This window comes from Spea bombifrons, chromosome 5 (genome assembly GCF_027358695.1).
Source record: "Spea bombifrons isolate aSpeBom1 chromosome 5, aSpeBom1.2.pri, whole genome shotgun sequence".
Lineage (NCBI taxonomy): Eukaryota > Metazoa > Chordata > Amphibia > Anura > Pelobatidae > Spea > Spea bombifrons.
The window spans coordinates 20024234-20096322 of NC_071091.1; the positions used below are offsets into that span (position 1 = coordinate 20024234).

Sequence of the window (72089 nt, forward strand, 5' to 3'; positions counted from 1 at the left end):
TTCCTACAACCTCTTCTAAAGTATGTGGCAAAAAAATAACTGCATGTCTCCCCTCCATTTGTAGTTTTGCTTGAGATTTCTTCCACAGGATAGATGCTGCTAATAACTTAAAAACAAAGCTGTCTACAGCTGAAACAGCAACCTCAGACTCACAATCAACAGCCCGACCTCCTTCCAGGCGGTAATACGACTCCCCGGGACATTATACTACAGCCTTGAGCGTAGCATAGTAATAATATTATATATAACAAGTACCTTAACCTCAGGTGCCGAAGTTCTCTCCCCTCCCTCACAAATAAACGTATATCAGTGAGGGGGAGAGTGATGCAGATCCCAACCAGAAGTTAAGATAACTGCACCAGTGTTATACAAATAAGCATAAGTGGGAACTTTCCAGGGCTGGCCCCAGTGGTGACTTACCCCTCCCTGCCGGAGATCAAATGCAGCCAAACCCAGGTCACGTACGCATAGAATACATACAAGTCGCTTTAGTGTATAAAACTATGTAATGCGGGATTTAGGAAAAAGGACAGTTATTTTATGCAATCCATCACTCATTTGCTGCCAACAAATATAATGCAATTAACCCTAACAGTGTGTTCCATAGTTCAGCTAGTGTAACAAGACTCACTATTGAATAAGTTGTATTATACAGAGTATAATTACTTTAAATGTTATTTAGATTTACAATGGATATGTAACCTTATAAGTTGTTGATCTTTTTGAGTGAGTGCTAATGACTGACTATTGTAAAGTTAGTGTGTTCAAAAAAAAAACAAAAAAAAAAAAAAAACAAAACCATAAAATAAATTATACTTAGGAACTTTATTGGACAAAGTCAATAAAACAGTGACAGATATTGCTAAATAATTTTCATGGCATAAAAAAAAAAGTTACATTTGAAACATACATCCAATATATTCGCTTATACTGCTGTATCTAAAGTCATGTAATGGCTGCGTAGCAAAAAGTGGATAAGAGTTTAAGGGTTGTGTTTATTCTGTTTTATTTACAATGCTGCGCAAAAGAAAAACATATCCAACAGCAACCCATACGGGACAGTTCTTGGGATATACATATATGTACAATAATAACACTCACCCTAGAACGCTCCAAACATAACACATTATTTCCAGTAAGTATGGTCATTGTTTCAGCAGGCGAGTATAATAAAAGGTTATTTACACAGCAGTGCCCCTCTCCAAATTCTGCTTGATCTCGGCTGTGTATTTGCCATAAAACCGCTCTGCCTTCTTGTTGAACTTTGCGTTCCTCTCATTAATATAATCAACATCTGCATCGTCATTGTAGGCTCTCCGACGACTGTACTTTTCCCGTTTTTCAATCCTGTAACAAGAAATATTGTATATAAAGCCTAATCTTTAAAAAAAAAAAAAAAGTTACCCAGCCACCGCCCCACAATCAGGCAAAAATACATGCATCCAATAGGGAACCGGATCCATTATTTAAGTTCTATTACTGCTGCTGTTATACATTTTGCATAGAACAGACTCCATGCCTCCCACTACAAGACATGAATAGGAACAATAAGCAGATGTAGTAATTTAACTTCAGACTTACTGTTTTTCAAGATCTGAGACCATTCTGTCAATCCCATCCTGTGTGGGCACATGAGTTCCATGGTACAGGCTGTTTGATGTAGGGTAAAAATCTTCACCACTAGATAAGATGACATGCAATCAGGACCAAAAGTCGATTTCACAAAAGACAAACAGAAAATGTTTTTTTTTTAATATAACTTGGGAATTTAAACTTTCAAAATATTCAATATTGAATCATGGGGCAGAGTGCCATGCAGATTGAAATGATCTACTATAGCCTTGGTTTTTTGCCTCTTATATAGCACATAGTTGCGGGTTTTGTCATTGATGTAGGGTTGCCACGCATAACTAAACAAATTCGGGGAGAATAACCAGCATTACCTTCCCGATACCTGTGTACTTAGGGAAATCCATTTATTTTAAAACCAGTGCCATGATTATGAGAAAAAAAAATACATGAACTGGCATTCCATCCAGAGAAAGTATGTTGAAATGGATTTGTGTAGATGGTGCTCTAATAGTGCAATTGCACTTATAGAGTTATAAATCTATATGATGTTCCACTTAGTCAATGTACAATTAGATCAAGTCTGGGCAAGTATCTACATATAATATTAATGTTATCAAAAATCTGCATAAGCAAGAAATATCAAAATCACTTAATTACAAATCCCTTTTTAACCCAGCGGTCACAACGCACGTCACTATGACCCAACACTATGTACCCAGTGACAACTCACATGTGATACTATCCAATACAATTGTTTAGGCGTGTATCCTTGAGGAACAAGATTGGGCCTTATCTCGTGTGCTCTAGTGTGTGTGGCATTGTGTCACCTCCAGCACAGCTCTTCCCTCAAAGTCTGGCTTACTGTACCTAAGAGCTTTTATTTCTTCAGATTAAGGACCACTAGGATAAGGTCTGTGTCTGGTACCACATAGAGCTCTGTAACAAAGTCTTAACTTAAATCACTTGTCTTGTGACTGCACTTGCATCTTTCTTAGCGCACTGCACAGAACCAGGTACAGACCTTCGGTTTAACTGCATGAACACAGGGTACCCGATAACCACTTACTGTTTTTCTCTCTCCTTCTCGTAATCCTCTAAGTCGGGTTTTATTTGCTTGGTTAACCTCTGGTATTGACGCAGCTGAGCGGCTGCAAAGTCTATGACACAAAAGCAAGGGCTGGTTAGGTACAGAAAATATTAGGTGTCAAACACTGAGAATAAGCTATTTTGTGAAAATTGATAAACATTCATGTCATCCAAGACAAACCCGGTTGTGCTGGCAGAAACTCTGTATTAAACTATAAAGTGAATATATGTAATCATTGGAATTTTAAACACAAATTCCGGTAATAAGAAGTGTAAGGTAAAGACAATATTGGCGAAATGATATGAAAAAGGTGGAAATATTAAGAAAACCCATCTCATATGTTATTCTTAAGGGTTTTATTTATAGGTGAATATTTATTGCACAGTTTGACTGAAAAGCTCCATAAAAACGGACCAGCACCAGTTTCTCAGTTATCTGAGAGAACAAGATACCACATTAAGTGATGTAATTACGTGTTCTGTAAAGCAAATTAAATAAGGCGATATATCAACTAAGATTCCATGTGCTGTAAAATTGTAAGCAAATCAATAAAATAATGTACATGTGTCTTCCACAACAAGAAGGCTCTTATGGTTTGCATATTCACCATGTCATCAACTAAAACATATAAGCACCTCTATGAAAAGCTAACTAATCTTACCTGAAAATCCATTATCAGGGTTCTTCTTCTTCTTTTTCCTCTCCCATCTGTCTGCATCATCAGCACTGATTTCCAGTAACTTTGCTCGTTTATAATCAATTCCTTTTTCTGCACATTCCTGAAAAAAGTATAACCACAACATAAGTGAAGCCTTACTCATATAAAACAGAATGTGGATTTACATATATATTTACAGTATATCTTCTGGGCTTAAGCCAATGAAGATATAGATATACATTATTGCAGGTTTAAGATGACTTGTTCCTAGGGATGGTCCACAGTACATGCTTACTTTGCAAAGCGGAGAAATAACAAATGATACACCATCTAAGACTAAATATTCTGCATGTTCTCACCCGTTTCCTTTCTTCCTCCTTTAGCTCCCACTCTAAGCGAGCTTTTCGTGCCTCCCAGTTACTTGGCAATTTCTGTTTTTTATCTTCCTCCACAACCTCCTCATGATTCAACTTCCTAGCTTCTTTCTGTAAAATGTAACACCAGGAAAAATCCAAAGGGAAGCATTAATGGAAACAAATAGGGTTGACAGTTGACACTGTGAGAAAAGCAAACCTTTTTAAGATCACATCTTAAAAACCAACTAAATGTATTAAGCTAGTTACCAAATAACACGTGTGCTTTTTAATTACAGGTTGCGAGTTCTTACCCTTTTTAAATGAAGTTCCCTGAACTTTCTTAATCTTTCCTCTCTTTTGAGAGCATTTAAATCCTCTTGAGCTGTAGAAGATGATTCTTCCCCCAAGGACACCTAAAAGCAAAAATAATTAGTTTCATGATGCAGGGATTTCACACAAACGTTTTAGACTTTCTGCATAAGATTTAACATAATATTTCACAATACATAGGCTTGTATGGTTAGGGAATGTGTACTTATGGAAATGGCAGTTACCAAACATGGAACTTTTTGTATTATAATGAACCATGTTGGTGTCCAACTATATTGCGTCCCCAACCACCACGATAAATAAAAATGAGGCAATGTGTGTGGAAATCTAAGTGGCAGCATCTAAAAGCACATAAGCCTATCACACCAACATACAATGATAATAATAAAAAGTCTCTAGATATGCATTTCCACTTCGAAATAAATAGGCCTGAACTGCCAAACGAAGAGGTTGGGAAATTGAGGATGTCAGTCATCAAAATGTCACCCTATGATAGAGCGTACATGGGCCAAACACACTAAACAGGTACATATAGGGTGATTTCAATAGAAAACACACGAGCACCGACATTTTAAGCCGAGCCCTGCCGAGGAAACATTCACCCTGAAGTAGGTGTTCAATAAGCACTTTAACGCTGTTCTCGTGAAAACAATACTTCGACAAAACGCGCGTAAAGATAAATTGGGCATATTGTCGAACCGTGGGGCCACTCACCACCCTCATGGCGACAGTATACTTTACAATATGAGTATATTACCGTGTCGACGTTCTCTTCAGCGTCTCTAAACTCAGCCATCTTTCTCTACTAAACTTCCGGTCTTCCTTCGCCAGACCTACATCCGGCGATTGCGCTGCGTCTGACGTAACACGTACGCACTCTCCGACTACAACGCGCATGGAAACTCTTTTCCAGGCTGTGGGCGTGTCGTGATGGTTTCCTGGCAACGCATGACGCCAAGATGTCTGCTGCGGTGAGTGAACAAAATACTTGCAAAGTGTATTTCGACAGCTGTGCAGCTGCTGAAAAAACATGCGATCATACAGTTTACATGTTCAATTTCATGTCAGGTCATCCTTTAATGTGTCAAGTTGCCATATTTTTGTTGTAGGGGTGTGCTAAAAGCTGTCTCTTGGGGGTGGGGGGACACACTATAAAGGTTTTAATGTGGCTTTCTGACATGTTAACAGCTTTTTAGACTGCTTTACAGAATGCTCACTGCCTTCAGCAGGGACTGGTGGTCTTTACGAAGGGGGTTAACCAGATATGCTGATAGAGCTCTACAGCAAAACTTTGGGACACTTTCCATTAGGAAACTTTCTATATGTTGCCCATTCTGGGATGATCTAGTCTTGCAGCCCTGTCTTTGAATAAAAAAGTAGCTCAGTTTTAAGACTGCAGAACATTACTTATGTCTACCAGACATGCTGAGCTTCTAACAAAGGAGAATATTAGGGTCCAAAAAAGGGACTGCCCGCTTAAAGAGGGAGACTTGGGAGGTGTGCTTGCATCTGAGATGGTTGGTTCACTTGGAAGAGGATGATTGCCTTGGAATTTGAGTCCAGAAGTTGCTAAGCATCATTCATCCTCAGTTGACCCAGTCTGTTACTGATCGTAATTCACTATTACGGATAAAAAGTCTTTTTTTAAAAAAAGGTAAACCTTTTTACACGCGTATTAAAGAATTAATGATTGGGTTATGTGAACGTCCGACCTAGATCATCCAAGATCAACTGCGGAAATGCGGCTACAGGAGAGATTCTGACGTATCTGAGCTGTACCTTGGTAGAAAGTAAGTATATCTTCTTTCAGAAAGCGTGGGCAGTTTAAAAGTTATATTGTGTTTTCACTGAAGCATGTAGAATCCACACAACGAGCTGACCTTTCGTCATTCCTGTGTCCGCAGGATTAACCAGGTAGCTCCTCAACACATTAACCAGAAGTGTGTTGCCACCCAATAGTATTTTTTATTATTATTTTGTGATTTTTGTCCCCAAATACCCTGTTCCACGAATATATTTTTAATGTTAAAAAATATATGTTGTACTTTCAAATGTACGACTTCTCTCTTTATGTATTAATTGTTGGATATATATGTTTTGTAGCTGTACAAATATATGGATGCTTTGTACACATGATTGAGTCGTTAATAAAAATTATAATTAAAAAGAAAAACTCTGTTTTACATATTTTTATATCTTAGGTTACATCGTTTTCAAATTTTATGTAAAAAAATAAGAAAAATCCAAACCAGATGTTCATTAAGTTAATAAGTTATAATGTCTGTTTCCCAAAATAGGGGTCTCAAAGAAGTTGCTGATCTTTCACGATTTCGAATGTTAAGGTATTTGTGGCTAAATCACAACAAGGTAATAAAACATCAGACTGGAAAATATTTGGGAAAAAAGACATTAGCAGGTGAATGCAATGAGTATTACATGTTTTGAGTCCGTTAGGTGGCCGAGTTTGACATTAAGGGGTCACTCCGGTCCTATTTCATGTTAAATGCGTATCGACATTTCTGTCTCTTTTAATTCTTCCACCAGGTAATGTTAAGTGAAATCTCTTGTACATATCATGATTAGTGCATACAAGTCTTTATTAATAGATTATGGGCTCTTCATAAAGAGTAGATCTGGCCCAACAATTTAAAAGCGCCATAACAACAAATGAGATAATATACTGAATTGGTTACATAAATGTACTGCCCAAACTACTCTTACTGTTTCAATGTTTCTAATATTAAATGTGATGGTTACTTAGATCTCAGTGGCTTACCATTATTTCTTTGCATTTTAGATTAAAAAAATAACTTGTCTAACCAATAACTACAGGCTGTCAGAGTTGTATCTCAACAACAATGAACTCAGAGATATCACAGGTACTGCTTATGTATTGATTTATATCATAGTATCATCATGTTCCACAGCAATGTAGATAGTTAAAATGTATCACATAACAATTTGAAGTTAGTAACATAACATAGTCATTCAGGTTGAAAAAAGACCTAAGTCCATCCCTTCTACCTATCCTTTCTTCTTTCGATCCAAAAGAAGGCAAAAAACCCTAAATTAAGTTATTTTTCAAATTTTGGCACTTAGGGGAAAAAATCCTTATTGACTCCAAAAGGCAATCCAATTTCTCCTTGGATCAAGAAGCTCTAAAATATTGTTTATTTAATCATTTATCACCCTGTACATTTTTGTTTTCTAAAAAAATATGCTGGCTGTTTTTGAAGGGATCCATTGTATTTGTGTATGAAATGTTCTCTCTTCAAGTTAGAGGATGACCTCTTGTTCTATGTACATTTCGGTAAAGAGCATGTCACTGGAGAAATATTTATATTGGCCCCACACATATTTATATAATGTTATAATACCCTCCCCAAGATGACGTTTTTCTAGCGTATGTAAGTGCAACTGCTTTAGTCTCTCTTCGTAACATGCTCCAATCTTTTAATAGCTAGTGCCCAGAACTGCACCACATATTCAGATTGAGGTTTTACCATTGACCTGTAAAGAGACATGATGATATCCTAATCCCGTGAAGCAATGCCCTGTTTTATACATGCCAATATCATATTGGCCTTTGCAGCTGCTGACTGGCATTGTGCACTGGCGTTGTTAAGTCTGTTGCCTACAATTAGTCCTAAAAAATGGAGATACCATTTAAAGTATACGTTGCATTGTTACCATTTTTCCCCATAAGGCATAACTTTACATTTGTCTATATTGAACATTATTTGTGACTAGTCTGCCCCTTCCTCCACTCTGTCCAAATCCTACACAGAAGAAACATCAAGGTTATACTATATCACCCTACCAAATTTAGTGTCATGAAAATAATGAGACATGGTTCTCAATTAAAAGTCACGGATCATTAATAAACTCATTAAAAAGAAGAGGACACAGGACAGACTCCACTTAATACCTTGGTTGAAGAAAATGGGGAATCCATGCCAAGAAGTGATCAAGAAAGAGATTAGCAGGAGCAGGGGGACATTATGTAGCAGCATTGCTACAATCTGTAAGAACGTGAAGGCAGGGGCGTTCCTAGTGTGGGACCCCCCCAAGAATATTAATTTCACAAATTTGTAAACTGTATTTGAACTGGAAAAAAAAAACTAATTAAAAACTTTTAAATATCATATTTGCTCGATTATCAGACGAGGTTTTAAAGATCCAGGTTTCTTTAAGATAAGCCCACCTGGAACTGTTTCATTGGGTATTTTCTAAATGTAGAGCAATTTTTCAGTAGAAGTCTGTAATTTAGATTTCTTACGCTAACGTGTTTTACTTAATTTCAGGTTATTTGAAGCATTTAACCTCATTACGCATACTGCTGTTAAATGATAATTATCTTACAAAGCTGCAAGTAACTGTGATGGAACTGAAGGGGATGACTAGTCTCCATACCCTAAGTAAGGCGTGCGATCAACATTAACCAGATCTAGGCTTTCTAATACTGTAGTGCTCCATGCTTAATAACACGGATAAGAATGCTGGGAAACTGGCAAACAGTACGCTTAGTAAACCTACGACACCGTTCATTCGCTTAGTAAACCTACGACACCGGTCATTCGCTTAGTAAACCTACGGCACCGTTCATTCGCTTAGTAAACCTACGGCACCGTTCATTCGCTTGGGGTCACTTTCTAGCTGTGTAACGTAATTCCAAAATGTTTTTCTAATTAGCCAATTAGCCTTTTAAACGTAAGCTTGGATTTACTAAAACAACACGCAACTGGAACACAGGGATGGTGGCAGAGCTGAACTGGGAATTAAAACCAGCCGTGGAAATAATTGAATACCAGACCCATAATTCACTGAGCCATTTTTGAGCACACTGCACATGGTGGGTTCTGGTCCCAATATTTTTTGTTCAGAATAGGGACAAACCATGCATTTTAAAAGTAGATTTGAAACACACATTAATCATAAATAAGATACATATCAAATAATATCACTGTGGCCCATGACATCATGTAATGGGCTGCGACCAACTGAGAGAGTGCTGGCGTAGTTTCGAATAATGTGAAAAAAAATATTTTAATTATGAAATTAACAATTTTCAAATGTATTGTCAAAAATTACTGAAAACAAAGTTATTTAAAACAGATAAATTTTTTTCACAGTAGGTAATAAACAGTGCAAATAAACTTGCAGCAAAAAACGTTAGGGCCGAGGCTGACGGAGACGTGGGTGAGCTGCATGGATTCTCAGAGAGAGTGAATGTGTGTGTATGTATATATAAATATATATATATATATACACAGTATGTGTAAGTGTATGGTGTTGGGGGGCTGTGTGTATGTACCTGTAAGTGTATGCTGTTAGAGTGAGTGTGTGTATGTATGTGTATGGTGTTGGGGGGCTGTGTGTGTATGTATGTGTAAGTGATGTAAGAGCTGCCCCTACAATTATACATTTATATCACGAAAATACACTTCTATGGAAACCTGCTTTTTTTGTTTGTAGATTTATTCCACAACCCTTTGGCTCAAGTTTCAGATTATCGTCTTTATGTCATACATCATCTTCCTTCAGTACAACTTCTTGATCGTGAAAGTAAGTGACTCAATACATCTGTGACAACACTAACTTAGCTCATAAAAACAAATAAATTCAAATATTTGGTGAATTTAGTTTGCGGCACAAGAAAACACATGTTTTTTTTAAGCCAAAACAGGTTTCCTGCTCAATTAAGTGACAAAGTCCAGTTGTAAATTAGGGTGGATTTGTAAAATTAGGAAATCGGAATTCCTGCATGCTGGTTAGTGTTGTTTAAAGTTTTGTGGCGTGACATTTACATCTGTCTCTCCGATTCGGTAATGTTAAGGGGCCTTAACCACGTCATGGAGGGACGGTCACTGTGGTCTATGTGGGGTTACTGTTGAAAGTGTTGAATTTGGGTTATAATCCCTTTTGATTGTACAAACGACAAGGCCGAGGACGAAAGAAGGTTTAAGGTTTTACAGCAAGATTAAAAGGGGCTGTCGAGAGGCGTTGGATGTTCCTCTCTGCAGTTATGTGGAAAGACACTGTTTCTAAGTGATTTTATGGAATCCAATGAATACATTCGTTTTTTTAGAAGAAGTGTACCTGCGTGCAGAGCTTCCCATCCCGGTTATACAGTGATGAGCATACCTGGGGACTTTCTAAGTGAGCTGACCCTGAGGCTTTTGAAATGTTAACCCTTTAATAGCCCGTTGTGAAGATTCTATGTAATGAGTCGCAAAATGCGTTAACCAAATGGCTCCAATACCGGTCCTCATGGAAACTTTTAACTTGTCATTATTTATTATTATTATTATTATCTTTTATTTATATAGCGCCAACAGTTTACGCAGCTCTTAATACAATACATAAATTCAAGGGATATGACAAGACAAGAATTGACAGACTAAGACAAACCGATACAAGCTTAAAATTAAGCATACGGCTGTCACGTGCACTCAAGCAGGGATATCAACTATGACATATTGGTAGCGAAAGCACCAAATGGGAGTGTTATATACTTTCACAGCAGTGTAGAATGGGAAGAGTCCGTTCTGTCACACTGTGTGACCTTGAGAATCTGCCCTTTTACCCTGAGACCCTTAGATTGAGGCAAAGACCCTGAGACTCTGTTCAAACCCCGATAGTCCCCAGTTATGGTCCTTTTTCTCAACGCGCAGGGCTGTGTGCCACAGGGCATAAAGCAGCCTTGTGCTTGTCGACCATTTTGCCCTGTGAATGAGCCTCGGTAAAGTTGTGAATGTTACGTGGACATGTTGTGTTATTACAAGAAACCAGAACTGTTTGACATCACTCTGCATGAGTGTTTTAAGCCAACATATACCGGAAAGAGGTCTGTCTATCTGCGGGTTACCGGAGCTGCCATGTTTAAGCTGTGTTTTAGTTACAAAGAACCAGGCCCGATCCAAGCCATTGTCGGCTGTGCCGTGTGATGACACGTAACATACAAAATGGATTATTCTAGATATGGCTGACTAAGCAGTCTTTATCTGTCTCAATATTTTTAGTAAAAAGCAAAAAATACCCGATAAAAACAGGTAAACTCCCCGGCGTATAAAGGAACAGAAACCGTCAGCTTTAAAAATCTACCACCGAAACCACCTTTTAGGATATGATTGTGCGCTTTTCACAGATCTTATATCGGCGTGACTGCCAGGATTTTTTTTGTCGGAAAACCGTTTCTCCACTTTTTATAAAAAAAAATCTTTCTGACACTGTTCCAATGTAAGTCGTTATAAAACACCGTTTAAAATGACGTTTCAGACATCAAATCACTTTGTGACCATCTCCATAAACTTTCAATTTAGGACATTATTTAGGAAGAGGTTTGAAAGCTCCACAGTGCAGACGGATTCCCTCCAAAAATGTAATTGTCAAAACAGACTTTTATGAAAGCTGGAAACATCAGAAAACCCACAAAAATAAACGACGCTAGCCAACGCTTTCCTTAAAGGCAAACTGTACTGTACTTTGGAAACGTTAGACTCTCGTTAAAACAGTTTGTCCTTTAAATGTACGGAGGTCCGTGTAGTTTGCCACTGGGACACGAGCCACTAATCGGTTATACAAATTGTGTGGGGAGAGTGGAAAGAGACATTTTTACTGTTAGAAGGAAAGTCTCAGAGGAAGAAACCGGTTGTGGTATTATGTTGTGATACAAAGCAGTGTGGTGTTCAGGAACTATCCGTATGTATATTGTGTTTCATGGGATGTGAGCTTGAGGTCACCAACCCGAAGTTTCCACTTCTTGGAAGTATAAGGATAGGGTAGGTGTCAGTGCTTAACAGATACCCAGGTTATGTTATTGCACAGGGTTGTTTATGTTTTAATGGACCAAATTGTTTCATGACACATCTTTTAGTTGCTTATTTTACCTGTGGTAGTAGGTAAATGGAACAGCCTCCCATCAGAGCTGGTAGCAGCTAAAACAGTAAGGGAATTGAAGCATGGGATAAGCATAAAGCTATCCTGAATCTAAGACCTTATTATTATACTTTTTTTGACTGTTCTTTTTTGCTTTGCCCTCATCAGCGTACAGGGAAACATGACTAGTGATTCGCATTGTCTTTGTAGACCCAAGGGATCTCTCTTGTCCTCTATTCTCAATGTGTGATCTATCAAATTCTAAGATCTCAATGACATCTTCCTACAGTAAGAATGAAGTGCAACATTTGAATGAAATGCATCGCAAAAAGTAATAACACAAACTACGGGATGACTCAACCACGATGAAAACCAAAAGAAAAAGGAAATTCAATCTACGAATAGTATAATTTGCGGAAACTTGGCACTTTCTCTAAGGCATTGTGGTCACTTAGAAGTTCTTTTTGTTGTTAACGGCAGAATGGCAACCTTAAGCAGATGCAGATTAAATCCATCGCTAAAAGAAATGAATCACGCGTAGGTACAGAACTAGAAATAAACTTGAGGAATAAAGACAATGCTGCAAAAAAAGCTGTTTATAAAGCATAATTATCTCTATTTCACCTGCTGCTGTTCCCACCAGGGTTCTCCCCACCAAAGTCCAGGTCTTAGCCCAGGGGTGTCCAACCTGCGGCCCTCCAGCTGCTGCAGGACTACAGCTCCCACCCTCCTCAGCCAGCTCCTTAGCATTATGGGAGATGTAGTCCTGCAGCAGCTGGATGGCCGCAGGTTGGACGCCCCTGACTTAGCCCCTTCCTGACTAAGGAACGGCCTGACATACCCTGTAATACAGGCCTTGCATCCATTTAACCTGACCTAAAACCCACCACACCGGCAGAGGTAATCCCTAACACACCTCCATACGCACACACAAACACACACTAACCATCACATAATATATAGACACGCAGTTTTACTCCTCAGGGCAACCTGTGTGACCACAGTCTCCATAGACCAGCCCTGAAGGAGGGGAACTATTTTATATTGCTTCGTTACCGACTTTCAAATAAAGGAGATACTTTAAATGTACATTTTCCTAACGCTTTCTTTTTATTTATGAATTCTTTTTATTTTACGTAGAGGTGACTTACAAGGAAGGCGAAGCTGCTTTTAAAGTTTATAACCCTGAGAGGACAGCTGTGATCCAGTCGTTAGGTTTTGGAAGAAGAGCGGACTTAGTGCTTACACCTAAAAGACCGCTTGTAGCAAACTCCATAGAAAGCAGCGCAACACTGACCTCAGGTACGTTTACCTCGTTAAAAAATTAACTGTTTTAAAAATAAGTAAAATGGTGTCAAGCCTACTTTTATGTCAAAGTAATATTTATAGCATTCCGTACAGCAGTTTCAAACTTATTGAAATAGAGGATTTGCATATATATGTCCGCTGTTACTTCTGATAATATAAAGCGGATGATATGGCCGTCCCCTTCCTTATTGGCTGCCACTGCTTTTTTAAATCTCTGCAACATGTTTAATAATGGAAAATAGGAGATGATTTATCTGAGTGCCCACGGTAAGCAAAAGAAGGTATTTTAAATTAGAAATATACAAATTGTCACATGCTTACCCAGAGTGACGTTTCACTCATTCAACGTTACTTTGCATGGTTCAGAAGAGAAATGCAAGAGAATGTCTACTACGGAAATTATTAAGAAAATAATAACATACATTCTAAACGGAAACAAACCGAGCACTAAAATGTGCACTAAATGACTCTAAAATAAATTTAAAGGAGCGGTATTATCATTTCTTAATGATAAATAAACAAAGCTCCCCTGGCCTCCTTGTGCAATATAGAATATGAGACACTTGATAGAGCTGCCTGATCCTTTCTGTCTAGTAGAGTAACTTGTGATGGGCACCGATGAGTTGTATTTGGGTTCAATCCCAACTATTTAGAGCACTGCAAACATGCAAGACAAACCTTATAATATAAGACAATTTAGGCCATGGCCTAGGGTAAGTGCCGAGCGGTTTGATTGAAGTCAGGAGGCAGCCAACCATAGACTAAAGGAGCTGCATTACTAAGCTAAAGGCTACTTGGTTCGCCAATATGGCATCAGTCACGCTAACATGGCATGCTTGGCTGATTCCTAAAAAACAATATGATGTGTCTGCTCAGATCTCACAATGAAAATGGGCTTTAATGCTATTTACAGTACAACTTATTCCCTGATATTTATACCATTAAAAGCCATAGTCAGTGTGAAAAAAATACTGATTGTTTTCTGTTATACTGCAGGATATCACAATGTTGGGAATGAGCATCATAGGTAAGTAACATTTGTAATCTTATTTATTTTGCCATTATATTACAAACCCTCACCTTTTATAAAACTAAATATGATTTAACTATTAGTTTAGATTTATAAAATGTATTTCAATAGGCATTCTTAATAATATTGTTTAATATGTCCATGGAAATGTTGACAAGTGCTGGATATCCTATTAAAAAGGGATGGATACAATTATTTGCAATATTTAAATAGGAAATTCCTACTTACATTATATTATTTACATTGTATTTGTTACTGTGAATCACAGTCAGAGATGGAAATGTCTGTCAGAACCAGGTTAGACTCACAAGCCAGGTAGAAATTCTAGCCTGCCAACTGAGACTCAAAAAACACTGAAAGCATTATTATAAGACACAATAATATAAAGTAATCAGATTTCTACTTTTGAGTAGACTAACTGGGTGAATTGGCATTCACAAAGGCTTTGCTTGGTGAAGAGTACCAAGAGTGGGTGAGTGGAAGTTGGATCTGACTCCTTCTCCAGCCTTCTCTCGGTTCCTTGGAACTCGTAGGTTTGTCTCAGCTTGTGCAGGACCACCTGCCTGCTCATTCACCTCTACAATAAACTAACCCTAATCGTTCAACCTATAAAAATATGTTAAGCTCTTAGATTATCCTCATGAATATCCAAAACAACATTTTTTGAGCCAACAAGTAAGAAATATCATGGCATGTATGTAATTATCTTGTGAATGGACCTCAAAAACACCTACAGCACGTGATGAAAACAAGTAGTGGGCGTCTCAAATAAATATAAAGTATAGGTGCTCCCTCCCCTGGACTTTGCTGCCCCATGTTTATCCCAAAATATATACCTAGAGATCCACCAAAAATACTTTGCCTCTCAACTTCTTTCCAGCCTTTAATATCTAATTAATTCAGTCAAATACTCCCAACATACATTTGCTTTGTAACTTGTAAGTAACCCCTTATTACTATTTCCTGTTAAATTTCATAAAATGTTGGAATGAAATAGGTTTAGAAATACCTGTTCAGTAGAAGTAAAGTCAATAAATATAGTTCCATGTGTTCATATGGTCTCTATGAAATAAATTGTTGGGTTGCATGGCTTTTCATGTATGGACATGAACACAGCTTCCTTGGTTTTCATTTTTAGGAAAAACATGGGAGTTCCGGAAAAGGTCATTATATCAAGAGCAAACCAGAGATCCGTTATGCAGTTTTCATACCTGGATTGGAATAAGGTTCCACCTTCAAGGCAGAAGCTCTTTGAAGACCATCCAGTTCAACCACATGAGACAATCCTTGTAGAGTTACGATAATGCCAAGGTCTTAATTAAGCAATAAATGTAATAAAGTCAGAAAGCTGTTGTGGATGTTTCTTTTTAGTTTGCTTTGCCTTAGTTTCTTTTTCGTTTGTTTTTGATGGGAACAGAAAGGTTGTATGGGACTGCAGGAACATGGACACCTAATATGAGCCTGATGAGAATTAACCTCAGGGGAAACCATCAAGTGTAACCAGCGCTTGGTTTAGCCACGTTAATATTAGATATGTCTTTTAGGACAGACTGTAGCCTTCCAGCTGATCGTGACAGAAGAATAGAATATCTCTGTGTAAATACTGCCCTGCTATTTACAATACTTAAGTTATTTAATTTATAGAATGCAAATACATTCCAGCGTTAAGAAAAACGATTTACCATTTAAACCAGTAGCATGTGATAAATACATTTCATTTGAAATCTGGAAACACTTGTGTTATATTTTTATTGATGGTGTATCTCCTGCACTCTAATTGTACAGACTGCTGGAGTGTTGTGTGTTGCTTAATGCAGGTCTTTGGCGGCCCCATATGGACAACGCTGTGCACTACTGTGTGATATTTATTTCTTTAATATTGCTCATTTAAATTAGCCACAGACGCATGGTTCTGTGTATTAGTATTACCCTTTTGATTTCCTGATGTTGTGCATATTACATTAAGATACTAGCGAGGGGTCGTGTGAATTCAGTGTGGTGTTGGAGCGTAAAAAGGATAGGTTGTTTGTACAGCCAACTCCTCTGTCAATCCCTAGAACATTGGGGATAATACGGCTCCATGCTCTCAATAGACATCACGCAAGCGATATCTCTCCAGCTAGTAGTTATTGAATGATCACTGTAGCGCGAATGGCTCGAGTTACGTGCATTAGGAGAAGAAATGTTTTATTCATGAGCACGGTTCATATTTTATCATAAACAGTGTTATAAGTGTTGTCTTTTTAATAAAAAGGACAGTAAGCTTTCTGTATAGACACATTCCCTGAGCATGCCTATACAGTATGGTGTAAACACACAATATATGAACCTATAACAGGTTTACAGCACCTAATGCCATATTGTCATGGTGTTATTTTTGAAAAGGTCTTCTTGTTTTCTATCAAAGCTAAAGTTCTTGCAGAGATGCTCCATTCCAGCTGGTTAGAATATGATTAAAACATAGAAGCAGACAAGAGGTTTACATTTTTTAAAAGCCCATCAGGGTAGAAAGAGGGGGCATAATAATAAAACTGGCTTTAATTATTATTAACATTTTGAAGCCAGACGGGTGAATTTTTGGTAACAAACTGTAATCAATATGGCCGCCGTCTGTTGGAAGCATATTATAAGGACTGGAAAAGCAAACATGCCTAATCTTCGATCGGAGTAGCTGAGAACCTTTTTCATGTCTATAATATATATATATATATATATATCTATATGTATATATACATATAGATAGATATATATATATATATACATATAGAGGTAGAACGTAGCATTTTGGAACCTTTTTGGGACTTCTATAGTTATACCTTTAAGTACCAATTGTTAAAAATAAAAAATAAATAATGGATATGACTTCCAATTCAAATAACTAATAATTTTGGGAAGCTTTCGAGTTATCAAATGTATGCCAGGTAATAGAGGTGTAAGTTATATGCTAAGGTTCCTCATAGAAAATGAAAAGCCTGATGCTTGTGACACTTTTTGGGGTTTAAGTTGTGGGTTCAACTCCTGGACATCACTGTTCATTACAGTGAGCCTCTGCTGCCAGAAGAGCTGGCCTTGTATAAGTTTATCATCAATATTTCTTCAGCTATTGAAATATGCATTATGGAGGGCCCAACCAATCATCCTTGGTGGAGAAACCTGCCAGTGTCACCCCCTTCATAGTCCATAGTGAAGTGAGGGAGTTGAAACAATAACTTTTAGTGAATAAACCCTTCAAGGCCTCAACAACTGAACTACAAAATAAGTATTGACAAAAAACAAAGGAAACAGATGCATAGAGACCATAATAGCGTTATAAAATATCTTGCTTTATTGGCAGTTTTTGGACACCGTTACATACATTATATGAAACACGTCCACTGCTGGGGGTCTCACTAACGCACAAACCGAGTATGTAAACAGTGCATTTGTAATGTTGAAGAAATAGATTAAATATTTATCACAAAAATCTGTACTGGAATTTTACATACAATCAACTACAATCGGTCACTGTTCTCCCGATAATAAAATAACTTTGGATTTTGTTTACCCCACATGTCCTAATGGTGATTGAGATAACATCTCCCATATATAATAATAATAATAATATGATATATATTATTATAACACCATGTCTTTATTTCCTTTGATACTTTGCTTGGTCTCATGGATTTCCTTTATGCAGTCATAATTTCCTTTAATTCCAAGCATCGTAAAAAATAACACATTGCTTGGTTGCCCCACTGGCGATTGCTGGTTAAGCTCTAGCATAAGCAAGGTATTGTGGTGGCAAGTTGTATGCACATATCTTAGCATATGTAACAAATACAGAAATTAGCGGCTTTATGCAGGTTCTTTATCACTCCTCGGACTCATTGGGTCCTTGTGGGAGACTCGTCTCAGTAGGAAGGTCATCTGCTAGAGGAGAGCTGGAGGAAGGCGCTTTGGTTTCTTCACGGTCCTCTTGATTAGCGGGTGAGGCACCCGTCACGGCTTCACTGGCGGTTTCTGCGTCACGGCTAGGAGAGCCTTCAGAAGCCGCGTCCTTTTCTTTTTCTAGAATAAGATTATAGTTTTTGTAACCAAAATAATGAATACAAAAAAATGCATTTACATCTCTATATGTCTATATTGGATATGTAATAAAATCAGATGTGTATAAAATGAAGTTTTATGTTTTAACCCTTATTAACAATTCTACGTCTGCTATTTAGCCAATAGAACATTCTTTTCCCTATCAGAGGCTGGAGGTCTTCCTGTCGTAGGCAGCAGGTAATAATTTCGGGAAGCACGCTGACACACAAGTCTTAGAGAAACTCCATGAAGCTCTATGGTGTCATTTGGTAAAGGTTGGAACGCCACCACTCTACGTAGGAAGTAAATGCTTAAAAGAGGGTACAGCTGACTACCGATCAAATACAATTGTGGTAATACAGTTTGCCTCGTTGTATGAAACAACTGGTCACGTTTTAGTACTGCAGCGCTAAGTGATCGAGTGAATGAAAAAACGGACCGAGAAACTGGGCTTAATGTCCTGCTCTTCCTGGCACTGAAAAGGTTAACTATAGCTGGATTGTAATGTGAAACCTCATGCAAAATGCAAAATTAAATAAAAAAAAATTACAAAAAAAAAAAAAAAAACTGTAAAAGCAGATGTTTGCAGGATTATATTAGCTGCCTATCTCGGAAGGTTGACTATGATGCCGGGTAACAGAGTACAAATTAATGATTTCCTGCTGATTTCCCAGAAATTCAAAGGAACAAGCGAAGCTGGGAAAAAAAAAAAAAAAAGCATTCGCTGCTCCTAAGAAATGAAAAGTTTTTATTTTTAAGATATTTCAGTAATAAGCAAAGACAGCAATCTAAAGGGAAATACAAATTCAATTGAATGTTAACGCTAAGCACCCCATCCAACAAATGGATCAGCAAAGCACATTGTGCTCAATGGGTTAATACGGGTCTGGAACAGGTATTAGTTTGGATATCTCAGGCCTTTCCCCCCTAAATAAGTAACTCAAACAAATATACAGTGTAAAATGAGAGCAAAATCGGTAAGAAAAACAGCATTGGTTGCTATGGTGATTGCACCAATTTTACCCATTTACACTACAATAGTTTTTTATGCATAAGCCCCAATGTGTCTGGGTGTTAGAGCTACATATTAGGCACAAGAATGGCTTTTATTTGCCATCAGCAAAGCCCGACCTTGCTTAAGTTTCTCTTGTCTCTTTTGTTCCTTGGCAGCCTCCAGCTCCTGCGCCTCTCTCTTCTCCTTCAGTATTTTACACATTTTCTTGTGTGCGAACCAGTGCAGTTTTTGGCAGTTTTGATCACAGTAGATCACCTATGAAATATACATAAACTGTACAAAATTACATTGCTAAACATAACTAAATGAACAAAGAAACAAAAAGCTACTACATGCCTTTAGCTTTTCTCTAAGACCAAGAAGCCCCCTCAAAAATAAAGCATTAATTTTATTCATTGAAATGTCCTCAAACTTTAATAACTTTGGCTTCCTCTTTGAGGAAAGAAACTATTACCCCAATTCCTGCATCAGTCTGAGAAGCGACAAGCCACTTTCCCAGGGTCACCAGCAGTCACTCGGTGTCTGGAAAGGTTTGGGAGCCACTCGAGTGGTCACAGAATATTGCCAAGCCGTTAGTTGGATATTTAAAGGCGATAAAACGTGTATCCCAGATAATACGCTGCATCTTATAAAAACTTAATTCTGCAATGCTTCAAACAGACATTTCATAGAAGTCTCACCAGTTTGCACACAGAACATCGTTTATCGGCACCCTTTTCCCCACAGGTCGTACAGAATTCTGCATCCACAAAGCCCATCTGGCCAGTTATGGCTTGCGTCAGGACGGAGAAGGCAGTGGGGTCACAGCCCTGAGAGAAAAACAAAAGAACAAGACGGAAAGAAATTATAAAATATAAAGCCGTCAACCATTTTACGGTTTAACAAACTATATGTTTAGAGCTGGAACCGAAAGGAAATAACAGCCAGTTCATAATGTCGGTAACAGACTGACCTAAAATACCCCCTGCAAGGTCTACACACACCTTGTATTACATTCATGTACAATTTCCTTCAATTTCCTTTTGTAAACTATGGCTCTTTCGAACACCACTTGAACAGGCAAGATGTGCTCTCAGGAAGACCATAAGCGGAATCCAACTCCCATAACACTTAGCCTAATTGATCTGCTGAGAGAGATGCTCTGTTACCCAAGTCTCAAAGCAAAAAGGAGAATGTTCTGCTTACGATTTCAACGGGAGCGATGCTTCTCACAAGCTGCTGTAATAACGTGGCTTCGCAGTAAGGGAACTTCCGGATGCTTTCTCTGATGAACTTTTCTTGGAACACCGGGAAGCAGTCGGTCTCCCTGCCTTTTAATAAACTGAAGGTCAAAACAAAAATATGAACATCTTTAGTTACAATAGTAATAAACACAAAGACTACGATGGCAGATAAAAACCACGCGGCCCATCTCGTCTGCCCAAAACAAACACCCAAAACTCCGGTCAATGGCTATTCTCAAAATGAATGAAAGTAAAAACAGAGCTTGAACTCTATACAAAAACTGTTCTTTACAAGGTATTTTTGTAGCCAATTGTCACATGGACAATGTAATTGAAGATCTGGTCGAAGACACAGACATAACGGTTTTATCATAGTTTGTGCCCCCACAATAAGATTAATTTTTGAATCACATATACCCATATTTAGAAGAAAAACAGATAAACCTACACGTTTTAATAACAGATTACAAACCATGAAAGAAAGCTCTCAATGTATTTAGTGATACGCATGCGTAAGAAGCCACCTCTCTCCTCTCTCAGTAAAATCCGCCGTCTCTTCAGACCCAAAGGCATGGAAAATTGATAAATTGGATGATTTTCCAGATTATTGCAATCCACACAGGTGAAAGCGAGATTACAGCCAACGTACGTTGTGTGTTACTTGCCTTTAACAAAACGCTGCTTGCTTTTGTCACTGAGCATTACACGCTTACATCATAGCGAGGGGCTATAGGTTATTTTGATGGCAGAACACAGTCCCTTGATGGTAAATATAAATATATTTTTAGGAATTCACTGGTATCATCTACTCGCCCCCTTTTGACATTAAACGACACAATCTACCTTTTGACAAACGTGTCCAATTTGTCTTCCTGATCCTGTAAATAGGTAGCGCACTTCTGGAGCACACAACTAAGGTAGTGCATTTTCATGGCCAAGACTTCATTCATGTCTTGCTGTTTCATGCATTTTTCACAAATGAGATCCAACACGGTGCTGCATTTCTTGAGCGCGTCGGCTTCCATCAAGAGCGGGTTCTCTTTTACCAGAAACACAATCTGAAAAATATCAAAATCCCGAATTCTGCCTTTATGGGAGCATTTTTATTTCCCTTTTTAAGATCAAAGGATAACGTTAGCTGTGTTCGCCCACATAACATTCAGCCGCTGCAGTCCATAATGGTTATTAGCGTTCTTTGTACAGCAACAATAGACCCTGCTCGGTTACACAGCGGGGAGGGGGTGCGCATGTTCGCGACAGCGAAACACGGAGGTACAATGTACCCGGCTCAGAAGGACCCGACACACAAGAGGAGTCCGACAATAATGATGTAAAATAAAAAGAATACAGTTATGGTTTCTGTAATATTAAAGCTATTCTGAGTTTTGAAGGCCAAGGTTGAACGGCAGTTTCTATGTCACACGCGTGATGACGGTGCCAACTACACTTGACTTGATACGACCATTACTCTTACAAGAATAGAATACAAGTGACTCGGATATCTTCCTGAGACATTACGTTTTCCATCGATATCACTAAAAGAACCAGTTTGTGGCCAAAAGTTGTGGCTCTTTGCACATATCCCCAAGGTTATAAAACATGAGGTCATCATTTAAAGTATTACTTTATTTAGGGAGCGTAGATACGTGGAACAGCCTGCCAGCAGAAGTCATTGATGCAGATATAGTAAGGGAATTGTAACGTGCATAGGATAGGCATATGACTATCCTGAATCTAAGACAAGACCAAGGATGGATTAGGGTCCGAGTCTTTACATCAGGAAACTTGGGCAGACAAGATGGGGCGAGCGGTTCTTATCTGCCATCAAATGACGTGTTTCTATTAGCTTCACTCGGAAGCGCTGCTTCCTTACTTACTTCACCAGCAGCCACCGCCATATGTGCTTTCCGTGAATGTGCCCAATGGTTTTACACAATTCACATTCAGATTTAACCCCTTCATCTCCCATCCAACGCGACCTTTAACTTTAAAGCATATCTTACCTTGACCGGATGGAGGTTTGTAGTCGTAATAATTTTGTATAAAGGACCAGCCAGCTTTACAGGTAGCTTGGCTTCTTTGTTTAATCCTTGTGGTTTGGTATAATAGTCCAATTTGTCCCGAGGGTAAAAATTGTTGATTACAGTCACACAGTCGTGCTGGCCTGAAATGGAGAAGTACATTTAATTTACACAAGCAATGTAAAGAGCAGCATATTTGGTCCATACAAAAACCCTGGAGCGAAATGGTGAAGGGACTGCCAAACGTTTCCTAATCTGTGCTGGTCCATCGCAAAAAAAAAAAAACTAAACGATGCAACAATCCAGTTGTGGATTGTGCTGGTACAGGGGGACAGCAACTCAGGGACAGCAACCTATACTATTCACATTTTATCATCAGGCTTAACAATTAGGGATGACTGCAGATTACATAAAATCACAATCAAGAATGTGTGTATAAATTTCACTTTATGAGAAATAGTCGTTTCAGGATCATTTGCCAATTTCCCAAGCAGGGATAAAACCAGAAATCATTCGCCCTTCAAAGAAACACTGCGCATATATTAATATATATATATATATATATATCTTACAAACACACTTTACTTAATGAAGGGGTAGCAATGCCCATATTTTACCAACTATTTAGTCCACTGATAACATTCCCCAGCAAAGCGGTCAGCATTTTGATGATTCAGGCATCAGTACCATGCTCGGTGCACGTATGCCCAGACATGTACATCGGCCCCGGTAGCTGCCCGTCAGCATGTTGGCAGCTCAGGAAGGGGGTAGCAGCGCTGTTCTCAGCAATAACACATTGTACAAGGGAAATAGACAATGGATACAGCTTAGCTGCAGAATAATATTTAGGATCATATAAGCTTCTAGGACTTCAGAACTCTCTTCTTTGGTACAATTTGTATAATCGGTAGAGGGGAATTTACTTGAATCCCTCTATTGGCAGCTGAAATAAGGGATCCCCACTGCTGGAGCAGAGGGAAGAGATTGTTTTGGATATGCGATGATAATTTGCATTTGTCAGCAGCCCATGATGGGGGTTAAAAGAGAAAAACAGAGGTTTTCAAAATTACCTACAAAAGCAGCCATTTGCGCGGCTGTTCTTCCAACAGAATTTACGGCATCGGTGTCTGCGCCAGCCTCTAACATCATCCAAACAATGTCTTTCTTACCTGTTTTAACAAGAAAAATAGTAGGTTAACTGTTACACTTCATAACATCAATCAGAGCAGGCATGTAATAGGAAATGGCTTGCGTAGACATAAAATATGATGTTTAGTAATACATTAAATCGGTATATTATTAAAAACATCCTATTTGACCCTAAGTGGTTAAATTATTTTTTATATTTAACTGCATTTACTATTGATACATCTGTATAACAGATACATTGTATCCATTCAACAACCCCCCCCACCTACATATATGAATATTGTCTTAAAAGAAAACCCTACTTCTTCTGAGAAGAAAAAAAACAAAAACACATACATGCTACAATAATTGAGTAGAATGACAAAAGCACTGGTACTTAAGGGGTTAAACACAAGAAATATGGCTTAATTTGCAAAAAGCTTGCAAAACCTGCTTGTGCTTTCTCAGGGCAAGCAGTGCTGCTTGCGGGTAGCGATGATTGTGACAGTAAACAAAGCAGGAAACGGAGCTGGGATATTAGTTATCCTCGATTACTTGGGAGTGAGAGAAGATTTCACCAATACTTGTGTGTTCACAAAAAAGACACAACCACAATAAGGACGACAGGGCGGCTTGGCGAATGCTGCATGTGAACCTATTTGTCAAGAAAGCACATCGTTCTTTTACGAGCGGTGGGTCCACTCTGCTGCCCCATGAAATATTTGCGTATGTAAACAGCTATATATGTAAACCCATTTATTTCTATAGCACGGTTACATTAAAATAAATGGCATTAGCACACACTGGTGCAGGAGGAGATCTTATGAGCTGACAATCTATTCGGTGGTGGAGGGGGAAGCGAGACAGCGGGAGGGGGCTTCTTGGAGGAGGATGAGATGATTGAAGAGGCTGGTTGAATTTTGGATGTAGCCTATTTAGCAACTTTGTATTTGTCATAAAACAGGCCTGGTCAGTTGGAGATAATTTCACATTTATTTAGCTTTTCTATCTATAAAAACTATTTCTAAAGACGTGATTAATAAAATCTAATTCTTTCTGCATATTCAGTCTTCTTTCCTAGCAGAAGAGTAAAAGTACACTACCGTTTCTTTTCTCACCTTTTCAGATCTGCTGCTTTTAAATCATAAGCATCTCCGCGTCCTTTCAAAATTACTGGGCTGGACAAAATAATGCTGCCGTTTTCAATTTATTATAACGCTAAAGGCAAAGTACAACAATAAAAATATATATATAAAGGTGCCTGTCTAGCACATAAAAGGCAAGTTCAAGGACCTGTAATAATGATGGCAAAATCATTATTGGTCTTGGACACCAACAACTGACACCTGGGCTCAGTCATGTTACACCAGGTACCACCTGCTACTGTTCAAAAGTTTGGGGTCACTCACAAATGTCCTTATTTTTGGAAGAACCACAAATTCTGTCCATTAAAATATCAAATGGATCAGAAATCCAGCGTAGACAGGGTTAATGATGTATATGAATATCGTGGCTGATTTTTAATGGAATCTCTTGATAGACATACAGAGGCCCTTTATCACTCCTGTGTTCCAATGGCACGTTGTGTTCGCTAATCCAAGGTTGATCATGAAACAACCTTTTTGCAATTAAGTTACAGCTAGAAGTGTTCTTCTTTGATCCCAAGCCTTTGGACGGTGCTGGAGCTGTGATGCATCTCACACTATTTCCACGCAACATCTAGTCCCTCTAGCGGTGCCCCATGAAGGTGCCACGCTGGGTAACCGTTCCACAAAAATCAAAAAAGGAAAAAAAGCAAGTCCCCTGATACCTGAAAGACCAGCGAACATCAGGGCCGTGTATCCATGCTCGTGCTCATTACAATTCACGTCCGCTCCGTGTTGCAACAATAGTTTACACATATCGGCTTTGCCTTTGTATGCGGCGTGCATCAGCGGAGTCATCCCATGCTGCAAAATAAAAACAAGAGAAAATAAATTTAAAAAGAAGTGTTTTATGGAAACAAAAACTCAATACAGCGTTTGTAAAAACAGGTATTAATACCCCGTGCCGTTTCTTCCACTCAGACTGCGTTAGCTCCCGTTAAAAATAAGCAAATAAAAAGACTTGGTTTCACACGCTGAAAGGACTTACTACTACAAAAATTGAAAAAATTCAGTCAATTTCAGATGAAATATTTTAAATATTGTCAAAGCGTCTTCCTCGGCTCACTCACACTCTTAGGCCTCTGTTGTAAAGTATGCGTTTATGAGGCTGAATTCCCAGAAGGCAGAGAAATAAATTTCCTAGCCCTCCACATTTTGGAACTCTGCCAAAGGCCAACGGGATGAGGCTCAGTGAATGATCCATCCCGTCCCGTTTACACCCGTTTCCATTACAAACAGCCCCCCTTGAACCCAGCAACCCCTCTCCATTTCACCCCGAACCGGCCTCTCCTTTCAACCCCCTCTCCCCTCCCCAGCACGATGAACATCCTCACGGTACTCACCTGTCACCCCCATTACCCATCATTGTGGGTCACCAACGTTATACTAAATTGCTAAACATGGAGGATCGTGGCAGACCATGGGGTTACGCTTCTGACTGTGCAGAACGTTAATGAGGACGGTCATCCTAGAGACTTCTAAACCTTCCCTAGCTACAAACCGTAAGGATCAGTCTGAACTCGAAGCCAGCTGTGCCTACTTAAAGGATTCATGGAAGGATTAATGTTCTGCAAAAGCAGGAAACAAGGTCCACCAAACAGCGCATGAATCATCTGTGATCTTGTGGTCTTGCTCACTGCACGATAAACAGCTGAATGGCTTCCATCTATTGTCTATTGCTTCGACAAACTGGCCGCTCCATAAACTTATTTCTTCTGGAGGATAAGTAAAGTGTCCTTGATTGCGTGATCAAGGTGGTCTACAGTCTTTGTGTGAGCCGGTATGTGGCTTAACGTAAAACATAATCAGAACACTGACATCAGCCAAAAATTAAGTAAATAAAAATCTGTTCTGTGTGTAATAGCAAGAAAATCGTTCCTATGGACCCATATTCTATCTGCACAGAGAAAGCCCAGCTGTCACATCACCGCAGGTTTCATCTTAAAGTCTTTAAATAGACAGGTAAATTGCCTTTATTTGGTAGAAAAATGAGTGGTCAGCACGCGGCAGACTTCTTGTACTCCCCGGCTTCCACGTTGCCATAGGAACGAAGCACATCTTTCGGAGCGCTAGACATAATAAATGCTCATTTGAGACTTTAATCTTGGAACATATGTCAGAATGCTATCTATAACGGAAAACAGGCTGCGCTCGGCATGATGACAGCAAGAATGAAAAACAACTTTAAATGTGGAATATAATCTTCTACCGTCTACTTAAAATGTAATTACTTAATGTAATTAGTTTCAGTAATACTTGCCAATGTCGGGGTGTGTTGGGTGTGTTGGTAGGAACCTGAACAAAGCATCCATCTCAAGTGATATACACTACTGGCCTAAAGTTTAGGGTCACTTAGCCGTTTTCATTGAAAACAAGGACATTTCTAGCTGTGTGATAGAATTGCAAAGTGATTTTTTTTTTTTTTTTTACATCAATCGGCCTTTTAAACCTAAACTTGGATTAGCGAGCACAACGTGCTATTGGAACACAGGAGTGATAAAGGGCATCTGTACGCCTATGAAGTTATTCCATTAAAAATCAGTTTCCAGCTACAATGGCCATTTACACCATTAACAACGTCTGAGCTGCATTTCTGACCCAGTGTGCGAGCAGCGTCTCTTGTACCAGCCAGGGGAAGCAGGAACCCAGCAGTCACGTGAATTTATCTCACATCACATGACCCTGCTCCGCTCCTGCTTCCCCTGGGCAGGACAAGAGAAGTTGTTGGGACAGAGTGCAAGCAACACAGAGGGAAGCGACAGGGCCCCTGCGGGAATCTGTGAGAGAGATCTGCAGTTCAGGCAAGTGGGTGAAACAGCAATCACACTCCTATCATGCTCAGGTTCCAACATGTACTGGTTGTCTGGGCATGATAGGAGTGTGATTGCGGTTAATAAAATATATTTTTATTAATATTGTTGAATTTTTTTGTCTAATTTTGGTGTTATTTACTTTTAATTAACCCCTTCGCGACCTTTGCCGGTTCAGGACCGTCATGACAAGAAGGTCACTAAATGACCTTTGACGGTCCTGAACCGTCAAAAAGTTAAATAAGCTTAGAAAGTGATCAAGGATCACTTTCTTCGCTTAAACGGCCTTGCTGCAATGCCTCGATGTCGAGGCATTCAGCAAGGCCGAGATCGGCATCGGGGGCCATGTCTGGCCCCTCCCCGGGGCGTCAACAGCCGCCATACATTGTATGGCGGCGGACGCCCGTTTTAAAAGCGTTTAGGAGGCGATCAACGATCGCCTCCTAAACTTAAATGGTGTCGCTGGAATGCCTCGATCAGGAGGCATCCAGCGACACCAAACACTTACCTTTAGGTGGGCTGTGACCGCTCCGGAGAGCGGTCACAGCCGCAGCTACCGGTGATCTTCGCCATCAAGTAAGATGGCCGCCGCTCTGTAAAAAAAACAAACAAGAAAAACTTTGCTAGATGGTCTCCAGACCCTCTAGAGAACTGGCTCCACTTGCTGGTTGAATACAGGTACTGCATTCAACCATGCAAGTCAATGGAGCCCAGCTTTCTAATCACTATGTGATTAGTAAAATATTCAAAAAAAAAAAATAATAAAAAAAAAAAATGGAAAAAAAAAAACAAAAAAAATGTGCTAACATTTAAAAATAATTATGCAGTGATGTCACTAGATGAACCATCCAGTACCAGCAAAATGTGTAAAAAAAATATAAAAAAAGTATTAAAAAAATAAAAAAAATAAAAAAATAAAGTTTATTATTTTGAGCAAGTGCTAAAATTTCTCAAAAATCTCAAAGAGTTAAAATAAAAGCACTTCAAATACCCAAGGGGTGTCTAATATATAAAAAAATGGCTGATGGGGTAAATTGGAGTGGCCTAGCTCACAGATAGGGCATAGGTACAGACTGACCAAAATGGAGAAAAAAAGCGCACTTCCCAAATGTGGCATTTTAAATCTGAAACAACCCGACAAACCCATGCATGTCGGGTATCACTGCACTCAGGAGATGTTCCTGCACACATATTGGGGGGTTGTTTGACAGTGACATATACCAGAACCTGTATATCTATAACTAAAGTACAATTTGTGTGAAAAAAATTACTATTACAAAGTTTGACAAAGTGTAGTTCTATAATTGGTGCATGGAAAGGGTTAAAATAACAGCATTCGGAATACCCTGGGGTGTCTAGTTTTCCAAAATATATGGTTTGAATGGGTTAAATTGAGTTAACCGGCTTCAAAGATATTCCAAAGAGGAGATGGAGGCAGAATGACCAAATGACCACCTGAATTACGCATGCCCCAAAAGTAGCCTTTTACCAGCCAAACAATCTGACAAACCCATGCATGTGGGGTATCGCTGTACTCAGGAGATGTTCCTGAACACACATTGGGGTGTTGTTTGATAGTGACATATACCAGAACCTGTATATCTATAACTAAAGTACAATTTGTGTGGAAAAAAAATAAAAAAAATTACTATTACAAAGTTTGACAAAGTGTAGTTGTATAATTGGTGCATGGAAAGGGTTAAAATAACAGCATTTGGAATACCCTGGGGTGTCTAGTTTTCAAAAATATATGGTTTGAGGGGGTTAAATTGAGGTAACCGGCTTCAAAGATGTTCCAAAGAGGAGATGTAGGCAGAATGACCAGATTTGTTAAAAAAGATTTGGAAATCATAAAACGCTGCTTGTACTTATTGCCCTATAACGTACAAAAAACAGCAAAAAAACATAAAAACATTGGGTATCTCTAAACTCAGGACAAGTAGTAGAATCTATTTAGCTAGTTTTTTTACTTGCTTTTTTAGGTGAGTAAAAGATTTTTCAAATAAAAGTCATAAAATGTCTTTTTTTTCAATTTTTCACCATGTTTTTTTTATTTTTTTTATAGTAAATAAGATGATACGATCAAAATAATGGTATCTGAAGAAAGCCCATCTTGTCCTGAAAAAAACAATATATAACTTATGTGGGTACACTAAATGGGTGAGGAGAAAATTACACCTGAACACAAGCACCACAAAAGTGTCAAAACAGCCTCGGTCCCACAGGGTAGAAAACGAAAAATGAGCCCGGTCCTTAAGGGGTTAAAGTGTGGTTTTTTTTGTTTTGTTTTGTTTTTTTTTAAGGTCATTTTCGGTTTCGGCCAAGCAAATGCTGAATTTTCGGTTTTGGTTCAGAATTTTCATTTTGCATTTCATTTCAATTGGCACACGCCAATATTATATCATAAGGCGGCTGTGCAAGTGTAACTGATGTGTTAACTTCAATAAGTTGGAACCTTGGTCATCATGGCCACCAAACAGGCCAAAGTTTCATGAAAGGATTGAATAGCGCGGACATCACACAGTAACTGAAATTAAGACCCAAGAAAGGTGTCAGAGATGTACTGATCAGACGCTAGTCAGAGGTTCTCACAATAGATGCTGTGGGGGGTCTTCGATGGAAAGGCTTTTTGATCCAAGTGTCTCGCTGAAGGAGAAATATGTTATTGTTACGGCTTGGAAGGATCATAACGCTTACCTCATCCACACAATTGACACGGACATCCTTACTGCCCAAAAGCCTTCCTGCTTCCTGGATGGTACCTGTGGAACCAAATAAGTAACTATTAAGCACCGCTATTATAACATACAGAAGAAGTAAAAGGATCGCTTCCAAACGAAGTGTTAAAATAAAGATAAATTGTAACCATCATCCCTCCATTTTAGTATGAATTAGAGCAGCAGTAACAATGGCTCGTTAACGGGATTAGGGTGCAGAAGTTTTACCAATCAATCATCGTGCGAAAAGAGTACATAGATGGCACTGATCGGCTCAACTGGCTCCGGCTGATGGTCGGAGTTTACGATGAAGCGGGTTTAGTGGCATAGGCAGTGGCGTCTTTCTTGGTGCTGCCCCAGGCCTAACAGAGGGTAGCTGCGCCAGTCACCCACTGTGCTGCACTATTTACATATCCGAGCGTGGTGGCAGGTGGAGGTGAACAATGGAGACCGTGTCGACTCTGAACAGTCCTCCATAGTGTTAGAGGGTCAGTGGGGAAGATCAGCGATCTCCCTTTTAACCGACCCACTTTACAGTGGTGCTACAGGGAGCCAGACCACCCAAAAGGGTGCCCACCCTGAACCTGCTGCCTCCTAGGTCTAGGCCAGAATAAACCACTGGGCATAAAGCTGTATAAAGAATAATCCCACCCAATATACAATTCATCTACAGACTAAACTAAATGCTTTGCTCCTGGGATATTCATATATATATACACTGCAATGTTATATTAATAAGTAGGATATTATTCATATAGTTCCAAGACCATAGAAAAGGATATTAAGTTAATACGTTGCTTCATATTAAGTGTAACCTACATTAAAAGAAGGTCATGGACGTGGTCTACAGAGAGCCAGACGTTTCCAATGCTCAGACAAACCACATTCTGGGTTTGTAAGCGTTAACAGAGGATTAGTAACGAGGCAGTCTGATTTTACCATCTCCCCAATTATTACAGAAGCTGAGCTTATCTGCTTTCTGCTGAGCCTCGTTACAATCACCGCAGATTATCTCTTTAATTATTTCTAGTGCGGCTTACCGTGCAGATTTCATATCCATTACGTCAAACTCAACACCTTTCCCTCAACGCGGCCATTTCCCAACAAGGAAAAGCTTGCAGATGCCAGAGTATAAAACAAGAGGAATAAGAAACCCCCGAAGCTCAACGCTTTCCATTATTCGGAATATCTTGCAACCTCAAGCTTTTAAGTCAAATGCATCAAATTCTACATTAATTCACTAATTAACAAACGTGATTTAACAAAAGGAGCTCTAATTCACCACATTTATTTGGGATTTAATGTAGGATCTCAGAAAAAAAACAAAAAAAAAAAAACCTGTTTACGGATAAAAACCTGAAGTTTCTGCAAAATCGCCAAAGCCACCGCCTTCCCACTTCTATGGTTTGGCACAGTAGGCTACTAAGGCATGGAAAGGCAATCCTGAGCCCAAGCATGGGGGCACAATGGAATGAGATGCCCATTAGGATAATGACTCCTTTAGGTATGTCTTAGTCATTCTCTTGATGACATATAGAAAAGAAAGGGTGAACACAATGGAAAGCCAAAACAAAAACCAACTTTTCTGGCAGTAGATTCCCAGCTTCCGGAGTCCGCTAGACTTGGAGCTTGGGTTGGCCATGAAGGACTGTGACTTTGATGGTGCGAGAGTTGAGGGTGGCACTTGAGTCACCCAACAGCAATGCCACGTTCCTCCTTGTGCTTTATGGAAGTGGATGTGACGTCAACGCAGAGCACGTCCTTGCCCCAAGCGGCAAGACCCCTTCTTACGGCTCTCCGACATGCCACACTTAAGAACTAGTACCGTGCCAACAACCTCACACAAGGTAAGTGAAGCTCTACCACGAAGTAAATGGATAATAGTGTAATTGCGATACACAGAGTGTTACAGACTTCTGTGTTCTTGTAGGGCCCATAAGTCATGACCATCAGCTCGTCATCACAGGCAAATATATGCAAAACCCGCTGTGTACATGATGGATTCTAGCTTTGTTAAGCGGTTATATATGTTGCTCTCCTGGCTTGCTGTAGGACATCATTACATAAACACACAGAGAAAAGAATGAATTATCGCTGAGAAAGAAGAAAGAAAGAACATCGTGGTGTCTTCTAGAGCCTCTCGGGAATTTCTGAGAAGAAAGAGGAAAGAATCCTTTCTGTCCGGTTTCTGGATGCTTGAGGGATAGAGGCTGCTCTTCATATATCATAATTACATATTCACTAAAGGGAGAGCTGTGGGTTTAACACTCTCACTTAACGATGAAGTCTCTCCATTATGAAGAGCCTAGCTGACCCCGTACAATGTATATTTCAATATGTGAAGAGCCTTTGAAGAAATTAACAGATTACCTATACATTATACAGGAGCAGCCAATGTCTTCTTACAGGAGAAGCTTATTAGGAAGGTCTTAATAAATGTATAGTGAAGTTAAGGAGCTGAAACACAACTTCCCCCTTTAGTGAATAAAGCCCTGTACAGATGATATACTGATCCCAGTGGCCCCATGACCTGCAGGCACCCCCACCTTTTGCTATGACTCCGATCAGCTCCTTCTCCTCCTCGGTTAGGTCTCCTTTTTTTGGAGCCATGGCGTGAGCAGCAGCGATAGTCGTCGGTGAGACTCTATGCGAATAATACACGATATTAACGGTTATAGTCGGCGTCTGGGACTAGCGCATCCCTCACATCACGGCAGCCATTGCAACTACTGGCAAAAGCAACCCCGAACCTACATCCTGAGTCTGCTCACGGGCAAACCAAATTATAGGGTATATATAGCAGTAACTGCAGCACAAGGTGCCACAAATCCCAACTAAACGTTGCTTTAAAGAATCTATAGAATAAATATTATCTTTAAATTAGCTAGGTGTGTTATAGAATGCTTTAACTGCACCGCTAGGATGAAAAGGGTGGAAGTTTAAATTTGCCGCCCCCCTCTCTTGTAGCGGAGTTGGTAGCGGCCGCCCGTCTGTGCGCACTGTCAGGCTTTGAGAATCAGTCCGAAAGGCTGCCCTTCAACCAGTGTCCTATTGTCTGACAGTGTGTGACGGCGGAGACAGCCCGAACAGCGCACAGGTAAATGCCACGGGCCGGCCACCCGACACCCGCCGCTGCATGCAGGCATGGGGATTCATGCATCCGTTTACATTATAATAATAGGGAATTCCAGGTCACTCTCAGGCATGCCTGGATTGAACTGCACATATGTACACACATCTACACCTACACACCCACCCACACATAAACATCTACACACACATACACACATAGATCTACACACACCCACAAAACATCTACACACACACAGATCTACACGCACACACATACATACATCTGCACACATATTTCAACACACACACACACACACACACACACACACACACATACATACATATATATATACATATACAAACACACACATCTACACACCTACAGACACATCTATACACATCCACACACACCCACACACGCATATATACATATCTTTATGACAATTGTATAAAGAAAGGATACTCCACGTACACACTCAGATTACACAACTACATCCCACACACACCAGCACGTAGCTCTAAGGGTCGTGGGAATAATCCGTGGGTTAAAGGGACGGTAAAGGCGCTGTGTGACGGACGGGAAGCCGGAGAACTGGATTTATTAGACGTTTAATCCGGTTTCTGGGACCCTTTCCTGTCGAGGCTGTCTGTAATACTTGGTCGGTGACAAATGCTGAGTATTTTTCGCATGGTGCTGGATTTGTAGCAGTAAAAACACACAAATTATGCACATCAGTAACAATACACACAAGGAACTGCGACCGAATAATGTAATCTGTAACACTTTAAGGGTTTTAACCGTTTAAATACCAACATTTTATTATTTCCCTTCATGGATCATGAAGGAACAAGCAGCTTCTTCAGAGGTTCTTGAAGTATCTGACCTGGGAACAAGCCAGAGCATCTTAACCCAGTGCCTAAGCCTATTACAATATTATTATAGAATATTAATGTACGTGCTGATGGAGATAAATGGGAAATAGAACCCACTTTAGGTTTTAACTGCTGCATAGAATATACTGTATCTGAACACTTGGAAATGTTGAAAAAAAGATGTTGAGGCTGCTGTTCCCATGACTTCTAGGACTAGTTATATTTTGTTTCTTTGTGTGTTATAATCCTGAGTTTGAGTATTATGATGTCATAGATTTACCGCTTACCCAATATAATTATAGATGTAGTCATAGTAATACATTTTTCTAGCTCAAAGGGGAGAGTTTAAGAGGATTTATCAGTTTCACAGATCCTACCATATACTATTTGACACACTATCAATACATTCTTGTAACGGTATTTCCAAGTAATAATACATATGAATGCGAATATCTCTTATATTATATACACATGACCTCCTGAGCGGGGGCCCTCAGAAGCCCACCATATGTATAACTGTATTTCCGTTTAGTATTTGTTTACCTCCCTACCTTTATATTGTACAAAGCTGCAGGATACTTTATTGGTAGTAAATTATATTGATTATATACAAACATCAGTTAGTATAATATCTATATATATATATATATATTAGAGCTGAAACAACGAATCGATAAAATCGATAATAATCGATAACGGAAATCGTTGTCGACGATTTCCGTTATCGATTAATCGAGTGATCGATTCGTCGTTGGAGCACTAGGCTCCTTTTACTTACCTCCGCCTGCGTTCCCCGGTTCTGCTCCACGCTCTGCAGTCTCCGCCTTCTTCATGCTACGTGACGACGGAGGTGACGCGCGTCTACTATCAAGTTTGAAGTGGAACAAGTTCGTAGCGGAGGTAAGTACTCTTTATGTCTATTGTCTGTGCGAATGTTTATGAGAGAGAGAGAGAGAGAGAGAGAGAGAGAGAGAGACTGGGTGCAGAGCAGAGTGGGGGTGGGGGGCATTGCAGGGTGTGAGACTGGGTGCAGAGCAGAGCAGCAGGGCAGGGTGTGAGACTGGGTGCAGGGCAGAGTGGGGGTGGGGATGCAGGGCAGAGTGGGGGTGGGGGCACAGTGCAAAGGGGTGGGGGCACAATGCAAGTTGTTTTTAACATCTAGTTCTTAAAATTATTTTAAATAAACGAAAAATTTGCATATTGTTTTTTTTATCCGATTAATCGATTAATCGAAAAAATAATCGGCCAACTAATCGATTATTAAAATAATCGTTAGTTGCAGCCCTAATATATATATATATATATATATATATATATATATATATATATATAATGAATATATATTCACAGCAGTCCTGCTTTATGGTCAATGTCCCGATGCATCAAAATATCCACCAATGATTCAGAGCACTCGCAGATCTTGTATCAATAATAAAAAAAATATATATATTCACATGCAATAAAATATATATTTTTAATTATTTTATAAGACCCGTTAGTGCTTTGAATTATTGGTGAATATATATATATATAATTAGAAACCCATCTTATGGATACACCACTTAATTACCATGAAGACACCTCTCCTGTATCTAATGACTCTGCTTCTGTTTGTTTGCTCCCCCTTCCTTTAGAACCTGATTGGTTCTCTCAGCCTTTGTAAGGGGAGGGGGAGGCTTAAATTGCTGGTGTTATATAAATAAAAGATAATAATAATAATGTGCAGGGCAATCGCTTCTTTTAGAATAACCCAGTTAGTTTCGATGATTACGATCATTTGTTGCATTCTAATGTTGTCGTGAAATCCATCGTTGCGCTAACTTGTAGAAGTAACACAAGCATGGCGAGCTTCCGTTTAGTAAGCATCCCAAGCACAGTGTGAAAAATGATTGAACAAACGCATCAAGGCATTTTGAAGGAGAACACTTTGCACCCAGTGTCGTATGTTGTTTTGATTGCAGGAACCAGCAATGTCCTGCCTGCACTTTTTATGTTCTTTTGGAACCTATAGATTCAATGCAGTGGCTCTGGGCTTTCTTCCAAGATCAACAACGCGCGTTAAAAATAAATGCTGCCGCTATGTCCCACTGTCATGTCTTTCCAAAACACATAACGGCGGAATGTGATCATCTACCATACCATATAACCAGCAAGGTATCTTGGCTAAGGTTCTGGTTATGTCCCCACGATTCTGGGTCTGTTGTTAATGTCACTGATATATTGATAATATTAAGGATTACAGACCATACATGCATATATAAACTGTTTTTGTGTTTGGCGGCAATCATTTATGCCGTTATACAGGAAATCTTCTCTACAGGAGAACCGTCCTTGACCTGGAGGTTTCTCCACCATCTTCATTCTCCATGTGTGCTAGTGAGGGGGTAACACTTTAGTATTAGTAAAACCGATCTATTTAGGCTGTGGGTAAATAATTACAATGTTTTGTTTTTATCTGTCCTCTGTTTGTGTAGATGACATTACTTATTTAATATATATGGAGTGTCAACGGATTGGAACACAGGTCTACGTGAAAAAGTACACATAGTTCTTCATATGATGTTGGTGTACATTTATCATTGTGGTTGTGATGGCGTCATCGATAGCTTGATGCTGGGTACATGTGGTCGCTCTACTTAATGCAGAAGTAATTAACTATGGTGTTAGTGGATAGACCTCCACGAGGTTTTATTCAGTTATCTAATGTGTAGAATTTTATGAAGGAGGATTTGGAAAGCATAATTTGTCCCAATGAAAAACGTACTTATAAAAGATGTAGCTAGATACCGAGTTAGACATAGATAGATGGCAAAAAAAAGGTTTTCTGGATTTTCCAAACCAACTGAGGCAGGCAGGCAGGCAGGCGATGCTCACATAGCACGGCCGTTAGAGTTATTGATACTTGGCACTGCTTATGTATCTTCAAATTTGATTCTCTTTCCACGGCTTCCAAACCTTTGAGATAAACTTCAGTGCCTACATCATCCCAAAGATGTACATGGAGCCATGACTTTACACACATTAATGAATATCATTAGAGTTTCAGATAATAAGTAGTCCACGTGGCCGGTATGTATAGCTTCGAGGGGAGATGTGGAACATTTAAATACATAAGGGCTTTAACTAAATACAGGAGGGAAGTTTATTTCAAAGGAGGAGAAATGTTAGAACACGTGGCCATTATCTAAAACTAAAGGTTCAGAGGCTTATATGTAATGTAAGGAAGTTTTAAGTGGTAGATAAGTGGAACTTCATTCCAGCAGATGTGTGAGAGGTCAATACAGTAAGGAGATTTTTGAAAAAAAAGGCAGAAGTCAAACTTGAGGTATCCACTAAATTAGGCCAAGAAAATAGTGCATCAGTGACGACATCAAAAGATGACACCTGGACTTGCTTTTCATCTCTATTCATGACTTGACACCCCAGGAACTTTTGGTCACACTGGGTGAGGCATTATTGTACCTGTATGGTATGCCCTATCCAGCGTGACTGATGGATTTTGCAGTGTGCGGCAAGGAGAGGGGTTGTTGAGAGGAAGGTGCTGCTGGATAGTGTTGTGTGAGAAGGGTGGGAGAGATGAAAGAAAGAGTGGTGAGAGAAGTTAGAAAGAAAGGGAGAGTGTGAGTGAAAGAAAATAAGTGATGGAAATAGGGGAGAGGAGCAAAAGATGAGAAAGAGAGTTAGACATTTTAATGGCACAAACACTGGTTATAAATAATTATTTACATGGATTTTTCTGCTCTTTTGTTGAAATTCAGTCCAAGTACACTAATGGTTTAAAATACAGAGCTCATTTATATTTTGCATCCAAACATCCCTTGCCAGATTTCATATTATAATGCGTGTAGAAATATTTAATTACATTCATAATTTACTGATTTATTTGTTATGCTACTGCATCTGATTAAAAGCATTTTGTTCACCAAAGCTCATCTAAAGATCTAAAACTCCCTTTATATATATATATATATATGTGTGTGTAATCGCCCGTTCAGTGGGCAAATGGGGCTGTGTATTTTTGAGGTTCCCATGTGGATGAGATAGGTTGCCTGCTAATATACTGGATATGAAGCGAGGCAGGTGTGACAAAAACTTGACATCTTGTTGAAAAATATGTCACAGGCAAAGCTGGATTCTGGCAGAGTATGCTGAATGTGGAGCAATCTAGAGACAATATATTGGCTTCTATGGTGACTGTTCAAGATTTCCTGAATTAGACTAGTTTTACCTTGATGTGTACACTTTGATTGAAAATATGTGGAAACCCCTCCTAATTATTGAGTTTAGTTGTTTAAGACCCACTCATTGCTAACATGTATATAATGTTAGCAATATAATGAAGAGCTCAGGGACAGTCATAGGACACCACCTTTGCCATAAGTCAGTTTGTGAAATCTCTGCCCTGGTAGATCTGCCCCGGTCCACTGTAAGTGGTAGACGGAGTGGGGCTAAAGCACATAGCGTGTAAAAGTTGCCTATTCATTGAAATGGGTTTGCATGGCCGTGCAGTTGCACACAAGCCGAAGATCACTGTGCACAATGCCAGGCATCAGCTGGAGTAGTGTAAAGTGGAGCTGAGTGAGTAAACATGTTCTCTGGAGTTATGCATCACTCTTCACTATCTGGAAGTCTGATGGATAAATTCAGGTTTGGTTGATTCCAGGAGAACACTGCAGACCAACATTGGGAAAGGGTAATGACCTGGAGCTGTTTTTGAGGTTTTGAGCCCCCTAGTTACAGTGAAAGGTAATATTAATTCTACAGCGTGCAAAGACATTTTAGACAATTGAATGCTTTCCTGTTCCAATATGGCTGTGCCTCTGTGCACAAAGCAAGGTCCGTAAAGACATGGTTTGAGGAATCTGGTGTGGAGGAACTCGAGTGGCCTACACCGGCCATTTAACACCTTTGGGATGAATTGGAATACCGATTGCGAGTCAGACCTTCTTGTACAGCATCAATACCTGACCTGGTGTTCTTTTTGTTGAATGGGCACAAATTCCCAGAGACACACTCCAAAATCTTGTGGAAAGCCTCACTAGAAAGGCGGAGGTTGTTGTAGCCACAAAGGAGGCAATTACAAAAATAAAGATGGGTTTTATGTCCATCAAGGTCATATAGGTATGATGGCCAGGTGTCCACATACTTTTGTTTGTATGGTATATGTCTCATTAGATGTGGATTTGACATTGGTCAGGTGATTTAATCTGTTGATAGGTCCTTGCCTACATAGTACAGAGTACTTAGCCCCATGCTGTGAAACTGTAGTGAAGAAATCCCCCATTACGCTACTTTTTTGGTAAGAAGAGAATGGGTCATGGCAATTTTTTTCCTGAATCCACATATTTTTTCACTTACCTTATGTATTAGTGTTTTCTGTCTTCAGTTGCCACCCCTTCTCACTGCTCATTTTTAATTTATTTACCAATCCATAAACCTTACAATATCTCTCTTACTTCCTCTGCATGCGCAAGATGCTTAGCGGAGTTGAAAAGACTCCCCGCCAATTCAGCTATATAGTGTTCATCGCTGATTAAAGCCATGTTTTCTATTTTTTTTTATTCACTCGTCTGATTTTTTTAAAGGGCTTTTCATACATTGTATCAGGGCTTGACAAATTTGTTGGGAATCTAGGCGCCAGGTAAAAAAGTTAGGAGCCAGGATTTTTTTAAACTAACACTTGGTCAGGAGTGATCTGATCATCATCAGCCCACTTACTAAACTCACAGCGCTTGACCTGGAAGCACCCTGGACTTTCAGGTCAGTGCTGTTTTTTTTTAATTAATTTTTTAATTTTTTTTTTTTTAACTCTTTCGATGCTGATGTTCCATTGGAGCACAGCATTGATTGATATTTAGTCCTCACAAGCTTGTGGGGACAAATGTTAACCCCTGCAATGCCACAAATGTGTCATACACAATTGTGGCATTGAAGGGGTTAACGCTGCACTGTCGCTCTCATGGAGCGATCAGACAGCAGGGGGGTGTTGTGTCAGGTCCCCACACTCATGTGGAGACCAAAGAACCCTCTCCCCCTGTCCCTGAAGCTGCCTCTGGCAGCTGGGACTCAATTGCTGGTCTATAGACCAGCCACTGCAGGGGGAGTCTTTGATGATTGCTGTAGGCTTCCATACCTACAGGAATCATCAAAGTGCTTGTGGGGGCTCGTTTTTGCTGTTGCTGGTCTGCCTGGGCTTCCAGGCAGACCACCAGCAGCAGAGCCCCGTACAAAACGGGAATTAACCCCTAAATGCCGCAATCGCGGCACTGAAGGGGTTAACGCTGCACTGTCGCTCTCATGGAGCGATCAGGCAGCTGGGGGGTGTTGGGTCAGGTCCCCACACTTGTGTGGGGACCCAATCAACACACAACCCCCTTCCCTGAAGCTGCCTGTGGCAGCTGAAAACACGATTGCTGGTTTTGCAGCAGCCGCGTTTTCAGCCTACAGGCTCACTCCGTGGGAGTGATCTCAGGCTCGGGGGGCGGGCTGTGAGTGGCTGTGCTGTCTGCCCAGACTCCTGGGCAGACAGAAGCATCAGCGCCCCCGTGTGGTGACTCAGCCTCTTACATCCACAATCTTTTCTGGATGTAAGAGGCTGACAAAACCTAGGCGCCAGGACAAAATTCTCTGTCGCCATGGCGACCTGGCGCCTGGGATTTGTCGAGCCCTGCATTGTATTCTTCTATACCATATATTCTTAAATACCTTTGTGAATCAGAAGTGAAATTGCTGTCGAAACCGCCCGCTGGTTTGTCTCACAATCTGAAAGAATCAAATTGTATGGTGAAACGGCACAGAATGAGTCATAAGGGTCACTCGCAGAAAGCAAGTGGAGGTTGCATATTTAAATATGATCAAATATTAAAAAGAAATAGGATTTTCTTTTTTCAAGGTTTAGGTCATCTAAGCATGAGAAATGTAAGCAGTTGTCCTAATTTGTGTGGGCCTGCACTGCGCATGGAGTACCAAAGCTGCCACCCCAGAACTGTACTAAAATAATAGAAATGGCACAATTCTTTATATCCTATAGCTTTTATCTCACTATATTCAACCAACTATAGCGTCATGTAACACTGTGAGAAATATACATGACGACAAATGGAATACTCACAGAGCAGAAAATTATTAACAGCTAGGGATCAAGTACCGCATAACATACTAAAGAAGTAGTAGTAGCTGGAGAGTTTACAGGTGAGTTGCAGTTTTGTCTCCTTGACCTCACTTTACATTCAATAAGCTTTACCTCCAAGAATAGCCTGGATGGCGCCATATAAATAAAGTACATTTATAGAAATAACTATACATTATGCAAGGTCAGCTCAGCCAAGTCAATAGCAGGAGTTCTAATAATTGCTTACTTTAATAATTTAATGCTTATTAAAGGGGCTGGTGATAGACATTTATTTATCCTACGTTTGCAAATCATCAACGCATATCTGGAAGGTTGAGTGTCGCCGATATAAATGCCCTGACCTTGCCATATGCTTGGGTGATAGAAAAGAGGAACAGACTATTTAATGACAGGAGCGATGACCTGTGGTTATCAGCTTCCCCATTTCACCCGCAAAGAATTCCGATTTATGATATTTTAAATTCAAAGTGTTTGAGAATGGAACAGAATACTAATGTTGTATATCATTATCCAGGTATGGCTCATGAATGAAATGGTAGAATGAGAGTGATAATTAGAGGGTCTTTTACTGAGGGATTTTTACCTAATTCTGAAAGTTATGGGGAACGAACACTAACTAAAATCCTTCATCGAGTGCGTATACTAGCCTAGGCCAACTACACCTAGGGTGGAAGCAAACCCGGGGCAGGTTGTCCTCTTGGGCAATCAGTTCCCTGGGTGCACTGCTACTCAATGGGCCAGGTACAGGGGAGATCTCAGAACCGGCTCCCAAACTGCCCCATTTACACAGAGCGCTTGGATATGGCATCTGTAGTGAGCGGCCAGGGCAGAGTCAAAGGTAAATACGCCACTGCCCATATCCATTTTGTCCTTTTCTAGAACTTCGGAATGTTTGCTGGGTATGCGTGTATCACAGTGTTCTACATCCCTAAAAGTCACAATAATGTTTATAGAAACAGCTTAAAATGGCTGTATAGTTTAGACTGAATAAATGAAATATATTCTTCTACATGCAATGTTCAGTTAACATTAATTGCTATCATTGGATCACATAAAAACATAAAGCTCTACCCCTATAGAATAAGCAGACATGATTTCATGAAAACAAATTCCCAGGGTTTTACTTTAAATCTGAAAAGTAAACTTTTACAATCTGAAAGATATATTCACGAAGATAGTCTTCAATAAAATTTAATTGGCCTTGGAGGATATCTTAATGTAATTGACCCTGGTGAAATAAATTTTAATTGTATTTAATCTAAAAGACCAAGGCTGCCCTATGCCAGGTACACCAGACGGAATTTGCAAACTCCCAATGCAGTAGCTCTGGCTTTGTGACCGTTTTTAGTGCTGAAGTCTACGGCGGCTGAAGTTCCAGGGCGAGTCTATCAATGGAGCTTAGAAAATCATAACGACCATTAAATATTGGTAAATATGTTGTGTGATACCTAGAGCTGAGCAGAATGATTACGGTAACTTTAGATTTCAGAGTCATTTTTTCATTTTTAATCAAAAAGTAAAGTATGAGAGGAATTGCTTTGACGTGTTTCCACTTCTGCGAGATCAGAGCAATAACAAGTACCTTATAAAGTCTGACCCTGATACTCTGGAGCAGATTAGAGCATACCGAATTTAAAGCTAAATATAGAAGCCTGCAGATGCTCCTGGGCTCAAAATAATATTGCATCAGGAGACTGACGTGTCATGTTAATTCCCAGTCAATGGCTGGCAACTGGCTCTTGATATGTCCTATGAACCCTGTTGATGCATTTTTCTTAAGATTTATGGATTTGTGGCGAGATAAGCATTTATTGCCATGTTTTTAGAGTTCAGTAATCAAGTTATAAAAAAAACAAGACTATAGAAGTAGAACACAATAAGCTTGCTATATCCCAAGTTCATAGCTAACATGAGTAGGCATATTGTGTTTTGGACTAAGTGCTTGGGTTAGTTTAGTTAAGTGTACTTGCTAACTAAAGGACTACAGCCTTTATACACTACAGTAACCCTTGTTAAGTCATTGTTTAATTGACCATGTAGACCTGGGGCAGATAAGTCCATAGGGTATTTCGATACGACCCAGTGTGATGGTTGCTGAGGGCCTGTAAGTCTACAACGGTCATTTCTTGGAGATGTGGGACCAAAATAAAAGAGTCCTTCGTTCTATACAAATGTTACTAATAACATTCTGTAATAGAGCTCCTCCTTTCTCGGCCGGTGAAGCAGAAGATATTTAAGAAGTTTACTCTTCTAATTCCAGAAAGACTCCAGTAATTATTTAAAGCACCAGTCGTATTCTCAGGAGCCCATGCTGCATATTTATAATGAAAGTTAAATGGCAGTCATCCAAAAAGCAAATTAACAAAACCATTTCCCTCGTTTAATCGCATTAAAATAGAACAGGAATGATATACGGGAATTTTAAACTTCGTGTTGATTCAAACTCTGAGAGCCCTCAGGTATTGATTTTAGTCAGTATATACACACAATTCTGCAGGCAAGACCGTATTACTCCACTATAATTTATTTTTGCTACCCCAACGGGTCCCACCGGATGTGGTTGATAAAATAACATTTAATTATTATTAAATATCTTGTTTTCTTTACAGAAATTTTATGAATAAGCATCAGAAGCCAGTGCTAACAGGCCAGAGGTTTAAAACCAGGAAGAGGGGTAAGTACTCAATGCTATGTTCGGTTTTGGTCAGTAGTTTTTTTTTTTCACTTTTGTATGTTTTTGCTTTTAAGCAAACCTTATGATGTAATATGCAAATGCAGAGCTAAATGTGTTTAGTTAACAGGGGCATCAATTAGTATGTTCTCCATGGCTGTTTGCTTAGAACATTGAATGTTTAGAACCATACCTGGGAACTTCATTGCTCTGACTACCTGGAGCCCCCATGTAGGATGTGGGCACGGAGTCCAGCTGACGTCGGTGGGATGTCCCGCTGACATTGCTGGACACACTGCTCTTGAAGGGGAAATGGGAGCGGAGTGGGGTGTGTCAGAACCCCCCTCCTGCGACCCAAAGTTTTCGGGTGACAACCCAGAAAAAGCAGTGTTTCTCCTGGGGTCTCCAGGTAAAACCCAGAGAGTTTGGCTAGGCTGAAGGAGCCCAATCGTAATTGAAGACTATCCTATAGATTTTATTTTAATGAAGATGCATGTTCACTTATGCAAGCATGAAATGTACAGTAAAATATTTCATACATTTTCAGATATAAACCTTACATTTATTTACCAAGTTTTAGGGAAATATCTCTGTTATATTTTTCGCACACAAGAACGCCCCCCCAAGAACAATTAGCATTTTCTCTAACCAGGCCTATGTTATTCATGAGTAGGGAAGCATGTAAAATGTTGCATTTTTGTATCCATAAACTTCCTCTGTGTTGTCGTTACTTTTTCATTCTCTTTTTCGGTATTCCAAATACACTGTAACGTGCTGGTAGAAAAATGCAATATATTTCTTTGTGTCCCCTTTTACTCAATCATTTAACATATTTTGTATTCAATTTTAAGACAGGATATCTGTTTTTCTAACCCTTTTCTATCAGATGAAAAAGAGAAATTCGAACCTACAGTGTTTAGGGATACCATCATCCAGGGTCTTAACGAAGCAGGAAGTGATCTGGAAGCAGTAGCAAAATTCTTGGACTCTACTGGATCCCGTCTGGATTACCGCCGTTATGCGGACACCTTGTTTGATATCCTTATAGCGGGAAGCATGCTTGGTAAATACATTAACACAATGTTGTTTTGATGATATCCAGCTGTGAAACGGTAATATAGATTTTGTTTAGGGTTTAAAATAATTACCATTTCTTTTTGTCATCTTGACATATAGTAATCCTAATGGGCCCTTCCAGTTGGTGTACTTTGCAGAGAGCATATCTCCCAACTGTCCTGCTTTCCTCCCCTAATGCCTCTTTATTCTAGCAGCTCAGAACATTTGCTGGGTATGACTATGGATCACGGTGTTTGTACAGCTCTAAAAGTCATAATAATGTTGATCAAACTAGCAGGAAATGGGTTTATAAATTGTGTGAATAAGGGGCATTTTATTATGCTTAGTTCTGTTACATAAGTAACTGATAAGCGATAATATCAAATAAAGCCATTCAAAATATTGGTATGGCAGACAATCCAAGACCTTTATGCAGATCATCACATTAATTATAAACCAATCGTTCAACCTTTTTAACTGGCAATTGTCCAAGTTGCAATCCAACAAAACAGAGCTGCCCCCCCCCCCCATTCCTTCTGGGGCCACTTCTACAAACCCTATGATTTCTCCACTGGGAACAAACTATTATGTTTCCATAGATACAGATTGCTCGGGACCTTTTTTTTAAGTGCAACACTAAATAATCTGTAACGTGCTGTCCAATTTCTCAGGACATTCCTGTTCTATAAGTAAAATGGACCCAAACAAATACACAATAGCATATCGCAATTTCTAAAAAGTGAAACATACAGAGTGTAAAGACCCATCACAAAATAATGGAACCACCAATATGACTGATCTGTATGCAACGTCACATTGGCCACCATACATGCCCGCTTGGAGGAAAGATACTAAAAGCATCACTGAAGATGGTTTAAAACCTATTGACTCGTGGGTAGTGTGAATTGGGTTTGGTTTACGTAGGTTACTAGCGGACACATCCCGCTGAAGTCACTGTGAAAGTATCCTTCATTAATTGGCGTCAATGACCTATTATTAATATACATCATTTACAATTTATATCCGTATTTACATACAAGCTGGCTTTAAGACAAAAAAGAGACATTTCCACGGACGTATACTTCCCCGGTGTGTTTTGCCTACGAACAATGTGTTATGAACAAGTTCCACCACCGTTTTTGTTCTCCTTGTGAAACAGGCCATAAAGGGCATGCAGATTTATATTTAGTGACTTTTGTAACACGCGAGTAATGGTTTTTATTGTTTTCTGTATTTTTTTCTCCTCTCTATTTTAGAATTTGCTGTGACATTTATTTTCTAAAAAAAAAAAAAAAAAAACAACAAAAAAACATGAGTCCCCCTGGGAGTCACGGAACAAAAATCATTACTCGCAGTTTCTCAAATTACTTAGCTGTCGTCGTCACTGATTTAATAGCAGGGTGCAAAAATACATTGTGTTAAGAAAGAACGTGTTCCTGCTTCGTGGTGTTTTCAATAAACAGCTCAGTATATGGTAGAGGGGTAGACATTGCTGCTTTCTGCAAGCACAACTCCCATCTTCCGTGCTTGTGAGGGATCATGGGCTTTGCAGTTCGTAAGCAGCAAGAGAGCTGGAGGTTGCTGACCTGTGATCGAGAAACTGCTGCGACGCTAATTCCTTTTCTGGAGAGGCATTTCAATGACATTAATCGGTCACTGCCACGTAGTAGGGACCAATGTCGCTTTCAAATCCCACCAGGCCCACTCAGTCTGCCAAAGGCCACTAATAGCAGGATTGGTGGAGGTGGCACATTAAACACAGGATCTGTTTCACAATCACTATATGTAAAATGTATCAACAAAAAAATTAAACTAAAGGGACACTGCAGCCAACACATGAGGACTTGTGTGTCCACAATTAACATCTTCCCCTTACAAAGACATTGAGGGATCCATCAGTCCCCCCCATGTTTTCATCAGGCGCGGATAATGAGATAAGGTGTGGTTATGCTCAGGTCCTGCTTGACCTTGCCCGAAGACTTCTCCTATCTTGGCAGTATGTGTACACACTACACTCCCCACCATCCAGCCGCAACATTGGCTTGCACAAGCATTCCAGTAATTTCATATGAACATAACCCAACCATACGATTCAGTGAATAAAAAGATCAGATGAACAATGTATCATGCATCCTCCTACGTTCTGGACATTAGAGCCACTGTTCAATTCCCATCCTCATTGCCAAGCCACACAAGTATTTACATGATGTATTCGTCAAAGTGAAAACGCTATTATAAATGTTATTCCCCAGCATTGTCACCTTGGCTTTGCAGTGTTGTTGTTGTTTCATCACTAGATGTAGCCTACATATTGTCTTGTTTCTATTCTTAGCTCCTGGAGGTACTCGGATCGACGATGGAGACAAAACTAAGGTGACCAACCACTGTGTGTTTTCGGCAGACGAGGATTATGAGTCCATGCGTAATTATGCCCAGGTACTACGTAACTTTAATGACATCACACAACAATTTAGATGATGCTGCATAGGTTGTTTTTTTTATATATGAAAATCAAATATTCTCAACTTTTAAGCCTCTAAAAATTCCAATGCTCATCATTTCCAGAAAGAAAGATGACAAAATGCTATGGACACTTGTTTTATACAGACTATTTTAATGAAACTTAAGAGTTCAAATTTTAGTTATTTGTGTTAGTAATTTTACAACATATGTTATATTTAATATACTAAAAAAGGTGGAGACAACACTTTTCCTTTAGCTTGAGCTCTAGTACATTAAATAAATGAGCAGAACTGCAAAGGAACAAAATGCAAAAAAGACATTCATTATAGAAATGTGCTTTCATAAGTAAAATAAAATGTACATTTCTTTATGATTTGAACATTGTCATTCACGCGAACCGTCTCCCTCCCTATTCAATATTGCGAAATATTATTACTCAAACGTGTACAGAGATTGTGTACATATGTCAGAAGTATATTAATACTATTAATTAAGCCCTGAACTTTCCTTATGTTTATTTTTCTTTCCTTTCCCCCCTAGGTCTTCAGTAAACTAATCAGAAGATACAAATATTTGGAAAAAGCCTTTGAAGATGAAATCAAGAAGGTACCTAATGTCAACGTCTTTTCCATTTGGTTAATATTTAACCGTTTTAGTTGAAGAGATCTTTTGTATGTTTTTTTTTTTTTTTTTTTTTTTTTACTATGTTTACTTTATCGAGCTCTTCAATCTTTTACCTGCAGCTCCTTCTGTTCCTTAAAGCGTTTTCCGAAGCCGAGCAGACGAAGTTGGCTGTGCTCTCCGGCATCTTACTAGCTGGCGGAACACTTCCTCCGGCCATTTTAACAAGCCTTTTTACCGAGAATATAGTCAAAGAAGGTGCGTTACATGTTAAATTGCTTACGTTCGGAGAAATAATTTGTACTCGCAGTCACTAACGTTTAGTCTGTTCCCACTGCATATTTGGAACACAGCCAGGGCGCTTTTCTTGGCCAAACCTAGGCTGGATGTCGTACAGAGCACGTATTGGAACGAATGGAAGGGAGATTTGTTATCTGTTGTGTGAGTTGGATTTTGTAGATTCATTTTTGTGACTTCATGCCTTCCCCATGGAATCTCCACTTCGTGTTAAACACTAGGATTCAGTAATGGTCCCGCCGGTACGCTGTGGGAAATCACTCACAAATTGTGCATTTTGTAGTCTTTTGGCATTTTTACATTTTGATGATGATATGTAAGCTTGCTTTCTTTATAATGTTGTTCCAAATCGTGCTCGGTCAACAGGTGTACTTTAACTGTTACATAAATTGTTTAGGTCTGCAAATGTTACATTCTGGGAGTAATATATGGAGCATATACATGCAGTGAATATGACTATTTTCTTTGTCCCAAGCACATCTCCTGCATTTAGCTGGGGGGTGAAGAGAAGGGGACTTCAGAAGTTTTGGCAATATATAACTAAAAGTAAAAAAATGTCATGATGCTTTTTTTACCGTTTAACATTTTTAAAATTGAATATATTTTCCAGGTATTTCTGCATCATTTGCTGTGAAACTTTTTAAGGCATGGATGGCAGAAAAAGACGCCAACTCGGTGACATCTGCTTTAAGAAAAGCAAATCTGGACAAGAGATTACTAGTCAGTATATTTATATATATATATGTGTATTTAATTCATACGTCAGATTTCATAATACTGAATTATAGGTTCACCTGCCTTTTTGCCGTATTAGGAACGCTAACTACTTAATAATAATTAAGCCATAATAAAAAATCTTGGAGCGCTTTGTCCGTAGCGCTGTTTCAATATTTATATTTGTGTATATCACATGCTTCAAAAATGTAACATGTTGCAATTTAATGTAAATATTGCCTCGTAGGAGCTTTTTCCAGCAAACAGGCAAACTGTTGAACATTTTGCCAAATACTTCACCGACGCAGGCCTGAAAGAGCTCTCTGATTTCCTACGAGTTCAGCAATCGCTCGGAACTCGCAAAGAACTTCAAAAGGAGATACAGGAACGGATGTCTCAAGAGTGCCCCATCAAAGAGGTAAGACCATACAAGTTTCTGTCTATATGCCATTATAGATTTCAAGCACCTATAGCTGCACGTCTGTAATGACACATAGTGGACAAAATGGAATGTAGGAAAGTTTTGGAGAGGGTGATGGATAAGTGGAGTAATATTCTGGTAGAAATGGTAGAATAGGCTTTGGAGTAATCTGATGACCAATGGGCCAAATGGTGTACACATCTTCTGTTCCTTTTTATGGTTTCATTATGGTTCCTAGACTGCGTGTTTCAACCCACAGCTCCCATACAGAATGACTGGGCAACTGGCAACTATAAGTAAGGTCTTACGTCCTGCTAGTGGAGCAGATCTACTAAATTATTAGGTGGATTTTGAAGTTTAGCATGCATAGATGAATATATGGTGATGGCAGAAAAGAATGAGTTGGCCTGTCTAGCTGTTTAAGTCTGTGGGACTACAGCTCAGCCAAACCTAAATGTATCATACAATGGATTTGAATACTCTCAACAATATGTATTAGAGGGCTAAATGTTCGGCTACTTGCCATGGCCACCGATATGATCTATATTTAGATGCCTTCTGATAGAATATGGAATCTGAGGACAGGGTGCGTAATCTGCAGTCCTCCTCTTCTGGCTGTTTTCTCTCTTTATACATTGAATCTGGGCTAGAAGTATGTTAAATCTTTCCAGTTAATTACCCTTTCCATACAGCAAAGATAAAACCCTAAGAACAACTTTGTGTACGAGATTAAATTACGAACTTTGACAATGGTGTAATTTGGAATTCTTTTTAAAAACGTGTTTGTGATTTAGAAGCACCCTAGAGACCACCGAGCTGTATTATTGTCTATCGCTGTGCAGTGCATCTGTCACCTCTGTTTATAACATTTAGGGAGCGGTATGTCCTTAGCCAAAATGAAGCGATAGCTCAAGATGATCTGTGCAATAATGATATCTTATTGAGAATTCGAAGTGTTCTGTCTGGCACCAGAAGTGAGTTAATGGAAATCTGTAATTCATATTTTCACACTTAATAATTATAATGAAATAAGATATGGACTTCAAAATCTAAAGTAATAAAAGTTGATATAAGTACAAAGATCCTATTGAAAGGCAAAGTGGAACACATCTCTTGATAATTAACTGGCTTTACCGATGTACTTGCATTGTGTCTTTTGAAGTCTTCTGGGCATCTTGTCTGTGCAGGGATTGGAAAATAGATCGGTTTTAACAACAGACCCGATCAAACACCCCAGCCATATCCATATCTACCCACTACCTGCTCGTTTCAGTGTTTTACCAATTGGTGCCAATGCTATTCTTAAACAGTTGTTTTATTTATCCATTTACGGGTCATCGTCATATCCATGTTGTATGTATAGGCAGTATCATTAATATTCATTTTTTGGATATCCCAGATTCATCTCAAATAAAATTAAACTACTTGTTCTCATATAGAACCCTATATGCCAGGGGCATCCAACCTACGGCCCTCCAGCTGCTGCAGGACTACATCTCCCATCCTCCTCAGCCAGCCCCTTAGCTCAAAGAGCATTATGGGAGATGTAGTCCTGCAGCAGCTGGAGGGCCGCAGGTTGGACGCCCCTGCTGTATGCCCAAATTTATCTCTTGAGAATTGGCGTTGTGCAGCCAATGATCATTATACCAGAGCTCTTCCTCCTCTGGGGGACTAGCATTGTGAGGGGTGGGGTTAGCTGCAGACAGGGCAGGGCTAACTCCAAAATATGATTTGGTTGGGAGGGGCTAAACTCGGCTCCCCTGCCCATGAGTAACAGGAGAGTGACCTGGAGGCTTGGGATCAAATTGGGAGAGTTTGCAGGTATGATCACCAGCCTCAGCATCTCATCTTTCCAGGTTTTCATAACATTGGCCATTAGATTACACTTTTCATCAGCAGCCTTTTCCAACTGCTTATTTTTTTATTTATTTTTTGTTTTAATTTTTTTTTATATGATCCCTTAATTATAGATTAATGGTGCTGTATCGGGCATCATACTGTCCATACTGAATCATTTCTCTGAATCCTTTCCCACAGTACCACACAGTATTTTACATTTATCTACACTGAACCGCTGCTGTCTCAAACACTCTAATTTTGATTAAATCGAATACCTTTGGTTTGATGGTTAAAATATATATTTTCATATTGGAGTCATATTCCTAATAAACATATAAAGGGATACCCATGTTCGAGTAGAGATCCCCAAGGTGCCCCACTAGTACCAAGACCTTTCTCTGAATATTCACTATTCACTGTCCTGCTTCACTATTCACTGTCCTGCTTCACTATTCACCGTCCTACTTCGTTGCACTCTATACACTCCTCGCTTGCGAAGCAAGAATATAGCTCAGTGTTAAAAGCAAACTGTAATAAAAATCTATATTTTTTTCAGCCAGAAATGCTATTATTCGTGTTATTTCCCATAATTTACAGTCACTGTGGGACTATTCACAGGTAGTGCTGTATTTGAAAGAAGAAATGAAGCGAAATGAATTACCAGAAACAGCGGTTATCGGACTCCTGTGGACTTGCATCATGAATGCCGTTGAATGGAACAAAAAGGAGGAACTGGTTGCAGAACAGGCCCTGAAGCATTTGAAGGTGGGTAGATTTATTTGCCATTAAACCTGGGAAGTGCCCATAGGGACATGTGCCAATGAGGGCATTCTCTGTGGCTACCCCACAGTGAGACATGCCACCAGTATAGCCCTGTTTCCATTTCCAGTGCTAACCGGGTCTGTTATAAAATTATCTTAAATAGGAGGACGACTGTAGAACGCTTCCACTCAAAAACATGCAATCCTTTTGTGATTGATCTTGTTTGTTGCGTGGCTAGGTATAAGTGAAATCCCAGAGCTGCAGCGATAATCCACACCATGGGGTGTTTGTTCGGTGGGATTTTTGCATCAAACGTTTGTATGAAGGCTTGGCAACTGAAATGTTTTAAGTGACGCATGCTGTTTGTGTCCAATTAGGAACAAGAAATTTCCCTTTTTTTAGCACTTTATGCTGGAGGCTGCTGTAAAACCCAGAGACAATCTAGAAGGATATGGTATTTTTATTTTGGAAACCTACACAAAAAATTCTGTAGTAGGACTTTGAAAAAAGGTATATCGAGCGATTTCTGGGTTATAAAACATTTTATTGAACAAATAATACATTTGTATCTAATTACGTAATGGTACAGAGCATAAATATAGTCTTACATAAAAATACTTTTACTTAGAATGACCAGGCACTTCCTCTTCTGGGGATGTAAGCCATTATGGCACGGTTGCAAAAAGCCAACCATCGTGGGCTATAAACAGGCCAGGAATTCTGTGTATCCTTGTCTGAAAACAAGTAGTTTAATGATTGTTTGAGATGTCTGTGATCAAGCTGGGATATCCCAAAAAATGTTTTGTTTCCCTCGAAGACTGGGGTTGCGCACCCCCGCACCTACCACCAAGAAAAATGATGTGTATGGATGCCCCAGTAGAAGATATGAAACCCCCAACCTTTATTAGATGTTACTAAATTGTATCAATATGGCACCTGTACCTTAAGATAGATTTCATTTGTGACATCATTATATGTATGAAAGAAATTTTCTCTACTTTAAAAATATTTTGATTGCTAGGGTCTATTTAGTTGGCATGGTCTAGAGTACTTGTAGAAGGTGGGAAAAACCAAGAAGTGCTGAATATATTTATTTTTTATCACGATGCCTCTTTGTGTTCCAGCAATACGCTCCCTTATTGGCGGTGTTCAGCACTCAAGGCCAATCTGAGCTGATCCTCCTACAGAAGGTTCAGGAGTACTGTTATGACAACATCCACTTCATGAAGGCTTTTCAGAAGATTGTAGTACTTTTCTATAAAGGTAATGCTGTTCCCTTCATATCTATTGGGTTCTGCTGGTATCCATACCAAAAACTTAAGTCCATCACTTTAAACTTGTTTAGTTATCTCCTCACCTGGAAAACCAACACCTTCAGTCTTATACAGTTCTTTTAGTCTGGAGCAGGCATGAGACATAGCACTGGAATCATGTGCAGGATGCTGCAGGCTGGGAGTATGGAAAGCTAAGCAGAGTATTTAACGGAAACATAGCAAGCAAGGGGGACAGAGCAAGCAAGGGACAGGGAGCAAGAAGCATAACCAGACAAAACATACATAATACAGGGCACAACAGGGAACAAGACAAGGAATACTCAAGATCCGACATGAACAGGACAGGACACCCTTCTACCGGGGATTCAGGACAGGACACCCTTCTACCGGGGATTCAGGACAGGACACCCCTCTACCAGGGATTCAGGACAACAATGAACAGAGCTGCCTAGACTAACCAGGCAACACATGACAAGAATACTCAGAAACCACAGGACTAGCCTAGGACTACAAGATAACAATTGGAGATTTAGTCACATCGTATGGCCATAGAATGCTTAGCCCACCACTACACCAAAGTACTCCAATATTCGGTGGGTCCTAACGCTAAACCCTGCCTACGGAAGTACTAATAAACTGAACATTGAATCTATACACAGACTCGAGAAGGACATACCTTTAGACTGCAGACTGAGACCAACAGAACACACGGATGGAGCACACCTTATAAAGGAAACAGAGCTAAAGCAAAGAGCAAGACTGGAATCCAGGAATCAGAGGTTCAGGACAGAACATACGGAAATCCAGAAATGGACCACAGCGAGACGGGGAAACAAAAGACATGCAGCTCCGCAGCCTGGATAGGGCCTGACATGAGCAAAGCTACCTAGGGTTGCAAGAAGAAATATTAAAGGGAATATAGTACAGTATAGTAGCTAAATATTGCCACCTACCCTCAGCCTCCTCTTCTGATGCCAGTGCTACGATCCTTTCAAACTCTTTAATTATCTTTGACTTAAATAAGGATTACTACAACCAATAAAAGTTATGTTGCGTGGTGAAAATGACAGATTCGGTCCCAGTCATTACAGAGCAGTGGGGCGATAAAAAATAAAGTAGAGAGTCGTGAAACCCCCTCACAACTATTCATACGCAGACTGTGGTTACCTCCCCTCTCATTTCTCGCTGTGTTAATGTCTTGGGTTATTGCTCCACTATAGCTAGCCTGGGAACTTTATAGACGTAGTTGCCATAGAGAAATGCTCGTAATATAGATTTTAATAGCAGCTTTCTATAAATATTCCATCTGTCGTTTAGAGTAGTGTAAGAAGAATAGACTGACAATTTGGACAGTACTTTTACTTTTTTGCAACACAGTGTCACGCAGAGCTGTTCTTTCTTTGTAAATGTCTGCGGATAAGCTTTTAAAACTGTGATTTTTAACTCCGTATTATTATGTCTTTTTCTTTTTTTTTACGTCTTCAGAGAATGCTGTGATTCCTTTCTTGAATCACAAATGCTTTGAATAGAACTTGATGAGATTTAAGTGTTTTTAAGTCTTTCTACTTTTTTCCCCTTCTCCCGTTTTTAAAGTAGAATTTCATATTTTTACAGCATTGGCAATTTAGACTGTTATATAGTTGGGCGGTATTGTGTTTCATAAGCTGACATTACTTATGGTAATCAAAAGGTGCTGATGGCCTGGTTGGAGTTACTGTCTTAACCATCATTTGAAAAGTTAAGTACGTGTGAAGATGTGAAGAATGAATTTGACTTCCTACTATCTGTTAAAATCTGTAACTGTACCTACTTTCTCGTTTTAGCTGATGTTTTGAGCGAAGAAGCCATTTTGAAATGGTATAAAGAAGCACATGTCGCAAAGGGGAAAAGTGTCTTTCTTGACCAGATGAAGAAATTTGTTGAGTGGCTACAAAATGCAGAAGAAGGTAATCGGTCACAAAATGTGGTTTTAGCTATGTGACAGTCAGAGGGTAACGCTTAACATGGATATTCTTACAGAAAAGCAAGATTGATGAAGTGTATACGAATATTGTTGTTCTCTTTTTACACTTAATTGATAGCCGTATAGTTGTTGCATCCACATACCTGTTGTGACGCAGATTTGGAAAGCAGTTCATTAAAGGCCACCAGGCATAATACAAGAATCGCCTTTAAATGGTTAACCCAAGTATGTAACTAAATAGACATACCACTTATGGAGATATTTATTAATGGACATGACCGTTTCTACAATAAAATATTTTCTTTTCAAACCCCAGTCCCTGAGGGCCACATATTCTGCCTAAAAACAATGATTTTTTTTTTTATCATTGAGATGCCCGTGCTGAGGTTGGCATTTACAAAAAACGTGGCCTGCTTGTGGCTCTTAAGCACAGACATTGAAAACTAGTGTTTTAAACTGAATACCTCCCAAACGATTATAATCTTTGACAAAGAAATCACACTAAATATAGGAATTTGTGAAAAATTCTGGAATACGCTCCATATGCACTTGCCTATTCCACCCCCCCCCCAGCTTTTTTCCGTGCAGGAGATCTGTAGGGCTGAGCACATCTCCCTGCATGTGATGTACTTACTCCGGTGAGAGGTGATTTGTTGAGGCATGTATGGCAAGCGCTCCCATAGATTTCAATCAAAATGGTCTGATATATCTATATTCCAATTGCACAGCCTTTGTGTTTTAAAGTATTTTAAGAATATAATTGAATAGTGATCAAAGTAAAATGTACTCATTTACTTCTGGATTGTAAAAAAATAAAATAAAAAATAAAAAATTACTTAAAAACAATTCAAATACCGGTAGTGTCAACATGATTTTGTAATGTTATGCCCTCTAGTGGTTAAAACACATATTTTCACCAAAAAAGAACATTTTTAAAATTCAGCTTTTATTGCGTGGCATTTGTAATTTATCCGCATAAAACAGTAGTTCTAGTTCCGTGCAGTTCTTTTATTATATTGTAAGAGCATTTAATACAGGCAACAATGCCCCAAAAGAAAACAATGGATTTTTGATGTTGATCGATTATTATTATTATTATCATCTATTATTTATATAAAGCACCAACAATTTACACAGCACTTCATACAATACATATAGTCAAGGGTATGACAAGACTAGATCTGCCATACTAAGAAAACCAATTTAGAAGATGGCTGTATTATAGTTCTGCATTTTTGTTAACGTTTTTAGCATTTACACTCTATGATAAATAGACTTGTGCTTTCCAGTTTGTACAAACTTTAACATAATTTGCCAACAAATGTCCAAAAACAAGGAAGGGCCACACGGAAACAAATGATAACAAAGCTGAAGCTTCAGAATTAATTGTTTTCCGCGCTTACGCTCTGTCACTGTCTCACACTTTCTCTCAATGTCTCCCTACCTTCTCCCTCTCCTTTTCCACAGCTCTGCTTATTGTTCTCTTCTTCACATTCTCCGTGTCTCTTTTTCTCCTGGTGATCTGTTGCATTACCCTGGGCTCCTGGAGTACTTCTGCATCAGGGTGGAGCCTCGGTGCGCACCACAGGGACAACTTCTCCCCTGATTGGAGGAATGGGCGAGAGGTTGTTTCTGTTGTGTATGCCGGGGCTCCGCCCTGATGCAGAACTGCTCCTGGAGACCAGAATAATGCAGACGGTTCCGTGGAGGAAGATAAGTGTTTCTTCCATGTGGGGGGATGTGATAGAAACATTTACATTTATAAATTGGTTTAGCAATTTACAGGAAGGAAGTTAATTTCCAAGGAGAAGAAATGACAGAACAAGAGGTCATAATCTAAAACTAGAGGATCAGAGGCTTAGATGTTTCATTAAAAGTAGTAGAAGGAATTTAAACATGCATGATATAGGCATAAAGCTATCTTGAAAAACCAAGGACTGATTAAGTTCTGAGTCTTATCATCATGGCACACGGGCAGACTAGACGGGTCGAATGGCTCCTATCTGCCATCAAATTCTGTGTTTAAAAATTAATGTTTGCGTCAATGTAATTTGGAACTTTAAAGCTCAATCTCATGATTTGTGTAGAATACTACAACCTTGTTAGGGTTATACCATATCTCCCTTATGTTCCATAAATTCTGATATTCCACTTTTCTCCTTTCTGCAGTTTTATATCTGTATTATATCTGCTTTGTACTCCAAATTGTACCCCATTGATCTCCTATTTCCTTATGCAATTATGAATAGGTTTTTTTTCTTGTTTTTCACAGAATCCGAGTCTGAAGGAGAAGAAAACTAAGACGGTTACATAAAGCACAAAGTTGGGTCTCTTGGAAATGCCATATGCAGTCGAAAAGGGACCTTTGTGTGTCACAGAAAGTGATTGCATAGTTACTCCTTGTGTGTATAGGAAAATCTCTTAACTGGAGCTCTCAGGCATTAGGCTTCTCCTTTGGAACTCTACCTCTGGCTTTCTATACGTGATTTTAGGCAAAGCCATGCAGCCGGGAGCCATAGAGGAAGAGGAAGCTGGATCTCCATGGACTCCTTTGTATTAGCCTTCTCAAGCACCACATGAAGAATACCTTTCTGGTGTACCGTTCCTTAGTTGTGATTGTCGCGCAGTATCGGCTTGTGTATGTGATCTGAAAAGTACACAGTGTTTTTTTTTTTCTTTTTCTTTGGAATAAAGGCATTTTATCTTAACAGTGTGCCTTTTCATATGTGTCAGTTTGAGGAGTCTACTATCTTAGACCATCAATGGATGAGATATCTAGAGTAATTCTTTGATTTGAATTTGCACCTGCAATGTAGGGATCAACAAAAAAATTGCAAGAACCCTTTTCTGTGACCCAGGCCAAAATAAAATGATTTTCTTAATTTTATTTCAGCAACAAAAACATCTTCTAAGGATGTTCTTTCATCATTGTATGTGATATGTAGATGGAATGCTCTATACAAGCAGTTTTCACATAATTTTTTATGTCCTTACAACTCTTATCTGCTATGCAAAGCAGATCCAGGTACTGGTATGCTTCTATAAAGTGCATTTAATAATCCATTATTGGATGATTTCAAAAGACATTCCATCTGATTGTAGATGCTCAATAAAATAGGATGGGATCCTGTAAATATTGTATAATTTTTGTATTTTTACTGAAATACAAGGTGCATTCTTTGAAAAGGCATTGACATTTTTCTTTCAATGCAGCAAGGGGATTTTAATACTTATTAATGTTAATATACTTTCTGGAAGTCCTGCATTTTTCCATAGAGGTGGTACGGAAATATAATGTAGGCACATGCATGCTCTTAGGTGTACAGTTAACAGAAAATTATTTAATTAAAGCACTTCCTGAACCTCACGGATGTGTAATTCAAACAAACGCTCCCTGATCTTCAATATATTTGCACAGTACTTGGAAATTCCAACGCATCCATTCACAATTCACAGAAATCTTAATGGATTCGCAGATAAAAAAATATACCCATAGTGACTACTGATTTGCACAAGAGGAAATAGATTAGCAAAGTCTGGGGCTTGGGCAGTTTGTCGTGGGCCACAAATTGGCTGAAGATGATGCCCTCATGATGAGCCAGACACTTATGCATGAATGTATCTTCTCCCACCAAGTGTTTCTGAAATCTGCACCTCGTATCTTTTGCTGTCTTGGGAATTGGTTTTCAAGTCAAAAGCCAATGATTTTAATCTTCATTCAGCAGCCTATTCTTTGGTTTTTGACCTTTTTGGAATAATAACTAAACTAATGTTTAGTTTAAAGCAAACCACATTCAATGTTCCACCTGGCACCCATCCCGTTGAAAGATCAGTAACCTCCAGAAGATGTTCCTCTTGGAACTGTTGGTGGAAACTTGCTGGCAAATTCATCTGCAGTACGTATTTAAAAAAAAACAGCGTGTTATTTCCTACTTTTTGATTACACCATCCTCTAAAACTTGCCTGATTCCATTAAGGGCAGGGGAGGATGAAAACTATGGCTATGTTTACTTGAAAGTCACGAAGGTCACTAGAATGTCATTGCTTCATATATGATATGCCAGTCATCCTAACAAGGATGCCCAAATATTTGTGATTATTGGGGAGAGATCTTTCTATTATCTGGTTTTAGTAATAACGGCCTGTCCCCAGGATAAATTATGGATTAAAATTCGAACAAATCTAAGAATGTTGCACATATATTCAGTTTCAGAGGTGGGTGAGTTGACCAGAGCACAATATGAGTAATTCCAAAGCCAAGCAAGCCCCCCGGTTGGACCTACCGCTGCAGGGGAAAGAGCCTTTAAGTAAGGTAAATGTCAGCTCCAACTGGCTCTCCTCACCGTCCATCTAAGTCTTGGTAAGCCAAGCATCATGTTTATTCCACCCAACCTTAATTAGCTTGTTTTTTAAAAAAACTCATAGGTCTGGTGAATGTAAATGTGTTTAATAATGTCTGCTATTACATAAAATTAAGTACAGGAAAATAAGCTTACCATGCACCAATGTGTTTTAGTGTTAATTACAATTTATTAAAAGTAAAAAAAAAAAAGTTAATTGTGTCCTACCTATATGCTACATTTTAAGTTCTTTTTTAAATTACTATTGTGGATACTAGCAGCCACACTAATTATCTTGAGCAGAGATTATAAATTAGTTCTTTTACTCTTACCCAAGAACAGTCTGCCAAATTAAACATGACATCACAATAATTGATAACAAAGAATTATTGTGCAATGGTGGAGTCTGTAAATAATGAACAAAAAAAAGAAAGACTAATTGTGGCAAATGTGTAAGACAGAGGAGAGCTACAAGGCTTTCAGGTTGGCCAAAGGATCAATGATACTTTATGCAGCTAATCTGATTATATGGTAGGGTCATATATCCTTTGACGCACTCACAAAAAGCTTTACAGTAAGTAAAGTTCTCTGTGTCTTGACCCTAGTCATTAATATTATCACTACTTCATCCCAGGGCATAATGCCTTGATCCAAGTAGAAACTATGTAGAAATATAGGGTATGTGCCATGGAAATTGTCCAGGAGAATATATGGGGTGAATAACTAAATAAATTCCCATCTGTGAGTTTATATTTCATATTGCAGGGTAGCGCTTTATACGTGAACTGTGTCCTGGGAAAAATGGCCAACCCTAACTACTATGCCATATCTTCCATTTCTAGTGCAACAAGCTGTTCTATTTTATGCAGAACACTCTATATTGGGATCGCATAACATTTAATGATAGCTGATTGCTTTAAATATTCATTTCTGAAACCTGGTTAGACAGTTTCTGCCTTCGTCTTAACCAACAGGTTGTATCACTGAATAGCGTCCATTAATTCTGCAGATCATGCAACAGATCTCGGATAACTCCCAGTTATTTCACTCAAAAGAAAAAGGGAAAAAGTGTTGTATGGTGCAGGTGCTCAAAAACCCCTAAAACAATGATCACCCCTATTCACTGTCAAGTATATAGATATATAGATATATATATATATAGATATATATAGACAGATAGATAGATATAGATATATGTATATCACAAACCACCAACCAGTGAAAGTGTACAAAATGTATACAAATATATACAATGAGACATAGGAAAATCTTCAATAGAAACCCAAAGGAAATCTTCATTCATTTTAGAAGAATGCATATTAAAATATTCACAGTGTGCATGCATTTTTCTTTAGAGGGGACATTAGACCGTCGCTTTAAAATATACTCCAGTAATGCTTGTAATAGGAGATTGCTAAATCCTGTTCAGCTGGTCCAACTTGAAAGATAGTTGTTTAAACCTATACCACAAAAGCTCAAGGGATAAAGATGGGATATGATGTAAATATGGCATTCCAGTCTCCCAATATATTATGTACTCATTTTACTAAGTTCCCACTGATTTCAATGGGAAAAAATCTGACATTTTCTAAATCCAGCAAAAACAGAAATTCATGTGCAGACTTAAATGCAGTAAGATATGTTGGAGACCATATAAAATGTGCTGTTATACGTGTTTTACTTAAAAGTAAGCTGGAGTGTCAGAAAATGCAATCCAGAGTACAACCATGGATGCTGCAGCCATAAAAAATTGTGTGTCATCCCTTTCCTTGAAAAAAAGGTGTCCGCCGCTACAAAGGTAGTGCTTTGTAAAAACAAATTGGTGAACAATGCTAACAAATGTATACATTTTTATGTATCGCTGATGTTTTGCCACTATGTGTATGGTTGCTAAATGTGTGCAGAAAGATACCCCAGTGTGTTAGGGATAAGAAGGCACTCTGGGCACATGCAGACCGCTTAATTACCCTTGCAAGAAAATGGCAAGAGTGCAGGGCTTTTTATTTAACCCTAGCCTTCTAACACATTTGTACTGTGTATCTTGGATCTAACATCGCACTCTAAGGTAATTTAACTCTTAATAAAAGTCATGTCATGTTCTCGGGCTGCTCTGAATTACAATTTTTTGGCCCATTACCTGCGGCTTTTAGGTGTCTGTACAGTACCGCCGCATATTGTGTTCCACAGCTACATGGCAATTTACGAGTGACTCGGCTTTTGAAAATATCTGTTTATGATTTCATTGGATAGTACACATGGAGCTTGACGTCTGCTTTTTTTTTTCAGATACAACTTGAATACAATTTTTCTAAGAGGAGCAGTGGAAGGTGGTCTTTTTCAAAGGGGGTAGAACCAGTGGCGACTCTAGAAACAATATATAGGGGGGGCACACAAGATATCACAGTCAAACTGGGGGGGGGCATTCATAATTTCCAAAAGTAATGTGCTATGGAATTATACTTTTGTTATTGGGCTAAAATAATACTTGATCATTCAACATGGGAAGCCTGAAGCCACAATTGAGTGCGACTAATCCTTGAAATAAATATTATAATACAATAAATAAATTTTCCACTAAATGATTTCAGGGCCTTGAACGTTTTGTCCCCTGAAGTCCCTACAACTTCAGGAGGGCATTTTATCTCTGGATAAATATAAATTAAATAATTCCTACTGTAAGTTAAGTGCCAGGATTGTTAGAAATCACACTCCTATCATGCCAAGTCAGCCAGTACATGCTGCTACAGGGTGGCTGTAAGTTATGTGCAGACCCCATACTGCTGGCAGCATCAATACACAAGGGGGGCAGCTAGCTAGGTTTCAGCATGTACTGGCTGACTTGGCATGATAGGAGTGTGATTTCTAACAGCAATCAAAGTCCCATCATGCCTAGGTTCCAGCACTTACACATCCAACCAGTAAATGCTGGAACCTAGGCATGATGGGACTGTGATTGCTGTTAGCAATCACACTCCTATCATTCCAAGTCAGCCAGTACATGCTGGTACAGGGTGGCTGTAAGTGATGTGCAGACCCCATACAGCTGGCAGCATCAATACACAAGGGGGGCAGCTAGCTAGGTTTCAGCATGTACTGGCTGACTTGGCATGATAGGAGTGTGATTGCTAACCGCAATCAAAGTCCCATCATGCCTAGGTTCCAGCACTTACACATCCAACCAGTAAATGCTGGAACCTAGGCATGATGGGACTGTGATTGCTGTTAGCAATCACACTCCTATCATGCCAAGACAGCCAGTACATGCTGGTACAGGGTGGCTGTAAGTGATGTGCAGACCCCCATTCTGCTGGCAGCATCAATACACAAGGGGGGCAGCTAGCTAGGTTTCAGCATGTACTGGCTGACTTGGCATGATAGGAGTGTGATTGCTAACAGCAATCACAGTCCCCTCATGCCTAGGTTCCAGCACTTACACACAGGGGCGGGCTGGGCCGGGGGGCAGGGGGGCAATTGCCCCCCAGGCCGCCCTAAATCCGGGCCGGTGGGCCGGACGGACGACCGGCAGACAGACATTCAATGCGGCTGCAGCCGCAAAGTTAAAAACTAAGCGGCCGCGAGCAGGATTGAATGCGGCCGTCATGTGTACCTGGCGGGGGAGGGAGGGGGGCGGTCCGCCCTGGCTGCCGCTCATCTCAGGGGTGCCACCATGCCGGCACGCCTCCAGAAACGGTGCGCACGGCAACAACACTGAAGCCACGCCCAACATTTTCCGCGCTCAGTGCACCAGAAGGACAGGAAGAAGAAGAAGTAGAAGAAGAAGAAGAGGAGGAAGAGGAAACGTGAGAGTGAAAGAAGAAAAGGTAGGAGAGAGTGGATTAGTAAGTGTGTGAGAGTGATGGGTGTTATGCTAAATGTACGTGTGTGAGAGTGATGGGTGTTATGCTGAATGTAAGTGTGTGAGAGTGATGGGTGTTATGCTAAATGTAAGTGTGTGAGAGTGATGGGTGTTATGCTGAATGTAAGTGTGTGAGAGTGATGGGTGTTATGCTAAATGTACGTGTGTGAGAGTGATGGGTGTTATGCTGAATGTAAGTGTGAGAGTGATGGGTGTTATGCTGAATGTAAGTGTGTGAGAGTGATGGGTGTTATGCTGAATGTAAGTGTGTGAGAGTGATGGGTGTTATGCTAAATGTAAGTGTGTGAGAGTGATGGGTGTTATGCTGAATGTAAGTGTGTGAGAGTGATGGGTGTTATGCTAAATGTACGTGTGTGAGAGTGATGGGTGTTATGCTGAATGTAAGTATGAGAGTGATGGGTGTTATGCTGAATGTAAGTGTGTGAGAGTGATGGGTGTTATGCTGAATGTAAGTGTGTGAGAGTGATGGGTGTTATGCTGAATGTAAGTGTGTGAGAGTGATGGGTGTTATGCTGAATGTAAGTGTGTGAGAGTGATGGGTGTTATGCTGAATGTTTGTGAATGAGGGTTTCAGATAGCATGGATGTGTAAGTGTTGGGGGATAGCTTGGCATAGGGAGTCCGTAATCACATTCCTTTCATGCCCAGATTCCAGCATGTAGTGGCTGCCTAGGCATGATAGGAGTGTGATTGCTGTTATAAATTATTTTTTGGTCCAACTTCGGTGTGTTAACACTTTTATTGGACAGAATAATTCAATGACAGTATTAATATATATATATATTGATATATATAATTGCAAACAGCAATCACACTCCTATCATGCTAAGTCAGCCAGCACATGCTAGAACCTGGGCATGATAGGATTGTGATTGTTGTTATATATATATATATATATATATATATATGTGTGTATGTATATGTGTTAATATTATTGTTGATTTTTTTGTCTAATTTTGGTGTTACTTTTAATAAAGTATTTTAAAGTTTTTTTTTTGTTTTTTTTTCTGTTTTGGCCAAGTGAATGCTGAATTTTTCGTTTCAGTCCAGAATTTTCATTTCGGTGCATCACTACTATATACTATGCCAGTCACTAAAGTGGTAAGCCTACACCACATCAATGTTTGGCTTAGTATATAGTGATAGGGGTTGTCAGTGTCTGGCTCAATGTATAGGCACACATTGACGGTGGAGCTGGGTAATCCCTAAGAATATAATGATAACAAATATGCTGTACCCCTGTCAATGTTTGCCTAACCATAGAAACGATGCGGTTTTAAAGTGTGTGTGGGGGGTGCCACATACAGGGTCTGCCACAGGTGCCAAATACTCTAGGTACGCCCCTGCATCATGCGGCTGTCAGACCCAATGGCCATGCCTCAGCTCCTCTTCCCACGTCTTAAAAGGGGTGTGATGAAGAGCTGAGGCATGCGGTGTTTGCACGCCGGCCACTTTAATTTCATTAGGCGCTGGTGGAGTGACTGCCGCACGACGGCCGCTTTCAATGTCGCTCGCAGCCGCTTTGATGGTGCAATGGGCCAGTTGACTAGACTTGCCCCCCAGGCCTTAGGCTGCCAGCCCTCCCCTGCTTACACATCCATGCTATCACACACACATTCATTCATTCATATACTCATTCATTCACAGATCCATTCCCTCAATCACGCATACTCATTCAAACACCCTCCCCACCCCCTTACCTGCACTGCAGCTCCTCCATGCCGCTCCCAGACTTCAGCAGAGGGCGCGGCCTCCCTCTGCTTTCTCTGCTAGCTTCCGCTTCCTCTACGCAGTACAGAAGACCCTCCCACAGGTAAGTAGCAGGGCTCGAGGTGCGGCCCGCGTAAGATCGGTTGCCCTGGCTGCCGATCTTACGCGCGCCGCACCCTTTCTCTCCTCCGTATTAAAAAAATAATAATAATAAAAAAGACGGGATTTAAAGTCGCATTGCGACTTTATTCCAAATTCGGCAGGGGGCAACAGGGGGGGCAAGGATTAACCTAGACCTTGCCCCCCTGTAGCGACGCCACTGGGTAGAACTAGCGACCCCAAATAAGAGCACAGAGTTTAGCACCATCTGGGCCAGACATAGAGTACAGTATCACATGTGTAATGTAGATGTACAAGCAGATTATTTATGATTCTGTTTGGGGAGGATGTTTTGTGTGATATAGTAGCGTATTAGTTGGCCAATGTTTCACATGTACATGATTTAAAAATGCGTACTGTACTGAAAAATTCTGGACATTGTAGATAGTGATCAGGCCCACTTTATCTAACATATCGGATTGCCTTAGGCAATTGTCATTCTCCTTCAATATATGTATTGTATGAAGTGCTGCGTAAAATGTTGGTGCTATAATAATAATATAATAATAATAATAATATAATGATAATAATAATCTTGCAAGAGCAGGGCCCTCTCCTCCTTCTATAACAATATCTACCAGCACTTGTTACAATTATTTTTGTATAGTTTTATATTGTTACATTTTTTCACTGCCCTCTATTGTAAATGCGCTACGCAATGGCGCTATTTAAATAAATAGGGTATTTACATATGCACTGAGGTAAACTGCCGCTAGAGGGCGCTCATCGCCTTCGCTGACTGCCATGCGTCTAGATGGAAGAAAGGAGCACCCTCCCCTCCAGATCTCCACCTTAGAGAGAGGTGGAGAGACGGCAGTCGCAGCTGTCGCATCTCACGGTTCCACTAACCTCTCCCGGACAACCTGCTTTATACAACTGAATCATCTCTGTCTGCCCCCGGACATCGCAAGCAGCTGATTGAAAGCGGCCAACATGGTGTGCGGTGGCTTCACCTGCTCCAAGAACTCCCTATGTGTCCTCAACCTGCTTTACATTGTAAGTGAATTATGTAACCTGCTCTGCAGCAGATCTGTCTCTGCAGCATTCACCTGTCCTGATGATGCAGCATAGCATTTCCCATGTAGGGGGGGAGGGGGTAGATAATGCAATGTATTGTTCCATATGTTGCTGGGCTATGGGGTGGCTGGTGGGATCTGCCTGCACCTGCCATGCTGCTTCATTCATTTACTGCTGGGGAAAGTTAGAGCAGATTAGCACATTGTCCTGCCTGTCAGAGATGCCTGTCTGGATTGGGTTGCAGCTCTCAGTGGCAGGAAGGCAGAGATCAATATCCTTCCTGATAAACAGGATACTTCCCTAGCACTTGTATTTTTAGATCAGCATCTTTCAGGGCTTTGATATGTGAGCTGGGGCTTGAGTTTCATTTATCAGAATATCATGTCATGGATCTCCTGGGCCTGGGCAGTGTTCTCTTTCAGAACAGAGTGTTTGTGTAGAAGATTTTTATTAGTGATGGGTAGACCCTTCTTCAGGGTGCCATCATCTGCTGCATCAGTTTGCTGTCTAGTGCTGTATAAACCAATAATTGGTTTCAGTAACAATGCTATCATTAATAATAATTACAATGTAGATCCTCTTACTAAACAGAAATACATTGTTTCCTCCTGGCTCTCCGAATGAAATGTTGTTAAACTGAATTTGTTGGGGTATTTATGCCCTTTGTGTAGGCCAGGCACATGGTTACATTGTATTGCAGTGAAAGGCATGGGGGGCGGATTTGTTTTATGTAGGGGTGAATCTGCTTTATCCCTTCTATGGCAAGCAACTTGGCTAAAATGACATGTTAAATGATGAAATTAATATACCTTTATCTTTTTAATTTTTATTGCATTTTAAAACATGAAACACAACAGTAACATTTGTGTGTGTGTGTGTGTATATGTGTGTATATATATATATATATATATGTATGTATTATGCATTTATATAATGTTGTAGATTGAACCCTTGGGAGTTGAATTGGTATATTTTAGCATTAATTGAGGTTCCATTTTATTTAAATGGCTTATACAACTGTGTGATGTGATAACCTATGCACGGGTTTCAGTTTTGTACGCCATTCACTATTAGGATTATTTATTTAATTATATAGCACTGTCATATTTTGCTGCACTGTACAATGGGTAAACCCAGCACAACAAGTAGGGCATCATTTGTAATATAAGGAGGAGGACCTTGCTCAAAGGAGATTACAATCTAGAATTACAGTCCGTATTCCAGATACATGATGGTAATCCATATATTGTATCTGTAGTAAAGGTAGGTGTGTCAGGGATGACTGGCGTTCATTGGACACCCCATCAGTTAAGGACATTATATAGTTAATTGCTATTTCAATTTGAATTACCTATGCATACAATGTTCATATTGTATTGATGGTTTTATAGGGTTTATTCACTGAAGGGAGAGTCATGGTTGTACCTCTCTCACTTCACAATCCATTATAAAGAGCATAAAAAAAACAAGTTTCTATAGCAAGGACTGAGCTAGCCTCATAACGGGTGAGAAATTACATGGATTTAAATATACATTATACAGGGCCTGCCACGTTCTTCCTGCAACAGGAGCTCACTGGGGTTGGACCTTCACAATGTATATTGAAGTCAAGGAAACACAACTCTGTTTCAGCTCACTGACTTTACTATACAATACTATACTTGCCAAACCACGTTGGCTCCTGCAAGAAGTACAGATCTGAACCTGTATAAATAGGAACTTTACTTCCTAATTTGTATTTTTGTATGGATTTCTGCAAGCAATAGTTTATTTTGGGGGGGAATTAACAAGAAGTTAATTTCCATTCGAAAAAATGTTCAGATACTGAAAGACCGACAAAAAGTATCTCCAACTTCCATGGTGTGCGCGATACACACAATATACTTCCACTGTAATCTATTCCTTCATAATATATATATATATATATATATATATATATATATATATATATATATATATATATATATATATATATATTAAATTGTACACTCTTAAGACTACTGGCTTAAAAAAAGAAAAAGTGTCCTATATATAAAGGCTAACGTATTTCACAAAACAATCATATAGGGAATAGAGGTTTAGGGGACATCAACAGAAAACGGTGGATACAAGGCACCATTGGCCATCAGAAGTGATGTGCGTGAATAAGAACAACATTTAACTTGCCAAAACATAAAATAAAGTGAACGTTTTCCTTAAAACAACTCGTTAAGTCTTTCAATCTAAGATGTGCCCTTTAAGTCTTTAAGTGTCCTTGGCGTTCATGGTGGGGTGCTGTATAACACGGCAGCCATGTAAAGGGTTAACCGGCTAATTAAAAGTCGGAGAAAACTTTCTTAATTGAGCCAGCTTTTCTGTTTACTTAGTATTTGCAGCACCTGATGCTGACGAGTACATATTCACATTCAGATATTTGCAGATAAGGAACAGTTCCACGTCTTGCTATGGCAGAGACCTGAAACAATTAAGGTGATATTTCACAATCTAAGGGCCGCCGAGTAACACCTGACTCCTTGTGACTCACAGGTGACATGTGTGCAGCATGGGGGTAGGGATCTGTAATAGGTTTCCTTTCGCTTGGTCCACCAACAGGTACCCCCCCCACCCCATTATACTCGAGCACCTGCAAATTCACTAAATGGTGCTTTATTGCTGATTCACTTTCTGGTAAGATTAGTGTTGAAAGCGTACGCTGCAATTTATTAAATGACTTCAGTTGAGGATCTTGTCCGTCCTGTTCTGCTGCATTTCTGTGTCTATAGCTGATAAGCTGGTTCCACGGCGTGGTTGAGCATACAGTAGAAACCAGCACTTCAATATAAGTGACAAAATGTAATAACCAATGATTTTAACTAAATTGGCCTATTTCGTTAATTTGTAATATTGTCCGAAAACAAGAAGGAACCCCAAACAAAGAAGGAAAATGAAGCAGAGTGCTTTGTTTGCATTTTGTTGGTCTCATGCTCTCCTTCACGCTCTCTCTCTCTCTCTCTCTCAATGTCTCCCTACCGTCTCCACCGACCACTTCCGCGTCCCTTTATCCATTTCTATATTTGCACTTCTCTTGTCTCTTCTGGTTCTTCTATATGTGTTTTTTTGTGTACATTTTCTTTAGATGGGGGTAGGGAGGATTTTCAGTGATGTCATCACATTTAATACGATATGTAGTTTTTTCATCATTAATTGAAGTCTTGTCAAATGAGTAATAGTAGTGGGCTCAGAGGCCAATGGGAAGCATCCTCTACCCTATAGTAACATGGCAGCCTACACTCAAATGGCTAAAAGTGGCAACATGAATGGTATCTATTCACTAAAAACCTAGTGATGGCATTGATTTGTGATTTACATCATGTGAAATGTCAATCCTTTGGTTGGCAGAAGGCTGAGTTGTGCACTTTGACAACTCATTGCGAAAGGATCCTTATAAAAATCATTAATGTGTGCGTCTTAATCATAAAGTCCTCTTACACGTGAACATTAAGAAGGCAAATGCTGATCTGACATTACACTATTGTTCATAGTACAAACCTGCGTTGTCAAAAAGTGAAACCGGTTCAAAGGGCAGACATGTGCTGATTAATTGACATGTCTCTTAATGTACTAAAAACATGAATGGAATGTGTCCATGAGCAACTGGAAGGAAAGGATTGTCACCAGAGCAAAGAACAATGTTACTATTTCTTGGAAATACTGTGTATGTTCAGGAAGATCCGATGAACTGGAACTTGTGTTCAACAAAAAAACAAATATGATAATCAAGATAAGTTCTCAAATAAAAAATACATTTTTTCTGAAATAAGTTTCCTCTGCCATTAGTCATTTACTTCCTAACCTTGAAACTATGAAATTCCTATCATAATAGGTTTAAACCATTAAATGAATGTTCTTGTTGAAGGTTTTTCATGGATGCAATTGTTTAGCTCCAATCTGTCCTGGTATAAAGACAAGCATGGTATAGTCGCAATCACAGGACTGATTGGTAGGAATGGCAAAGTGATCTGCCCACTCGGTTCTCCTATCGATACCCAGGAGATGGGTGTCCAGAGAGGTCATGTGACATGCATAGGTATGTTTGAGTTCGCGTCATTTGGTTGAGAATATTGTGTGCGTTGGTAACAAGTATGTGTTCAATGTGTATGTCTGCATGACCACAAGTGGTCGGTGTGTGGCTGTTATCTGTTAGGTGTATGTTTGAATACATGTCATTTGCTCTAAAATAGTGTGCATTGGTGTGTGTGTGTGTGTGTGGTCAGTGGTGTGATTATCGCACTCTAGAAATCACCAGAATTAGGAGTACAGTGTAGCAGAGCATAAAACATGCATCCAATGTGCTAGAGGGAGGGATTTGTACAAACCATGGCATTTTGGAGGGTAAAAAAGGGAACTTGTGTACAAACACTAAGTGCCTGAATGATACACATTGTTCTAAACTGAAAAACACTGAATTCCATTAGTATTATCAACACTCTCTCTCTCTCTCTCTCCGCTACCGAATCCTTCCACTTACAACGTGCAACCGCAAAGCTTTATTCAAAACTTCATCGTACACGCGCGTCACATCCGTCATTACGTAACTTCACGCAGACGGACACTACAGAGCTCTGCAGCAGAAACGGGGGAACGCCGGCGGAGGTAAGTGAAAGGAGCCGACCGCTCCAACGATGAATCGATCACTCGATTAATCGATAACGGAAATCGTCGACAACGATTCCCGTTATCGATTATTATCGATTTTATCGATTCGTTGTTTCAGGTCTAGTGGGATGTATATGTCTTTGTGTATATATGTATGTATGGATGTGTACTTGTGCGTGTGTGTGAGCATGGATGTGTAAGTGGGGTGAGATGGAGTATGTGTTAGTGAGTATGAGAAGTGCGTGTAATTTGTGTAAGCGTGTTTACATATGTTGTATGTTGGAAGCGGGGAAGGGGCAAAGAAGGCACAGACCAGTTGTGTGTGGGCAATGATGGCACAGGCCAGCTGTTGAAGTTTGGTGGCCCCGGGGGACCCAACTTCGCACCAGGTCCCGTTGTTTCTAGTTACGCCCCTGAGCACACCAGTCACAAAGCAAGAGAACACACTTTATTGGGACTGGGCATAGTTTATATAGCCATTATAGCAGGAAAAACCGAGTTGATTTAGACAGGAAACACAAAAGGATTAATATAATTAACACATAACATCCTAGCAATGGATCATGCAGACAGCATCGGCCCCAGACTAATCTCCTCACACATTCAACAATGGTGAATACACAACAGAGGGATTAGGGAAGTAACACACGTGGACTAGACAGTGCGTCATTCCTAATTTACAGGGTGAAACACAAAATATTACAATTTATATTTCAATATAATATTGCACGCCCAACAACATTCTCAAAACTGTCTGCTTTCGGTAGAGGAAGCTGGTGGAGACAAGTGTCGTTTGCATGCTGCAAAATGCATTGGAGCCTGTGCAAAATTGAGTATGGTTTCAACGT

The 72089-nt window shown here is 39.6% G+C and overlaps 5 protein-coding genes across 6 annotated transcripts in view; 3 read left to right on the plus strand and 2 right to left on the minus strand.

The window, feature by feature from the left end:
• Positions 1–806: 806 nt before the first annotated feature.
• On the minus strand, positions 807–4853 carry SYF2 (SYF2 pre-mRNA splicing factor). Its single transcript, XM_053465989.1, has 7 exons — positions 4761–4853; positions 3985–4086; positions 3677–3802; positions 3321–3438; positions 2639–2729; positions 1582–1680; positions 807–1347 (listed from the first exon to the last, which is right to left on the minus strand). The coding sequence occupies exons 1-7, from the start codon at positions 4797–4799 to the stop codon at positions 1182–1184; spliced, it is 741 nt and encodes a 246-aa protein (XP_053321964.1). The 5' UTR covers positions 4800–4853; the 3' UTR covers positions 807–1181.
• A 75-nt stretch (positions 4854–4928) lies between these two features.
• LRRC72 (leucine rich repeat containing 72) lies at positions 4929–15566 on the plus strand. Its single transcript, XM_053467422.1, has 9 exons — positions 4929–4974; positions 5720–5793; positions 6301–6370; positions 6801–6882; positions 8308–8421; positions 9479–9568; positions 13022–13183; positions 14186–14216; positions 15358–15566. The coding sequence occupies exons 1-9, from the start codon at positions 4963–4965 to the stop codon at positions 15521–15523; spliced, it is 801 nt and encodes a 266-aa protein (XP_053323397.1). The 5' UTR covers positions 4929–4962; the 3' UTR covers positions 15524–15566.
• Positions 15567–17993: 2427 nt separating this feature from the next.
• ANKMY2 (ankyrin repeat and MYND domain containing 2) lies at positions 17994–33072 on the minus strand. 2 transcript variants are annotated; one of them, XM_053467483.1, is made up of 10 exons: positions 32893–33072; positions 30327–30391; positions 25485–25623; positions 23617–23715; positions 22529–22689; positions 21369–21583; positions 20488–20623; positions 19983–20111; positions 19419–19557; positions 17994–18269 (listed from the first exon to the last, which is right to left on the minus strand). In XM_053467483.1, the coding sequence occupies exons 1-10, from the start codon at positions 32954–32956 to the stop codon at positions 18073–18075; spliced, it is 1344 nt and encodes a 447-aa protein (XP_053323458.1). In that variant the 5' UTR covers positions 32957–33072; the 3' UTR covers positions 17994–18072. The 2 variants fall into 2 exon arrangements, with proteins under 2 accessions (XP_053323458.1, XP_053323459.1); XM_053467484.1 differs by lacking the exon at positions 17994–18269 and adding an exon at positions 19089–19214.
• Positions 33073–33334: 262 nt separating this feature from the next.
• Positions 33335–58212, plus strand: BZW2 (basic leucine zipper and W2 domains 2). Its single transcript, XM_053466843.1, has 12 exons — positions 33335–33443; positions 44033–44097; positions 44981–45157; positions 47483–47586; positions 48154–48219; positions 48357–48492; positions 49142–49251; positions 49493–49663; positions 52124–52270; positions 53392–53530; positions 55365–55487; positions 57777–58212. The coding sequence occupies exons 2-12, from the start codon at positions 44040–44042 to the stop codon at positions 57803–57805; spliced, it is 1260 nt and encodes a 419-aa protein (XP_053322818.1). The 5' UTR covers positions 33335–33443; positions 44033–44039; the 3' UTR covers positions 57806–58212.
• Positions 58213–66404: 8192 nt separating this feature from the next.
• The window catches only part of TSPAN13 (tetraspanin 13), a 14628-nt gene continuing 8943 nt past the window's right edge, over positions 66405–72089 (plus strand). Inside the window, exon 1 of the mRNA XM_053467657.1 lies at positions 66405–66585. Within this exon, the coding sequence (XP_053323632.1) occupies positions 66523–66585 (63 nt within the window). The 5' untranslated portion in view covers positions 66405–66522. The remainder of the gene's footprint in view (positions 66586–72089) is intronic.

Excerpts from the sequence above, each read along its gene's own strand:
- ANKMY2 (XM_053467483.1), bottom strand. The coding sequence starts at position 32,956 with ATGGCTCCAAAAAAAGGAGACCTAACCGAGGAGGAGAAGGAGCTGATC. Across the intron at positions 22,690-23,616 it reads GCAAATGGCTGCTTTTGTAG|GCCAGCACGACTGTGTGACT; the intron begins GTAATTTTGAAA and ends TCTCCATTTCAG. Across the intron at positions 18,270-19,418 it reads ACAAGAGAAACTTAAGCAAG|AAAAAGAAAAGGACGCGGCT; the intron begins GTCGGGCTTTGC and ends ATCTTATTCTAG.
- LRRC72 (XM_053467422.1), top strand. Across the intron at positions 6,883-8,307 it reads TGAACTCAGAGATATCACAG|GTTATTTGAAGCATTTAACC; the intron begins GTACTGCTTATG and ends ACTTAATTTCAG. Across the intron at positions 14,217-15,357 it reads GTTGGGAATGAGCATCATAG|GAAAAACATGGGAGTTCCGG; the intron begins GTAAGTAACATT and ends TTTCATTTTTAG.
- SYF2 (XM_053465989.1), bottom strand. The coding sequence starts at position 4,799 with ATGGCTGAGTTTAGAGACGCTGAAGAGAACGTCGACACG. Across the intron at positions 4,087-4,760 it reads CTGAAGAGAACGTCGACACG|GTGTCCTTGGGGGAAGAATC; the intron begins GTAATATACTCA and ends TTTTGCTTTTAG. Across the intron at positions 3,439-3,676 it reads AGGAGGAAGAAAGGAAACGG|GAATGTGCAGAAAAAGGAAT; the intron begins GTGAGAACATGC and ends TACTTTTTTCAG.
- BZW2 (XM_053466843.1), top strand. The coding sequence starts at position 44,040 with ATGAATAAGCATCAGAAGCCAGTGCTAACAGGCCAGAGGTTTAAAACC. Across the intron at positions 49,252-49,492 it reads ATCTGGACAAGAGATTACTA|GAGCTTTTTCCAGCAAACAG; the intron begins GTCAGTATATTT and ends ATTGCCTCGTAG. Across the intron at positions 49,664-52,123 it reads AAGAGTGCCCCATCAAAGAG|GTAGTGCTGTATTTGAAAGA; the intron begins GTAAGACCATAC and ends GACTATTCACAG.